Source organism: Eschscholzia californica, unplaced genomic scaffold (genome assembly GCF_041429995.1).
Source record: "Eschscholzia californica isolate CP2 unplaced genomic scaffold, dmEscCali1.0.p SCAF_2, whole genome shotgun sequence".
NCBI lineage: Eukaryota > Viridiplantae > Streptophyta > Magnoliopsida > Ranunculales > Papaveraceae > Eschscholzia > Eschscholzia californica.
The window spans coordinates 34,531,178-34,603,266 of record NW_028238309.1 but is presented as its reverse complement, the minus strand read 5'-3'; the positions used below and the strand labels follow the sequence as shown (position 1 = coordinate 34,603,266).

The 72,089-nt window shown below is 36.4% G+C and overlaps 1 protein-coding gene and 3 long non-coding RNA genes across 10 annotated transcripts; all 4 read right to left on the bottom strand.

The window, feature by feature from the left end:
* Nucleotides 1–7,952: 7,952 nt before the first annotated feature.
* On the bottom strand, nucleotides 7,953–10,750 carry LOC147557544 (uncharacterized). 2 transcript variants are annotated; one of them, XR_015235282.1, is made up of 3 exons: nucleotides 10,663–10,750; nucleotides 9,232–9,401; nucleotides 7,953–8,183 (listed from the first exon to the last, which is right to left on the bottom strand). It is a non-coding gene; the product is annotated as an uncharacterized LOC147557544 (long non-coding RNA). The 2 variants fall into 2 exon arrangements; XR_015235281.1 differs by lacking the exon at nucleotides 10,663–10,750 and adding an exon at nucleotides 10,368–10,394.
* Nucleotides 10,751–24,286: 13,536 nt separating this feature from the next.
* LOC147557543 (uncharacterized) lies at nucleotides 24,287–26,490 on the bottom strand. Its single transcript, XR_015234058.1, has 3 exons — nucleotides 26,278–26,490; nucleotides 25,568–25,633; nucleotides 24,287–24,501 (listed from the first exon to the last, which is right to left on the bottom strand). It is a non-coding gene; the product is annotated as an uncharacterized LOC147557543 (long non-coding RNA).
* Nucleotides 26,491–32,800: 6,310 nt separating this feature from the next.
* Nucleotides 32,801–34,935, bottom strand: LOC147557542 (uncharacterized). The gene is made up of 3 exons (XR_015234057.1): nucleotides 34,793–34,935; nucleotides 34,083–34,148; nucleotides 32,801–33,015 (listed from the first exon to the last, which is right to left on the bottom strand). It is a non-coding gene; the product is annotated as an uncharacterized LOC147557542 (long non-coding RNA).
* Nucleotides 34,936–46,291: 11,356 nt separating this feature from the next.
* On the bottom strand, nucleotides 46,292–57,057 carry GPS1 (geranyl diphosphate synthase 1). 6 transcript variants are annotated; one of them, XR_015234054.1, is made up of 13 exons: nucleotides 56,668–57,057; nucleotides 55,435–55,527; nucleotides 53,085–53,165; nucleotides 52,934–53,005; nucleotides 51,930–52,061; nucleotides 51,426–51,512; nucleotides 49,922–49,993; nucleotides 49,167–49,252; nucleotides 48,563–48,710; nucleotides 47,889–47,978; nucleotides 47,224–47,322; nucleotides 46,739–46,994; nucleotides 46,292–46,628 (listed from the first exon to the last, which is right to left on the bottom strand). XR_015234054.1 is itself a non-coding variant. In XM_086658361.1 (12 exons), exons 1-12 carry the CDS (start codon nucleotides 56,794–56,796, stop codon nucleotides 46,815–46,817), a joined length of 1,269 nt encoding a protein of 422 aa, XP_086514487.1. In that variant the 5' UTR covers nucleotides 56,797–57,057; the 3' UTR covers nucleotides 46,292–46,814. The 6 variants fall into 6 exon arrangements, 3 of the variants coding, with proteins under 3 accessions (XP_086514487.1, XP_086514488.1, XP_086514489.1); XR_015234055.1 differs by having other exon boundaries at nucleotides 48,578–48,710; XR_015234056.1 differs by having other exon boundaries at nucleotides 55,435–55,511.
* Between the last annotated feature and the right edge of the window lie 15,032 nt (nucleotides 57,058–72,089).

Sequence of the window (72,089 nt, the reverse complement as noted above, 5' to 3'; positions counted from 1 at the left end):
AGGGTTCTATATAAACACTCTTAGGGCAGAGAATAAGGTGTGGAATTTCTCTCTAAGCTTTCTTACTCTACCACATCAAGTAGAGAGGAGAAAGTGAGCTAATTCCCAAGCTATCTTCTAGTCAAGCAAGAAGAAGGTGTTCTTCTTTCCAACCACCATTGGTGTGCTAGCTATACAACAAGGTGGGAGATCAAATTGATTGCTCGTGTCCCAAGTAGAGGAGCTACACTTGAAGCTCTTGGTCTTCTTCAATCAATTCAATTAGTTCGAGGGAAAAGCGATTAAGGTAATCTACTATCTCCATTAGATTAATTACTAGTTTTGCATGTGATCCTGGGGATACTAGTGTAGACATTAGATGTCTTATTTCCGCTATAAACACTAGTATAAGGGTGTAAATCCCTACAGATATCACGGAACGGATTCTCAAAATTGTTAATAGACTTGAGTCAGAGCCTATCGTCGACGAGGAAGGGGTTTGTGCACCCCAAACTCAAGAAGAGACTATGAATGATGGTGAGGGTAATACACCTGACTCTAGTCTTAAGTTAAATGACGAAGAAGCTCTTGATAGACCCTTAGAGCATTAATTAACCGATGACCCTTGTTGCTCACTCCCTCGACCATTGTCATCTGGCCTTAATCAACCTACACTAGATTTTGATGTTCAGGATGATAGCTCTACGAGCAAACTTGGGAATCACACAATGTTGAACTTTCCAATCTTTAGCATTTGTGATTATTTGGATGGGTTATGTGGAATGGAAAGTGTTATGCCTAACTTTGAAGCTCCCGATGCCTTTAAGGATGTCGATAACATAGTAGTTGAAGAGATAGGGGATAGCTTGTTGTATTATTTACCTAAGGAAATTATGGACCTTGACTTGGTCCCCGAGCATATTGCCTTACCCTTAGAGTCTAGTTCGACCTTCCACATGATCTCAGACTCGGTTGTTGACCCCTTTTGGGACACTTCGGACGTCTTCCCTAGCATGTCTAGGAACTTACTGGATGTTTTATCCACTAAGCTTGAGTTTGACTTCTTGCCTTCGACTGACTTCCTGACCCTTCATTTGTATGTTGATCCTTTTGACGACTGTTTAGTCGTCGCGCCTAGCATTTATGCGCACTTAGTGGACCGTGCATCCACTAAGTTTGGGGATGACTTCTTTTCGCTTTTAGTCTCACTTGCACTTCTTTCGTTTAATATTCTTGTGAGACTTTTAGCTTTTGTATATAGCTTTCTTTGGGTTGCCCCCAAATCTTCCGTCTTTTGCTTTATGATCGTTAGGCCGATTAAGGTGACCTTTGATGTTTGTGGGTAGCATCTCTGGAAACCCTCCACGAGACATAACTCGTGCTCTTGTGTGAAAACAAGAGAATCAAAGGTTAATTGCATAGCTCAATGCAATCGTGTATACCTGCGTTAGTGGTATAGTTCTATATGGTCATGCTTTTTATGTGCCTTATTCTCATTATATTTTTGGATATTTTAGGAGCATCTCTTATATGTTTTACTTCTAAGGCGTGGTTTGTTCCAAGTTTGGGGATGGCGCGAGCTTAACATCAACTTGGAAGTTTATACATGAGCCTTGGTAGTATCACCTTATATATAATCAAACACTCCTTTTCCATCAAATTCCTAAATATCCTTCCGTTTTTATCTTTCACTTTCTCTCTCCAATCACGATCTTAATAACAGAAACCATTATCTTCATTCTTCTTCAAAACGGAAACCAGTTTATTGATCTTCCTAAATCAAAAACCTAGTTTTGAAAAAGCTTGAGATCTCATTACAATCTAATACACCAGCTGCAATCTCCATTTCCATTTCTATTTCTTCAGTTCGTACACATCTTTACGATCAAAAGTTGCATCTTAGGTTAAGGTAATAACCTAAATCTTTGTATTTACTATTTTTCATCATCATCTTTAAAGATATTTCTGATTTTCATTATAAATGGTTTTCATCTCTGTATCATCTTTTCCAAAATTCATCTTTATTCATTATTTTCTCTCTCTAAGATCTTCATTACCGGTTTATGATCTTAATGTTTAACATCATGTTCAAGACCCATCATCAAGTGAGTATATTTGAGCCTACAGAAGTCGTCGATTTTGTAAGTTGTTCCGTCCAACCAAGCTAACTCAACTAAGCTGCAATTTTTGGACATGGTTTCATTTTTTTTTTCAAATTGGATACTGTACATTTTCCGTGCACCTTGAAGGAGGGTGTTAAGATACGTGTGTAAACACAAATAAGAGACGGATTGAGATGAAGAGATCCGACGATCAACACTATTCTAAGATATTTGAAAATCCATAATATTTAATTTCATATCATGTATATCTAATATCCATTGTAATTTATGTAATATTATTAGGGAAGTTTTATAGGGGTCCCCCATTCTTGTTAAAAGACCCTTCGTGTGAATTCGGTAACAGTCCACCAAATTAAAAATTGGGTACGAGCCCGCATAATTCACAAAGATAACCTACTAGAATGAACTTCGTTTGACTCATACCGAATGTTTTCTTGTGGAAGTACAGGATATTCTCTTGTAAATTCGGTGGACTCGTATTGAATTCACAATGAGTGGCCCTTTTAACAAGAATGGCCCCCCTATAAAACTTCCCATATTATTATTAAATAGAATTTATATTGTTTCCTAGTTTAGTGAGGAGAAACTAGGAAACCTTAAATCCCAATTTCTCTATAAATTGGAGAGGGTTGTAAGAATAAGATTATCGAGTTATGTCAATTGTTTTTTATTAAGTTTTCCATAATTTCCACCATTTTTTATTATCGTTCATCTTATTCAGTCAATTTGGTCAGGGACATTTTCCCCTCTTGATAAAAAACTAGAAAAAAAATTTCATCATCACAAATGAAATCTAGTCTTGCTCTTGCAATTAGGGTTTAATAAACTGAATCAACAATTCGTTTGAGAGAGATAGAGAGGGTGACAATGGAGAGAAAGGAAACCCTAGCAAAGATGAAGTAAAAGAAATAAGGAAATGAATAGTATGGTTAGCAACGGTTTTTGTGAGAGTATGAATTCGCGGGGCAAAAAGTCAATGGGACCGGGTCGTTGACCGGAAGTCAAACCTTTATCTGTTGATATTTTTGCGGGCACTGACGACGTCTTTGAGCTTAACCTGCGGCAAGAGACAAGAACAAACGTGACTGTAAGATCCCTGGGACACGGGATGGTGCCAGCTCTAAGGGGGCTCCAACGGTCAAGTCAGTAAGCTTGCAAAGAAGTAATAGGTTCGTGAGTGATATCCTAGGAATGTTACCGTAGGTCGGATAATGATCGGAGTTTAGGCACGACTCGCAGAGTGACCGGAGCCTGATCTCTACGGATAGACTGATTTATATGGAGATAGGTTATGACAATGCTTGTGAAGTCTGCCTTTAGGATGAGACAATCCTGGAGAGGTTTACCTTGTCCAGGGTATTGATGAGTCATGAAAATGCCTCATCTGAATCTCTTTGTTTGGGTTAATTAGTCAATTTCGAGCAGTTACTCAGATGATTTGCTTGTTTCTCTTACTCAGGGGTTTTCTAAGAAGTTGAGCGCGAAAACGGAGAAAATCGAGAAAAAGACACTTCTGAGGGAATTTTGGTCATTTGGGAAATTATGGTAGTCAGGTAATTTGTTATGCCAATCAGGGTTTAACGTGATCAATACGAGTAATCAAGCAGAAGCAATAAGAAATAAAGAACAATCAAGAACAGAACACAGAGATTTACGTGGTTTGGTTGGTGAGACCTACTCCACGGCGACAACGTCGCGATGATTTCCACTATGATAAGCAAACAAGTTTACACAAGAGAGTCGTGAGATTGTGCTACTAATATCTCCTTAGGGTTTAGTTTATATAGCCACTAAACCGTAATTCCACTGCCTCACCGACTCTCTCTCTACAACCGACATTACATGGATACGCTAACACTAATAACCGACATAAGCCTAGCTTCGCATTCCAGCTCTGTCTCGGAGTCCAACTCTGCCTTGGAGCACTGCTTCGCATACCAGCCCTGTCTCAGCAATCAACTCCACTAACGGGTCACTTCTAAGTGGGTTGGCGGGTCGGCGGGTTCGCATACCAGCCCTGTCTCAGCAATTACCATTGCCTTGTAAGCAGGTTGGCGGGTCGTAAATCGGGTTCGATACCAATCCATATTTGAGTCACTTCTAACAATTCTTCACCTTGACTTGAATATGCTCCTCTTGACTTAAATCTGCCACCATCATAGCTCAGCGCCTCTGAGCCATCGTCGCTCCAGCCCTGCTAGGGCTAACATATGGAAATCCCAATCAAGTCTAAGCAATGCTTAAAGTTGAAAGTTGTAACTGCATTGGTCAATATATCCGCTGGATTATCTACCGTAGAAACCTTTTTCGTCGTGATCCTCCCTTGTTCAATCACGTTCTTGATAAGTGATACCTGACGTCAATGTGTTTAGTTCTCTCGTGATACATTTGATTTTTGGTCAAATGAATAGCATTTTGGTTGTCGCAGTAAACCGGGTTCGATACACATCCATATTCGAGTCACTTCTAACATAATTTTATTCAAAAGAAGAGTCTGAGACGAATACGTAGGAGAAAACAGAGGTCGATTCGGAGTCCGGATGAGAAGATTAGCCTAAGTCAAAGTTGGAGTCAAGTATGGTTGACCAAGTCAGTAGGAGTACCACAGCATATGATCCTCTATTTCCTGCAACAGAGATATCGGTGGTCCCTCTCAATCCGATGGTGCTGGAGCGTGGATCTGTAAGCAGCAGGTTATTTTCGGGATAGGAAGTGGGCACGAAAGAGATATCATGTCATGTCTATCCAATGTACCTGTCGCAATTTATTACAGTAGCCCCATCCGATCAGACGGCTGCTGGTTGTTTCAGGACACACAGATTCATCAACGATCCCACCTCACTTTCCTTCATTGTCTCGAGAAGCACGTAATCACTCCTCCTGCCAGAATCAAAAAACAATTGGTCCCCAAGATTTGTGGGATTTCTTCTCTTAATTTGCTGGTTCGTTAGAGAGGGAGAAAGGAAGTTTAGTTTGAAATGTATTTTAGAAAGTGAAAGGAGAATATAATAGGTCATCAGGTATATACCGTAAATAAGTCGAAAGCTTTAAGGGTCTGATCTTACAAATAATCACGTGGGTGATATGTTAAGGGTCTGACCTCCAGGAGAGGTAAAGTGAGCCAACCCTTGTAGCTAATCACGTGGGTGATGTAGGAAGGGTCTGACCCCTCAAAAATAAATGAACCGTTCAAGTAGACGAACCCTTGATGGAGTATGCGAACCCTTGTTAAAGTGGTTATAGGAGAGAGAAAGTAGACAAACCCTTGATAACTCCTGTTCTTGTACTTTCACGGGAAAGTATGTGGTTGTCTCCTCAAAGGTCATGTACTTAATAAGACCCTGTACCTTGATAAATGAGGTTTTGCTCCCTCTATGAGCGAGACTTGATAAGGTCCTGCACCTTCTGTGAACGGTATTTGATAAGGTCTTCACTTCGAATGTAAGACCGTAACATTATTTATATGAGTGAAAGGAAGCAAGACTATGTGATAGAATGAGATTCTATCAAAGAGCAAGACTCTATGAGAGAGAAAGTGGGTTGCTCATTTTATAGTGTCTCGGTCGACTGTCACCTGACAGTGAGTTGTCTCTTTAATGCGTTAACGCATAAAGCTGTCACCATAAATACGAAAATCATAACTCCCCTAACGGGTATATCGACATTGTCACCTCGAATGACAGTAACGTTTCCCCAACGGATATACGGAGAGAGGTCTGCTGGTGAGGACAGACCTCTTTATCCAGGGTTGTAAATACTTGCGTATCTTGAAGTTGCTTTGGGGTGCTCGAAGCTTAGTGGGTCGGACCCATTAGTTATTAATTCATGGGCTTGGTCACCGTGTAAGCCCATTCGTGGATTTCTGAGAGTGCTCCTGGTGACATATTTTTGCCCATACAGTTTTCTGCAAGAATAGTCGCTGATAAATTAGATATCGACGGTTTCATACTGGTTGTGTCGTTAATAAATTATATGCCGACGGTTATTTCACAAACCGTTGCCGTCACCAAAAGTACCTTATTTTGTTGTACTTGAACCAATCAATAAGACAGACTTTTTTTATTCTTTCCCCATAATCTCTCCAAACTTCTTTGGAAGTCTATGCAGTTTGGTGTATAGGTAAAATGTAGTACTCGTAGATAAAATTGCAATTGTAAATAAAAATTTGATAAAGACTTCGAAGAACATTAAAAACTTATATTGACAAGGAGAGTTGTTATTTTCTAACCATTTTTATATTCCTTTTAGTTAGTGGAAAAAAATCTATCTCCGAATACATTTATAGAGTACTGGAAGAGGGTATTTGGTTATAGAAGACAAATTTCAAATTGGTAAGGAGACTAAACTATAAAAACCATCTGTTCTGGACAACCAATGCTACCCATTATGGAAATTAAATAAGAAAACACTGAGGTGTTCTGTTCCCTAATCTTTCTTTGGTCGCTCAGAAAGAAAGTGTTTTAAGATTGTTCCCAAATAAAAATGACGGCCATAATATTATAACTTCGGCTCGCTGACATGCGGCGTTTGACCGTTGAACCAATACACCATAAACAAACAAATATTAGCATCTAAGAAAGGGAGTTCAAACCAAGTTCCATAGAAAAGTTGTTTCTAACATTTCTTAGCAGCCCAACATATAAATTAAAAACTTCCAGTTTTAAGTCATAAAGTAACTACCAACTCATATTTTTTTCGATCTTCTATCATCAACTGATCTTCTTTGCATTCCTACCTCCATCGATTTTTCTCCAAATGGTAAGCGGGGTGAACTCTTCGACAAACCGGAAGATTCTTACATTCAACTCTGATGTTCCCTGCTGTATTTGCTCAGAAGGTTTGAAGGCGCAAACATCTCCCAAATCCAAAAATCTTCTCCATGACAAAATCATCCCACCCTCAACCCTCAATGACTACACAAGTTTTCTGTTCGTAGACTTTTTAATCGACACCCCATGTCTTGCCATCCATGCTAAGGTTTATTCATTGGTTCAAGTTTTCAATAACAAATAATAATATTTGACCTTCTTCGCTCATTTATGCTTTCACTATTGCACGGATACAAGATATTGATTGGGTTTTCGCAGCACGACTTGATAGTAGTTGTGGTCCTTCCACAGATAGCTCTCTGTGTTGCTCCTCCTATCGGTTTGCAGGATGAATAACTCTTTCAGAAGGTCCAACATCTCTTTCTTTTCTTTTACGTTTCGACATATGGTTGTTTGGTTCCTTTTGGCCACTAGGTTTCCTCGTAAAGTAACGACTTTCAATCTCACAATGTCTTTCGTCAAACATAAATATTTCGAAACGAGACTCCATTTTGTACTCGAAACATAAGATGTCATTCTCTTTCACCTTATGATCCTCCACAAATTCACACCAACCGTTTCTCAGAAAGAGATTATTGTCAGTTCTTGCCAACTCAACGTTCCAGGTATTGTCACTCAACCCTTTTAGCCCCATAGTCTCTAAGAGCTTATTTTTCATTATCTCTACAAACTTCTTTGGAAATTCCTGCATATGCGCAATGTCAACATAACAAACTCAAGCGGCAAGATTATATGATGTACGACTAATTGAATTGAATCTTATAGTGAAGAAACTTACACAAGTTGGAGATGGGGATTCTTGGGTAGAACTACTATGAAATGCAACGACTTGAACTTATTCCAGTATAAGAGTTGATCCTGATCTGCAACGGTTGGGTGATGGCTAAGTTGGGAAGCTGGAGTAGGCGATTGTTTCATCTTTGCTTTATACAGTTCAATTCTAGTGGATCTCCTCCTTAGGACTGTCCAATTACGTACCTCAAGCTGTTCTTATTCGTTTGATTCTTCAGATGTGCTATCATCAATATAGGCATCATCGATCTCTTCAGATGTGCTATCATCAATATATGCATCATTGATCTCTTCAGAGGTGCTATCATCAATATATGCATCATCAAAATCTCTTCAGATGTATATTCAAAATCTCTTCGTCGAAATACATTTGCACCAATTTCCCTATTAATTGCACCTTTACCACCTATATCCCTAGACGCACATGGTCTAAAATGTGAACTTGGGTATGTAATTCGACCTGTAAAACAAAGTTATGTGAAATAGGTTACCTCCTCTAAAAGCTCGAACATGTAAGAAGAATATCCAGCGGATACTTACAGTTTAATATAAATAGGAACTCAACTAGAATAGTTTAGGAGAACAGATATAACGCAGAAATTTCAAACAAAAAATCAAACGTAATTAATCAGATCAATGGATAGCTACAAATTAATACTTGAATAGATAATTGATTAAAATCTTCCAAAACACACCAAAACTAGTAAAACTTACCGTTCAAGGTATCTATATACCTTAAGACTCTTTTTAGATACTAAAACATAACCAACACAACGACCTCCAAAAACTCTTGTTTTAACAACTACAAATTTCATGGCCATAAAAACTACACCTGATAAAGCAACAAGTACTAAAATAAAAGAAACTTAAATAACTTTTAATCCTCAAATGGTTTGCCCTTAAGACTTAAGAGAACTTGATTCTCATCACAAAGGGAGTTGCTTGTTTTATACTTAAGTTGATGACTGGAGTGTGGCCCATTACAGTAACAGTCACTCACTGCGAGCACTTGGTTTCTTTTTGTTTTCCTCGTCACGCTAACAAGGGAAATTCAACTATCAAGCGACCACTTTTTCGCTAAAAACTATGTGGACTCACTATCCCTAATAAATCAAACACACAATATATATCAAACATATTATTAACATACAACTTCATGAAAATATAGCTTACCTTCAGCACTACCTTTGCACGTACAACCTTGCAGGTTGATCTATTTTGAGCTTATTTAAATATGACAAAATAGTATATATGCATTAAAGAGTCCATTATATAAAATAATTAACTAATGACTGTTGTTCACTTGACGAAAGCAAATAGCCACTCAAAGAAGTCAAATTTAAACAAATCAGACAGACTCGGATGGGTTAGATTGAGAAAATACGGAAACAAACAAATACCAAACTTGGGGGTGACTGAAGGCTTAAGTTCAATAGCGAGGAATGTTAAGACTTTAGAACAAATCCCAACAAGAAAATCAAAACTAAATCGTAAAAGTAGTTCTTTACCTCCTTCGAGTAATGATCTTTAAGAATAATGGACGGATTGGAATGGAATCTGTGACCTCATATTTAGAATAACTTAATTAATTATGACGAGCCTCAGCAAGCTCAAATGTAGTGGTACCAAGCATTTTTTTTCTTTATCAGAAATTAAATTCATATAACCAACAAAAAGCCTGCAAGGTCAAAATGTATGATAAACGGTCAAAGTAATGCAAAATTGTTACGAAAATAAGATCATGAAGAGAATGAGTACAAATTATTCTAATATAATATTTACTCGATTTAATGAAAAGTGTTAGTGAATTTATGAGTTTGTAAGATGAGTTTACACAACCCTAATTCTATTTTTATCTTTCCGAAAAAATCTTTTACATATATTTAAGCTAATCAAAAAGTGTTTTTCTTTTGATGAAATTAATCAAAAAGTATTTGCGCCACCTTTTTCTTCGTCTTTAAACAGAGAGGGTCATGGAGTTCTCTAAATGGAAGTACTATCTACCAGAAAAAATTGGATTAAAAAGGTATGTCGATATTTTTTAGGGTTGGACCCCTATGTAAAGTTCAGACCTATGCAAACTCATGCAAGCTATGTGTTAACAAGGGCTGACTCCAAATCTTTGCTAATCTATGCAAACAAGGGAGGTCAAACGTGAAACCATTAATATATATATTGTTTTTGACAAAAGAGAAATTTTCACCAAGAGATTCCCGAAAATTTTCCTTTCAATTAATGTCCATTGTGGACTCAATATTGGAATAAAATTATTCTAATTTAGGTCATGAAATTGATTTTAGTTGTATTTCTGAGAGAATTAAAAATTGACTTGATTTTGAAATTAAAGTTAGCATATTAGTAATTGAGAGAGATTAATTTTGCGTTCTTTACGCATAACATTTATTAGATTAGATTATGATTTTCAAATAACTTAAAAGGGTTTTCTAATTGTCGTAGAAGAACATTACAAACTTAATTATAAACTACAATTTTATAACAAAGAACTACTAATAGATCTCATAAACTAAATCTAATAGAAAATAAATTGTCATGAAGATAAGAACTCAAAAAACAGAAAAAAAAAAAAAATTTCTGAACATAAAAGAATAGCAGAAGAAAAGAAACTAAAGAGAGAAAAAGACACCTTAGGAGAAGAGATTAAGTGGTCTACTCAAAAAACATGAGATTGATAAAACCAAAGAAGCCTAGCAAGCTATTTATAGAGGTTGGTTCAAACCTAACATCCATCTAGAAGCTACTATAAAGATAGGGTTGGAAAATTATGCAATTTTTCATAAAGATAGAGTTGAGAAAATTATTTTTCATGAAGATAAAGATCGATAAAACGAAAAAAAAACTAAACATATATGAATCACAGAAAAAAAAGAGAAAAACTAAAAACAAAGAGAAAAAAGAGAAAAAACAAGGAAAAAGGAAACCTTGGTTAAGATGGAGTCCTTCCTTGTTTTTTTTTTCAATCCTTCAATGAGGAATGAATATAGAAGAGAATGAGTTTTTTGATTAAAGAAGATGAGATTGATGAAAACAAAACAAACCTAACATAGTATTTATAATGAGATTGCTTCCTACCTAAGATCCATCTAGAATCTCTTGCAACAAAAAAAAGATCCATTTAGGAGCTTAAGCACCATGAGTGTTTAGAAATATATTTATATTCTTTCCTTTTTCAAATAAAAATCTTGGAACCATGTAGAACCATGATATTTGCAGCCTAACATGTGAAAAAGATATTAGCGTTGAATTTTAACCTTTTAAAATTAGAAATAATTGACAACCTAACATGTGACAAAGATATTAGCGTTGGGAATAGTAAATGTAACCGTGTAGAACCATGATATTTGCAGGACAACAGGTTACCTCAAGTCTCTACCAACCCAAATCAGCATTTTAATATTTGCGCCATCGAATTTATAATTATATTACATTTTGGTGATACACTTTTTGTTTCCAATGATTATAATTGAATTGGGAGTCCGTTTCAGTCTGCTGCGTGTTCCATATTGGTAATGAATTATAATTGAAATAAGAATCCGTTTTAGTTTGATGTGTGTTCCATTTTGGTAATGAAACCGGTTGATGTCTTTTGGTTGTTTTTCAAAACAAATTGACTCTGTTTCAGGTATGAAATTGATTTGGGTACACACCTAAGGGAAGAAAATCTTTGTGATTTGAAATTAGAAATAAACTGAAATTAGTAAGTATCTAAGTTGAAATCAAAAACAAAATTCTCCAATTATCTATGCATTAGGATATTTTGGATTTCATAGTAATAAATTTTTCATATCCCATAATTTCAGTAGCCATAAAATTTCTAAAACATTTGTTCAAACATTTAGTAAGACGGGCCATGAACTCGTAGTAAAGGAAAGTGGCACCATTTGTGATATATTTAGAGTTTTTACTATCTTCAGGGAAAATCTTGCACAAGTATGTCGAGTGGTGCACTATTACCACAGGATATTGCCTTACGTACAAAATATAAATTACCCGTGTTTACAACCTTCAAGTTGACCCATAAGATCAATGGATCACAAGAGTCCAGACAACTTGCGTTTAAAAAAAATGCAACTCAAACCAAAACCCTAGACCACACTTCTCTGGTATTATGAAAAACTGAATTTCTGTTACAGATCAAAAAGTCGAAGATCTAGTGACGAACAAAAGTTCAAGATATTCGAAGATCCAGAAAATTGAGTTTCTGTTACAAATATTTGATTTATGGTGGATGCCCACCACACAGTTGTTTCTCTGGTATTATGAAAAACCAAGATTATGTCTTCCTGTTTTAATAAAAACAAGGATACACCTTACTGTGTCTTTTTGAAATAAATTCAGAGATAAATTTTATGTTTAAAAACTAATACTGTATTTGAAACAGATTTAAAAATAAAAAACCAGTATATTTAAAACAAAGATAATTAAAAGGTTAGAGAGAGAGAGAGAAAAAAGCCGAGTCGAGTTGTCTCTTTGCTTAAGACAGTGAACACCCTGATATTAGTACTAAAACCAGTCAGATGTTTGTCTCCCAGGATACAACGGCTATACCTTTCAGGATGACGACTAAGAGTACTTCGTTTTTCTGAAAGTGTGCGAACTTCGAAAAAGCAGTAAGAACCAAAAGAAAGTGACTTCTTAAAACTCTAAATGCTTAATGAACTTTGAATGCAATAAAATTTTCAAATGTTTGTTTGCTGGACTCTGTTTGGTATTTATAGAAGTATTTGTGACACTTGAGACAGGTGCTTATAGACAAATGGATGCTTCCCAACAGTCATATTTGACATTTGGTTTTCGGGTGCCATATTGACCGTCATATCTCAACGGATCTATCAAGATCTCGCGCCTTGAACGCCCACCGTTAGATCATCAACGGATCTATCTTAAGAGCGCCAATCATCCTGACCGTCGGATCAAATCTATGACCGTAAAGTCAAACGATGCGAAGTGCAAAGTGCGTGCGGGCGCCTCTAAAACGCCCGCGCCCCGCGCGTGTGCGGTTTGCGTGGTGCAACCCACGCGAAACACCTTTCTATTTCAACCAACATACCATAAATATATGGAAGATTCTATTTAAGGAAATAAAACATTTCCTCCATCATAAACGTGGTACTAACTCAAAATCCCGGTTTAGAGTTAATGGTATCCATACCAAACTAATTTTGTAATAATCACTCATGCGGAATCGGACTGGGACAAAATTTGAGTCTAAATTTAAGAGCTCGATGAGACGAATCCAACGAGATGTCTTTCTTAAATTTCTGATGAATATAAGTACATCAAATTAAGAAAAAACCGATCCAGCTGCTTTTGAGCTAGATATCGATTCCAACACACACTTTGTAACGCCCGCCATCATAAGTTCTCCACTATTATTTATTTTCAAGCACCATTGATTATATATAACTTTGTATTAGTTGGGTATATCTATTCAAAGGGCTATATAAAGAGGTGTCTAGCTAATGTACCAATGTTCCAAAATAGAGACATTCTCTACAAACATATGAATACAAATCAAGTTCTTCTTGTCTCTATCTCTTGATTTATATTTCTATTGTATTTCTTCTTCCCTCTTTTATTTTTCACAACACGTTATTAACACGAATTGCTCTATCATTAAAGGGAAGAAGAAATTATCAACCCCTTGATCAAGATATATGCAAATAAAAGATCAGTAAGGTTGGTCAATTGTGATTGATAAGTTAAAAGGTATTTGAAACTTTTTTTGTTGAATTTACAAACATTTTTCTTATTTATCGCTAACCATTTATTTTATTGTTGTTAAGACATTAAATCATACTAGAAGGATATGAGAATTGCATAGATGATAATGGCGAAACAAGAGTCCATTTTAGTCTGAATCTTGTTCAATTTTGGGTACAGGCTTGTTGATTCTTTTGGTACATTTTCAAAATAAATTGACTCTCTTTCAGGTACAAAATTTATTAGGGTACAACTTAGGAAAGAAATCCTTGTGATGTGAAATCAGAAATGAACTGAAATTAGTAGTAAGAATCTAAGTTGAAATTATATCAAAAATACATTTGGTAATTCTTTTTGTAATCAACTATGCATGACCTGTGCCTCCAACACGAACTATTTTGTAAAGCACTCTGTGCATGACAAAATCGTAGAGGAAGAGATTAACTTACAATTTCTTAAAGTCTTTTGGTCTTTCTTATGTATTTTTCTATTCAAATGAGATTCCTAACCATTGTAATTTCTTGTTTTGCAGGGTGAATATTGAACCACCTTAACGGTTGCTGCCAAAATACCCAAGTTCTTATTATATTTTTAGAAAACAGGAAGAACTAAACAAAAATCAAGAGGTGCATCTGGTCATATTTTTGCAACAAAAGAATTTGAATTCTTTCTAAACTACCTTTGATTAGCTCTAAATATTGTCAATTTTTTTTTGAATATTATATATGTCCACAAGTATCTAACCAAACTTTTACACTTTTTCCGTGGATTTGTATCATCACAACCGAAAATAGAAGAAAAAAAATATCGGAAAAAGCTTTACATTTTTTTATTGATATACAACCATTCATGCAAATCAACCTTAAGGCATAGAGCAATTTTTCGTCGCAAATTCATCTCTAGGAGAGACAACAATGCTTAAAAACCAAACTTCTGGATTTATATGGGTTTGTAAATGTTTGAGTGGTTTTTTTTCCTTCGGTTGAGTGCTCCCAAGGCTAGGTACTTGTTGTTTTATACTGAGTGATGCATTATTTCTTTAACCTGTAAGACAGAATAATAAACATTCGAATATTATATAAATGACACTTTCGGACTTGAAATAGTTCTTCAACTTATGAAACGAAATTTCAGTTACATATGTTTGCAAAGCATAACGAAGACTCGAAGAGTGATAGTGTCATTATTTTCTCCTGGTGGTTGATGAGATTGCTAGTTCTTGTACCAGTCAATTTTTAAAAGAATACGTTACAAGAAACATATGAGAATGTCACTCATTTGTCTAAAGAACGTTTTAAGTGGAAGCTTCTATTTATGAATTTTTTATTGAAAAACCCAAAAAATGAGGTCAAATACTAAATTAGGCCCACCATAGATTAATAATACCTACAAAACCCATTTTTTAAAAAATAAACAAATATCAAACCCAATTTTGGATCCCTAGGTACATTTTCCCATCTCTAGGAACCCATTACTTTAGGTAATCCCTATTCTACCCTTTATATATAACTCCCAGATTAGAGATTTTCTTCCCTTCATTATTTCCATTATAAACTCAGATTTTCTCTCCTTCTCCAAAACTTTCCTTCCTCTACTCTCTCTTCTTTAACAACAACAACAAAACTTTCCACCCATTATTCCCTCTCTCCTCTCTCTGCTCTCTCTCTCTCCTTAACAGTAACGAAATATTAGTTGAAAATGTTGTTTGATTTGGGAAAGATTTTGGTCATCTTGAAGCTTCATCTTCTTCAACAAAATCGTCATCTTCTTCAACAAAATCGTCATCATCTTCATCTTCATCACATTTTGATTATTTTCTTCTTCCTTGGTCTTCAACTCATTTGCAATAACAGTCAAGGTATGTTCATCTTCATCTTTAATCTTTTATTGCAACTTAATGAATGATTACTTGTTGTTTCATCTTCCTCATTTCTTCAAACTAAAACATATTTTCTCCATTTCATCTTCACTTTTTGTTTTCTTTAAACTTTCTCTCTCTAGGTTCATTTTCATTGCATCTTCATTTCATATTAACAATCTCCCTCTCTCTCTGTTCATCTTCATTTAATGAGGTTATTTCTTGATGTTTTGGAGAAAAAAAATCAAATCTAAAGATTTTAAACACCACTAATGAAGTTTTTCTTGATGTTTCTAGAAATTTCATATCTGAGTATTACTTCCTCATTAATTAATTGCTTAACATGGTGAACAACTTTTACAGAGTTTTTTGTTTAAGAATTAAAAAAGTACAAACTTAGATCTATTTTTCGATTTCTCTGTCTAGAAATTACATTTTAGTAGATATTCATGTTTAACAGACAAATTGACAAGGATTTTAAGCATTTTAGAATATGTTGTTAGCACGATGTTAATACAATGAGCAAACTGAAAATTGTTTTCTGTATTTTTATAGTTGTTACCATCAAAATCCAGATTTAGTGTCTTACAAAAATTGATTGGTGTTTTAAGCATTTTAAATTTGTTATAGAAACAATGTTGATTGAGCGACCAAACTCAAAAATGCTTGCTTCAAAAAAACTCGTTCACATTTTGATCTTCCAACATGTTTCTCTCTCCTATGTTTTTTTATGCTTGTGTCCAAGTTTCCATGCTATATGTGAAGGATATATCCATTCGGTCTGAAAGAAATGTCCTTTCGAAGGAGTGTCCTTCGACCAGGATGGCAATGCGATCAATTTGTCAGCTAGGATAACGATGACCACACTGTGAAGATCATCCAGTCCGGTCCAATTAGGGATCGTAATGCTTTGCTAGAAGCCAACTACGATCGTCGGATCACTTCGGTGACGGCTAACATAGATCGGATCCTACAACGGGTTACACATAAGAGTGGTAACTTGATCGGAGAGACTTGACTAGACGGGAACAGGCTAAAGATGGATTGGATCCAACTAAATAAGCCGAAAAGGTTCGAATGGAGATTCAGAACAAGATAGAAAGAACCGGGTCTAAAAGAGGTGTCCGGAGCAAGGCTTTTTGGGCCGGCCATATGATGGCCGACCAAGGTAAGTGGGCCGGCCATATAAAGCCCATAATGGGCTGCCCTAGCCATCCACACTTAAGGGAATAGCCAAAGTACCCTAAAAGGATATTTTGGTAATTATCTTTCCTGTGACCCGAAAATAGAAAGACCTAATTTGAATATGATTCTAATTAGGGTTTCTCTACATATAGGGTCATTAGAGAACAGAAAAGGTGTGTATTTTTCTCTGGAAGAAAAATATACAGCTCTCTCTCTCTCTCAATATACAGCTAGTGGAGAGAGAGAGGATTATAGAGAAAAAGCTCTCGTTCTATCAATCTAGTCAAGAAGAAGAGTTCTTCTCAACCTTCTATCAAGTCCTAGCAGTCTGAAAGGAAGGGAGATCAAGTCAACACACTCGGTGTCTCAAGTAGAGGAGCGACAATTGGAGCTCTCGACCTTCACACGCTATTGGAAAGGTTCGTGGGAAAAACGCGATAGAGGTATTTTTTCCTATTCTAGTTCATTTATTAGTTCATGCATAATCGATCCTGGTAATCTAGTGTTAATATATATGTATGTTGAGATTCTGCTTAGAACACTAGACAATTAGGTGTATTAGATACACACATATTCCAACAGTAGGCTTGAAATTGATTAGTTTAAATTAGATTTAGACGTAATCAGATAGAAATTGAAAGGGTTTCAATGCATAAAAACCTTAAATCTTCGAGTTTTTGAAAACAGTTTTCGAAAAGATGATTAAGGGTTTTTGAGTTTTGAAAGAAGTTTTAAAAATAAGGGTTTTTAGTGATTGAATATCACAAAAACAGCAGTTTTGGGGCGTTTTTGGGGTAAAAACAACAATTTTCTGGCTGAAAACAGCAGTTTCTGCCTGTAAACAACAGTTTTCTGGCTGTAAACAGCAGATTTTGGCTGAAATCAACACTTTTCTAGGCAAAAACAACAGATTTTATGGTGAAAACAGCAGTTTTTATGGTGAAAACAACAGTTTTTAGCCAAGAAAACCCTAAAAACAGCACCTAAGGGTTGAGATAAGAAGAAGACAGCAGCTCGGATGGCAGTTTCTATTTTGAAAAATAGAAACTGCAGGTCCAGACCAGCCAGAACGCATCTGGCCAGTCCGGACATCTCGGGAGATAGAGTCCCGAGATGCGGAAAGACCGGACTAGGATAGTCCCAGTCCGAGTCCTACTAGGAGTCCGAGACATGAAGTCTCGGACGCCCAGACGCGTGCAAGACGCGTCTGGAATCCCAGTCCGTCTCAGTCTAGGACCGACAAAATCTGAGTAGGACTGGGAGTCCGAGACTAGGTCTTGGACATCCCAGACGCGTCTAGGACGCGTCTGGAATCCCAGTCCATATGCGACAGGAAGTCTGAGAAGGTCTCGGACGTTCCAGAATGTGTCGGCCTTAGGCCGAGACATAGTCTGACCGTCCAGACGCGTCTGATGCACCAAGACGCGTATAGATCGCGTCTGTGGCCAAGGGACACGTCAGGCCTAGGGCCAGGACGCGACCAAACTGAGGTACCCGACATGTTTGGAACATGTTTTCTCGGTCCGACCATTGCTAAACACTTGTTCGAGCCAAGTTTGGGGTCAAACAGAGACTGGTCCGCGGGTGTTTGACCAAGTTTGACTTACGTCTTTAGAGTTTGACTCGGGCTTTTTGGGCCTTGACTTGAGTGGGAGGTTTTGACTTTTCTTCTTCCGATTCCAACTAGGTTTTTCCGAAATTGACCCGGATTATGCGATAATCCAAACGGAGTTTTTCCTTAAAGCGATTTTGGAAATCGTTAAGGAAGAAATATGACGTGCCATTAGTTCGTATTTCATGAAAATAGACTTAGAATTCACGTTAGACATAGAGATGTTAGAATTTCTCACAAATAGCTATACGAAACGTAGCAAACCTAGAAACGAATCTAGGATACATACTTTATCTTATATGATTGTCATATTTCTGAATGTATGTATATTTATATGTGTGTGATTGAGTAGATAAGTATACCTTTAGATAGGTAAATGCTTCTTGTTCTAAGCACAAGTTTGATGTGCCCGAGTAATACTAAGAGTATAGAGTCTTAAGAAACCATTGACGAATCGAATGATGGGATCATGATTCGTGTGGGAGTACTCAATGGTGGTTCAAGGATATGAATCCAAACGAACCGTAGGAGAACAAGAAATTAACCTAAAAGATGAGATCTTTTAGGAGTAATACTAAGATTTAAGAAATCATTATGCAAACCCACATAAATATTTACGTAATAAATCACAGTTAGTTATGCTAGAGTTCAACAGTAATGTAACTTGATAAATTACGTAAATACTCCAAAAGAATTTTGAGTAATGCCTACCCAGATTAAGACACCTGTTGCTCTCTTGTTCATCGATGGTGGGTCATGCCAAAGCAGGGCGCCATCTTTTACCTCGAGACAATACGGGTAGATCTATGAAGAGGTCTACGCGTCTAAATGGTTATTCTCAACGAGTCAGCAAAAGAGTTTTGGATTTCGAGGCAAAAGGATGAATTTAACGCATAAGTGTTATTCATCAACCAAGAGTCATAGGACTATGATCAGTAAAGAGTTACTCACCTAGGAGGGTGGAGTTAAGGGTAGTGCCAAAGTACGCTTAACTCCATAGGAATGGGATCTTGGAATCATATTATTCAACCGGGGACGATTTTGAATAATGTGGCAAAAACTGTGTTTTTGCAATGATAATAAGTTTTAGGATTTTGCTTAATGTAGAGTATATATGACAAATAGAAAAATAGTTTTCCAACATTCGTTCATTCCTTCAGAAGGAATTAAACGAAAATTATTTTCACGATTGGTAAAGAACCCGAGAAACGTTCTCGAATTCGTAACAAAGGAAACGTCTGAGAATATCCCATTCCCGATGTTCACTACCACTTCCAACGACTTAGGATATGATTATCCATAAATTCTTTTGTGAACATCCATAAAATTCTTCTCTCTCGAAGGGATTAATGATATGGATGCATACACAACCATTCAACAACTTAAGGAAGAGTTCCACTAGATGTCGTGAATGGAGAAGGCGGTGCCTCTAAGAAAGTCGTCTTGAAAAGAACATTGAGAAAAAGTGAATCTAAGAAACGTTCTTAAGATTTAGTCACCAAAGGAATATAAGAAGAGTTCTTATGATTCAAAAGGTTAAAGGGTCAACGTAAAGGTCTCTAAAGCAATGGCTAAGTCTTTCAAGGAAACTACCCTAAGTACCTGGAAGACAAAAGAAAGGGAATTACGAATTCCGATTCTTATATCTTTGTTAACTTAGTTAATCTAGCAAGTATTAAAGACTCCCTTCATCAAGTATTTAAGACCGGATATGCGGCTCAATGGGAGCTAAAGGGAATTACATACTTGACTAAAAGAAGAAAGGATCCAAGAGGGAGCAGAAGCAAAGAGTTGCTAAGGATGTTGAAAGGGATCAAAGTCTTCTTTTAGACACTGATCTATGTAGAACTTAATAAGTGTTATTATGTTCTTCTAGAAACATCAAAGTTTTAAAACAGTGCTAAATTGACAAATAGGTTCTTAGAAAACCAAGAGCATTAACAATGATACTGTAGGCTATAATCAAAGGATTCAAAGAGGTCAACTCAGGTTTTGTCATTGGTCAAATTGACATAAAACACATGAAGAAGATCCAATGGTACGGACTTTTAAGTCTAATGATTTTGAATCATACGATGATGGGCCTAGAATGTTGCCCTAAAAGGTCTCCACCCGCAAGTATACGGGCGTCAAGTAATAGTTCCGGTAAGACCGGTTCGTTCCTCAGAGACTAAGTCAAACTAAATTCTAACCTTAAAATTATGGAGATTTAAAAATGGTTTAATGGAGGTAAAATAAAAATAAAATATGAAACTCAAAAATAAATAAAGAAATAAGTCGGTATTCAGAAAAAGGGAAGCTAGGGTTTTCGAATCCGTCTTCCTAACAATTCTAACGACAATTTAATTTTGATCTAATTAGATAGTTCTTTATATAACTCAGGTTTTAGTCCATGAACGGTCTAAAAACCCGGAAGATATTATCGTTAAAATAGTAAAAACTTTAATAAATTTATCGAGAAAATAATTATTATGACTTCATCTAAAACCCTAGATAGAAAAGATTTAGCTACTCATGCTAGAAACGATAAATGTTTGAATTATTATAAGAAAAAGAAGAAAGAAACTTAACTTTTCTGCGATTTTCCCACCAAACAGAGCCTAAGGAAGTGATTTCCTTCTGATTTTCAGAGAATTCTGCCAAACGCACCCCTAGGGAAAACGATTTTCTCGTCTTCCCGGAAATATTTTCCTCTCTGAGAAAATTATTTTCTCACCTTCCTTAACTCTCTTTCTCTCTCTAAACTTTCTGCTTTCTCTCTCTATCTCTTACTGTAATCTCTCTCTCTCTGTAATCTCTCTCTCTCACTAAGAAAAAAGAAAACAAATCAAGATAAACTCAAAAACAAGATGAAGAAAATAATAAAATCGAACCTCTCTACAAATCTCTCTGTCTCTCTCTTTAACTTTCTCTCTTCCTCTGTAATCTCTCTCTCTCTCACTAAGAAATTAAGATTCAAATAAAAGAAACAAAAATCAGAAATAGAAGCTCTCGGTTTTCTCTCTCTCTACTGTTCTTTTTTCCTCTCACTCCTTCTTTGTTTTTTTTTCTATAAAACCGATCCTCTCTCTAACTTTCTTCTTTAAAACCGTGATGCCCCTTCTCTGTTATTCCCCTTCTCCTTTATAGAACCAGCCGAAAACCTCCCATCGAATCCGAACAACCCTCTCGGTTGTTATCTTCCTCTCTCTCTCTCAAGGATCCTAACCAACATCTCCTTCAATCCCTCTCTCTCGGGTCTGGTATGAGATTCTCTCTAATCGTAATTTGAAAACCAGAGAAGAATAAGGCCGTACCACTCGTTCACGTTGAAATCTCCATTTGATTCAGTGCTTCGCAGGAAAAATAAACCTACGCGGCCCACCTCTTTTGATTCAAACACGTGTACGGAGGGTAGCAAGACCGTTGGATCATTTTGGACCACTATACTATCTTGCAGCGCGTTACACTAAGTCTTGGGCCCCTACACATTTTAAAGTACCACCGTTTTAGACCGAATGTAGCCCGAAACACATCTGAGCCTTTAGATTCGCTTCCCTCTTGTGCGCCACGTGTCGCAGAAGATCTATATTAACTTAAACTTTGACCGGTTCTAATTTGCTCATCCGGACTCCAATTTCACTTCCGTTTTCGCCCACGAGTTCGTCTTGAATTCTAGTTTCACATGAGCACTAATATTGACCAGAATACTCTTGTCATTAAAATGACCAAAATGCCCCTCAAGTAGGTCTTTATCACGATGTTTTTTCATCGAACTCCGTAAATGAGACCTGAGAAAGAAAATCAAACAAATCATAAGAGTAACCGCTCAAGTTGGACTAACTAACCCAAATTAAGAGATTCAAATGAGGCATTTTCATGACTCATCATACGACACATGTGAATTTTGCTCAAAAGGACTACATGACGAAGTCATCTTTGTTAAAGGAAGCTATGACTAGTGAACTAATAGTCTTCATACATACGGATCTGTGTAAAACTACATATCAGACAGAATATTTCTTTCCAGGATAAATAAATATTGGGGATTCTTCCACAAGAAATCAGAGAACAAGGTGGTTGTTGCTCGTGGTGGTGTCTTCCTTGAAATAAGAGTTATTTCAATAAGACAAGTGGGAGAAATATAAGATATCGAAGAAATTCGATCTGAGCAACAAAACTGACAGTGATGTACAAATGTCAGAAATTGCGGTTCCTATCTATTCAGAGCCAATAGACATGGAAAGAGATGTATAGATGGAAGATCTCAAAGATCCTCCCGCATAAAGCAAATTAGATTCGCAGGAGAACTCTCAAAGTGTTGAGAGCGTCTCAAAGTTGTTCAAACCCCTTATAGACCTTGAAAGCTCATAAATCTTTCTCAGAGGATGGAGATCCGGCTGAAGAAGAAAATGAGCTAGCTACACAGCAGCTGTGACGGAATCACTCTGAAACATGGCTTGGAGCAATATGATCAGAATGGAATCCATGTCTGAAATCAAGTTTGGAACTTGGTCTATTTACTTAAAGGAAGGGTTCCTGTTAAGTTCAAATAGGTTTTTCAAAGTGAAAAACAGACAAGGATGGAAACATTGGTGTTTTCCAGAGCATGACTAAGGAAAGAAGGTCGTAAAATTCATGGTATGGACCTGGAAAGGCCAACCCTCGTGTCACAATGCTAAAAACCATAATGATCTATTACGAGCGAAAGAATGTGTATATGACACATTCAGGAGGAAGTTAACTCTTCTAAAGCTAGTGAAAATGCAAGCTTCAAAATCCATCGAGGGATTAAAACGAGCAAGTAGGAGTTGAAATCTTCAATTCAGCAAAGTATACAAGAGTTGTTTTATTTGGGAATGAAGAGAAATCTTGAATTTAAGAAGTTCAACAAGGTTAGTGGGAGTGACCCAGTTTTCTTCGGTCCAGTAGGTAGACGACATACTAGAGATTGAGAACAACATTTTGATGTTGAAAACAGTTTAGAACTGACTCAATAAAAAGACCACATAAAGGTGAAATGCTTTTGGGCACCAAAGATCTACAAAGATAGATCGAGAAGGTGATAAGACTTGTTCAAGAAAAGGTCTTGAAAAGTCCAATATGAAACACTCAAACGGAGTAATTCTACCTAAGTCTCGTGGCATTAAGCTTAGCAAGATTTAGAATCTGAAGGATTCTGATGAGCAAGCACGCATGAGAAAGATGGTTATGCAAAAGGCATAAGATCGGTCATGTGGGACATGATTAGCATTCGCCTCGACGTCGCAAAGTACTTGGAGTATTTATGGTCGTCACCAATCAAATCCAGATGAGCTGATTTGGATCACACAATGTACTTGAGAAGAACTTGTGAGATCTCTGTATGAAAATAAAAGGTTGAAAAATCATATGTTGCAAACTTCCAGAATAAGATGACAATCTTGACTTGGAAGAACAGTAAGCTGGAAAGGTTCCACACAGAGACTGTTGCAAACTTTACAAATAAAAGAAAGTAGTTAAAACTTGGGAAGTTTTAATTTAGTACGGTAATACTAAAGATTATCATTGGATGATAACAAGCAAAATCCATATAGATTTGATCTATTAACCAAACTGTCACCTTAGACTAAGTATGGAAGTAATACTAATGTCATAGGCACTAAGCTTTAAGCTTAGACTAGTAAGATTGAGGGTGTAAGAGTTACACGGGAAGGCTCAATATTACAAACTCTTATTATCAGAAATAAGTAAATTATTTCGTCATTAAATCATGGTTTAGTGTTTAATCGACAGTCCAAAAAATAGTGAAGCATTCCAAGTAGGTTTATCAGATGCGTGATCTGGTAAATGAAACCCTACTAAGTGAACTTGGAATAGATTCATTATTAAGTCCCTAGTCCAGGTCATTGCATGGACAACAATGACTCATGAAGACTAGCATGGGAGATTGACTGATAGCGCATTTTCATGGGCTATAGGAATATAGTATTTAAGTCAATTACATGAGTGTATTGTGACGCCCCGTGTCCCAAAATAGACACGACCACGCCCCGGCAATTCACAGACGAGACTAAAATCCGGCAGAGTCTCCTCTGTAAATCGAACCGGTCGCACCTGCAAAACCTGTCATGCAAACCATACATTCGCATAAACAAGAATAAACTATTAAGCGGAAGCTAAACAAACTCAACTCAGTTTCGGGTCGAAACCCGAACCACAAAAAATATACAAACGCCTCATACAACACCGATACAACTTATAAACAACTTTAAGTTTTACGTATATACATATTAGAGTTTGGTTTCTGCAATAAATACATAACTTGAAAATAACGAAAAAACTATATAAAACGACATAACTCCACTAGCCTCGTCAGACAAGATCACCGGCTGGAATACAACTCCGCCTCGAGGCTACGACAAAGCACCTGTACACTAACAACTGGTAGGGGGTCAGAATACTCACCGACACGAGTTATTCTGGTAGAAGACCAATCCAAAACCCATCACGTTTTCAAAAGTTCATTTAATAAGTTGTAAACATTATGACAAAACGAGTTATCAAACCAGTTCCCGTATATACTATATACAAAACCATTTTCCTTAATCTAGCAAGCAATAGCAGTGATTAGCTGCCCACCCATGGTGCGCTCCCAATAAGAGGAGAGTACCTCAGGAGAACCTAGAGTGCGTTAGATAGTACCAGCCCATTTATGGCACTAGCTAATGCACTACGTCTCCTCGAGAAAGAGACTTACCCCTAGCCGATAAGTCCCTCTCCCACTAAGGGACTCCGCAATCATTGAAGAGTTTACCTCATGATTTATATATACCTAAAGTATCTAAATACGTTTTTGATCACCGAGTTCGAATAAGAGAGCCGTCCCCCAATACCCACGGAAGGACCTGAACCTCATTCTCTTCGGTACCCTGTCATGCATCTAATGCGATCTTTCAAAATCAGTTTCATTCGTATATCAAAACCACATTCTCATTCGATTTATTATCTTATCAAACACGGAAGTGGAACAACCAAGAGTCATATCACCACAAAGCAGAGGGATTCCCAATCAATGTCACCTCCCAGGCGAGCGGTCAGGGTGTACGGCCCTGAGCCTCGAGCTGGAGGCACGAGCACCAATGGCCAGCAAGTGAAGCACTCTACTCCCACAGGTCTCATGACTAGTGTCGCCCACCTCACCGGTCTCACACGGGTCACAACCGTGTCCACATGTCATCCTCCCCTCAATGGCTACATGCCGTAGGTTGACATAATCCGCAGTCGGTTACATACAAGAAAATCCCAAGTAGTTCGCAATCACCGTAAAAACAGTTCGAAAGCATTTCTCATATCGCATCAAAACAATTCAAGCATATTTCAATTCATCACTTAAAACCGAGTTTCATGCTACCTAAACTCTAGTTATAATGGCGCATATATAACTGTAGAAACTAACACATTTCATTATCTATAAAACCATGCTGGATAAAGGATTCAGAACCCCTACCTCAGTCCTTGCATCACCAAAGACTCCCGCCTACCAGACTACCTAATTCCTCCTCATTCGCATACTCTGAGACAAGGAAGAATAACCAAAAATCGAATACAAACATTAGGTTCTTATACTAAGAACCTTCGTAAATAAAAAGAATCATTAAAACAAAACCATGAAAACTTAAAAGCAAATTCGCTAAATTCGAAAGACTTCAAGTATCTGTCGAATCGATCTCTAACTTTCATAACCAAGTCCATTGAATACTTGAAATGCATCGAAACCAACTAACCAATTTCCCAAAAACTCTATTTTTCATTTTAGAGTCTTCATAAGCTGACAAATCATATAATGAACTCCGTAGTATAAATCTATAACTGAAATTGTCCATTTATATGAAATAGGACAAAATTCGGGTGACTATTTCTATTCCAATTCATTCCAAAAACTAGTCCAAATATGAAATTCGAGCCGTAAAATAATTCGACAGCACCCCGTCTATATATGGTCACCCCAAAATAGTCCATAACATTCTAAACATGATCCTGAACATAAACCATTAGAAGAAATCGAATAATAATCGTCTAAATAGCTCCAAATTTCGATCCCAAATGAAATTAGTACAACTATACAGTATACGAAATAGCTATCATAAAACCACCAAATTCGGACGAAATTCAAAATTCTGAACGGATAGATATGTAGAACAAGTCGAATGGGATTACCTGGAGCAAGTTTCACTGAATTCCGACTATCGGACACGAAGAAATCGATGGAAGAAGCTCGAACCATTAATCGGCCATTAAAACCACCAACTGCTTCTCATTCTCTGTTATACTAAAGAAGGTTTGTGTTTATCCTTTATATCATAGAAAAGTGGGATGCATTAAAATATTAATATAAGCCAATTTAGAAACCCAATTTTCAATCCCACGTGCCTCTCATTAGGGCTGGGAATCGGGCGGGCTCGGTCGGGCTCGGGCTACCTAGTGCCGGGCTCGGGCGGATCGGGCTCGCAAAAGCCGAGCCCGAGGTAGTGAGCCGGGCGGATCGGGCCGGGCTAATCAAGGACTTGAAGTGCCCGTAGCCCGTCCGAGCCCGGCTACCCGAACGGGTTTCAACGGGCTCGGGTCGGGCGGGCTCGGGTCGGGCGGGCTCGGGTTTTATGGAATCATTAAAAAAAATAAAAAAACAATAATTTAATTAAAAAACAATAATTAATTAAAATACTAACCATTATATATATGATTATCAGATTATAACATAATCAAAATTACATAATCACCCATTTTAATAACAAAAAATACATTTCCCTCCAACATAATCAAAAAGTCCAAAATATAAACAAAAAGTTACATTTCTCTCCGTCGTTCATTAATCGAGCAATTGAACTTGAGAAATGCTAGGACTTGGAATTGGTTCGGGAAACCCGTCGTTTAACGGATCAAACTCCTTCAAAGTAACATTGAGCTCATGTTTCCACCAATCCTTAAGACAAACACAACACTCTAACATTTCCGGAGTTAGGCTACTCCGATAGTCCCCCAAAATTCTTTTACCTAAAGAGAAAGCCGACTCGGAAGCAACAGTCGAAACCGGGACAGCAAGAACATCACGTGCTATTCGGGACAAAATCGGATACCTCTTCTCATTCTCACTCCACCAACCCAAAACATCGAACTTTTCAATATTATCGACCGCAGGATCTGGCTCAGACTCATATCTAGATATTTCTTCGGAAGCGGTAGCTATAGGATCCTTTCGGACTCTCTTAATGCTTCTCCAAAAAGCACCACGCCTAGACGGTCCATCGAGCTCACTCTCGGGTTCATCAACAATAGACGACGAAGAAGCGGTAGGCACACTCAAATCAGCCGTATACTCTTTAAACAATTCACGTAACTTGCCGATCATGGTGACAGATTGCTCAGAAGAACACTTGATAACATGAGCCGAAGTATCGAAACAATTCTCAAGTTCGCGTAAGAGCATATCAACTTTCATTTTGATCCTTGGATCTAAAATACATGCAACACCAAACAATACGGGAGTTTCACCCCAATACTTGCAAAATTTAGCCTCCATCATATGAATAATGCCCGCAAACATAGGATTATGTCGATTATCCAAAAAAACCATCCCAATATCAACCAAATACTCCAAGACGGAGTTAGAAGTCACATAATCAACACCAGAAAAGAAGTTGGTTGCCTCATAAAAAGGCTTCAAAAACTTGTACAACAAATTGGCATGCTGCCAATCACTACCCGATAAGACAAAAGGTGGAGATCGATCAAGTAAAAACGAGTCAATCGGATCCCTAAACGGAAGGGCACTTCTCAACATAAGATAGGTTGAATTCCAACGATGTTTTACATCCAACTGCAATTTCTTAGGAGAATAGTTCTTTGATTCACAATGTGCTCGAAATTGTGCATTTCGAGTCTCCGATGCAGAGATATATTCAAGACAACCTTTCAGCCGTGTAAGCATTTCTTTAAACTGGGGAACTTTAAAACCATCCTGAACAACTAAGTTCAAGATATGACAGCAACATCGAACGTGAAATAGTTCGCCTCTCAACGGTAGATGAGGCATTAACTGGATTAAACGGGAAACAGACACAGTATTTGCACTAGCATTATCCATTGATAAGGAAAACACTTTGCCAGATATCATCCAATCATTAGTTAACTTATCATACAAAACATTGGCAATGTGTTCCCCAGTATGAGACTTGTCCAACAAAATGTAAGAGATGATTCTCTTTTGGACACACCAAATTTCATCAATGTAATGCGCTGTTATGCACATGTAACTAAGCCTCTGATTCGAAGACCAGATATCAGAAGTAAGAGCAATTCGACCAGGAGCACTAAGTAAAGCATTTCTAAGTGCATCTTTTTCTTCCTTAAAGTATTTAAGGATATCGTTTCTAACAGTGCTCCTAGAAAATGACTTAAACCCAGGATGGAAGGAATCAGTAATATAAAATTGAAAGAAAGGGTCCTCCACAAATTGCATCGGCAACTCGCGAAGGATTAAAAGCTTGATCGTGTTTTTGCGAGCTCTCGCCTGACTAAACTGAAATGATCCCATATTTCCACTCTCTGGATCTTGTACCAACTTTGATTGAGTCAAGTCGATTTTCAATGCTTTAGCACACTTAAATGTGTGTCTCTTGAAATGCGTTGTCCCGTTAGAAGATTTTGAATTTCGAGAAACACCACAAAAGTTACATTTTGCCATTTTAACAATCTTGCCTCCATTTCTAGGATCAGGAGCATCATGAAAAGAATAAAAGTTCCAAACCTTAGAACTTCGGCCTCTCGCACAGGTTGACGTTCCAGTCAGCACATCTACTTCGCCTGCGGGAGAACCAGCAGGGGCAGACACACCAGGAACAGGAGGATCAGCAGTACCAGCAGGAGATATTTCTCCATGAGCACCAGTCTGACTCTCCGTCAAATCAACCTAAGTAGAACCACAGCCAACATAGAAAGTCATTCTACTAAGCTGAGTTCAAGTGAAGAGATCTAAGATAACGAAATTCATCATCGGTTTGTAGGAACATCAATATTCGTTCGGACATTCAATTTCTAACCAGCTTCCTTGAATCACCCATTTTGGTTACAGTGTTCTAACAACAAAGAAGTGTCCACAATTGAGAGAACCATTTAGGTTCTTCATCAATTCGGTCCTTCTAAGTGTTTAAACAACGCACCAAAACTGGAATGACAAGTGATCCAGTCTGAAATCTTGAGTCCTACAGAGAAGGTAAGAAACATAGAAGTCAGAAATAGACCAGTTTAAGAACTTAGAAGATAGAAAAAAGAGAAAAGAAAAGAAATGTTTTGTAAAAACAGAGAGAAGAAATGTAGTTTAAGAAAAGAAAAGAAATGTTTTTAAAAAACAGAGAGAAGAGAAGTTTTTAAAAAAGAATTTTTTAGGAAAAATAGAGAGAAGAGAAGTAGTTTAAGAAAAAAAGTTGTTAAAAAAAAGGAAAAGTATAGTTTTAGAATAAAGAAGAAAAGGAGAATAGTTTTAAAAATAGAAGAAATGGAGGCAAGATCATTATGTTGGCTCAGATCTCATGAAGTATGACTAAGTTGTTTGAAGTTGTTTAAAAAAAGAGATTCGTTTAGAAGTTAGAACTATTATCAATCACCTAATGGTTCTGAAACAGAACACTCGGATCTGTTTAATCAGACAGATCGATAGTCAGATGACTCAGATCTGTCTGATTAAACAGATCGAACTCAAATGTTTGTGTTCTGTTTCAGAACTAAAAATAAGATTTTATCTATGAACTATGATCTATCGTCTTGTATCAAACTATCAAAGAGATCTAACGGTTCTGAAACAGAACACTCATTCGAGTTTGATATATTTAATCAAATGAGTGTTCTGTTTCAGAACAAAAAATAAAATTATTATCTATGATCTATCAACTTGTATGAAACAGATCTAACGGTTCTGAAACAGAACACTCATTCGAGTTTGATAAATTTAATCAAATGAGTGTTCTGTTTCAGAACAAAAAAAAAAAAAAAAAAATTTCACTATTTTTTTTGTCTGTACATGGTACATCTTACATCGACTTTCATCAATCACCAAACAAAAAAAAATTACAACTCTGATCTGATCTATTCGATCTATTTGAACAGACCCTAATCCGATCTATTTGATCAGACAGATCAAAGGTTTAGAACTCTGATCTGTCTGATCAAACAGATCTGTTAACATTTAAAGACTAAACTAACTATCTAAGAAATAATAACAATATATTATAACTTTTCACAAATCAAATCAAATAACAAGATCATAACAGAAAAAAAAAAAAAAAAACCTATCTAAGATGAGTTCGAGGCTTAACCGCTTCATTTGATCTTAAAGATCATCAGCGTATACCTTAACCGAACATCATCCGAAGTCGGAAGCAGATCCCTTTCTCGGTTTCTCCAAAGTCCAACTCGAAACCCACGTCGCATGCATCATTAGAAACAGTAGAAGACTAAAGTAGAGAGAAGATACTAACCATTTTTTTTTATCCAATCGGTTGGATGATGAAGGTAAGATGACCGGCAACCTTTAATGTTTCGTTGGCTTTAGGTTTTCGTTTTCGTTTTCGTTTAGGTATTAGGCTTTCGGGTTACTTTGATGGTTTAACCTAGATGATGATGATGGTTTAACTTAACCTAGATGATGATGAGAGAGGGGTGGAAAGAGAGAGAGAGATCGCCGGAAACAGAGAGAAAGAGCGGGCTTTCGGGTTACTTTGATGGTTTAACCTAGATGATGATGATGGTTTAACTTAACCTAGATGATGATGAGAGAGGGGTGGAAAGAGAGAGAGAGATCGCCGGAAACAGAGAGAAAGAGCGGCGGAAGAGAGAGAGGGCATTAGGGTTCGGCGGAAGAGAGATAGGGCATTAGGGTTTTACCTGGGATTTGAGGGATATTTATAGGCCCGATAGATTTAATCCAACGGCTGAGATTACATGTAATCTCAGCCGTTGGATTCATTAAAAACACGCGGACAATTTCGGGCTGATCGCCGGGCTACTCGTCGGGCTCAACTAACGGGCAAACTATCGGGCTACTTATACGGGCTACTCATCGGGCCGGGCTACGGACGGGCTTAACGGGCCGGGACTCGGAATTGAGAACCTGTCCGAGCCCGGCCCTATTAGCCCGTTTAATCGGGCCGGGCTAACCCGGCTCGGGGCTGCTTCGGTCATCGGTCTCCCACGGTTCGGGCCGAACGGGCCGGATCGCGGGTTTCCGGACCGTTTTCCCAGCCCTACCTCTCATGCAGCAAGGTTAATAGCCTTTCCAATTTATTCTAAACCTTTTGACTTTTTCAAACTTCCATAAACATCCTAATTTTCAACTAAATCCCTGGTTTTGGCCAGATTACAAAATACCCCCTAATTTGTCCTCTTTGTTGTTTAGACCTTCTTTTGACTTGACCCAAATGTCAAATAGTCTTTAAATTAACCTTGAAAATATGGGATGTTACAATCCTCCCCCCTTATAGAAATTTCGTCCTCGAAATTTAGTTCGACTCACTTTATCTCAATGTATCTCTCGAATCAATTTGCTTTCCTTTTACGACTTCTCAACTGAATAAGACCACAACTCTTCTTGATCATTTCCTACTATAATGACGAACTTCTGACCCCATCGATAGATTCTTTAAGAGCTTTGCTTGTTCCAGTAACTTCTAAGCTTAATCAGATAACAACATATCTTTCACCATCCTCACATTCTTCATGCATTTGAATCTTCGAATCTCTCTACAACCCTCATGTATCCTTCCTGAAGTTATGGTCACTCCATTGTGGTCACAATACTTCTTAAGTGGTTCAATCAGTAGCTTCTTCGTTACTCGATGGCATTTCTCACATTTCCGGTTCGCCTAGGGTAGCTACTTCTAGCAATGCCTTCATATGAGAATCACCTGCTCGAGTGACTTAGGCTCATAAATTTTACCACTAGTCCATACATATCAAACAAATTGACCACATATAGCATCCTTCCCAAATGAGCCGATATATACATGTATCTTGTAAAGTTCCTTAACAGTTCGTTGTTGTCGATCGTTGTAAACTTGTGTACTGGCACATACCAACCACAGTTAATTTTCTCATACTCTTCTGTCTTGAATACTCCCATCACATCAATCTGTCGACCTACCAGAACTTAACCACCAAAACATCTTAACCTTTGGTTATCCTCTTATACCACTTGTACATCAATGAAGGAAATACGTAACCATCTTAAACCATCAGAGTCTTCCGTTCGCGAGAAAAACAAAACAAGAAACGAAAATCAAAAGAACCAAATACATATATAGCATCTTTTATTCTTGGTCGCTTTTAATCTTGAAGCTTTTAGACACCTAATCTTGTCCAATTTTATCTTTCCCTAAACTCAAGAGCAGACAATGCTCTAAACTATACAAGACTTATCGGACACCAAAACTAACTGCTCTGATATGGGTCATCAGAACTAACTGCTCTGATACCAACTGTGACGCCCCGTGTCCCAAAATAGACACGACCACGCCCCGGCAATTCACAGACGAGACTAAAATCCGGCAGAGTCTCCTCTGTAAATCGAACCGGTCGCACCTGCAAAACCTGTCATGCAAACCATACATTCGCATAAACAAGAATAAACTATTAAGCGGAAGCTAAACAAACTCAACTCAGTTTCGGGTCGAAACCCGAACCACAAAAAATATACAAACGCCTCATACAACACCGATACAACTTATAAACAACTTTAAGTTTTACGTATATACATATTAGAGTTTGGTTTCTGCAATAAATACATAACTTGAAAATAACGAAAAAACTATATAAAACGACATAACTCCACTAGCCTCGTCAGACAAGATCACCGGCTGGAATACAACTCCGCCTCGAGGCTACGACAAAGCACCTGCACACTAACAACTAGTAGGGGGTCAGAATACTCACCGACACGAGTTATTCTGGTAGAAGACCAATCCAAAACCCATCACGTTTTCAAAAGTTCATTTAATAAGTTGTAAACATCATGACAAAACGAGTTATCAAACCAGTTCCCGAATATACTATATACAAAACCATTTTCCTTAATCTAGCAAGCAATAGCAGTGATTAGCTGCCCACCCATGGTGCGCTCCCAATAAGAGGAGAGTACCTCAGGAGAACCTAGAGTGCGTTAGATAGTACCAGCCCATTTATGACACTAGCTAATGCACTACGTCTCCTCGAGAAAGAGACTTACCTCTAGCCGATAAGTCCCTCTCCCACTAAGGGACTCCGCAATCATTGAAGAGTTTACCTCATGATACATATATACCTTAAGTATCTAAATACGTTTTTGATCACCGAGTTCGAATAAGAGAGCCGTCCCCCAATACCCATGGAAGGACCTGAACCTCATTCTCTTCGGTACCCTGTCATGCATCTAATGCGATCTTTCAAAATCAGTTTCATTCGTATATCAAAACCACATTCTCATTCGATTTATTATCTTATCAAACACGGAAGTGGAACAACCAAGAGTCATATCGCCACAAAGCAGAGGGATTCCCAATCAATGTCACCTCCCAGGCGAGCGGTCAGGGTGTACGGCCCTGAGCCTCGAGCTGGAGGCACGAGCACCAATGGCCAGCAAGTGAAGCACTCTACTCCCACAGGTCTCATGACTAGTGTCGCCCACCTCACCGGTCTCACACGGGTCACAACCGTGTCCACATGTCATCCTACCCTCAATGGCTACATGCCCGTAGGTTGACATAATCCGCAGTCGGTTACATACAAGAAAATCCCAAGTAGTTCGCAATCACCGTAAAAACAGTTCGAAAGCATTTCTCATATCGCATCAAAACAATTCAAGCATATTTCAATTCATCACTTAAAACCGAGTTTCATGCTACCTAAACTCTAGTTATAATGGCACATATATAACTGTAGAAACTAACACATTTCATTATCTATAAAACCATGCTGGATAAAGGATTCAGAACCCCTACCTCAGTCCTTGCATCACCAAAGACTCCCGCCTACCAGACGACCTAATTCCTCCTCATTCGCACACTCTGAGACAAGGAAGAATAACAAAAAATCAAATAGAAACATTAGGTTCTTATACTAAGAACCTTCGTAAATAAAAAGAATCATTAAAACAAAACCATGAAAACTTAAAAGCAAATTCGCTAAATTCGAAAGACTTCAAGTATCTGTCGAATCGATCTCTAACTTTCATAACCAAGTCCATTGAATACTTGAAATGCATCGAAACCAACTAACCAATTTCCCAAAAACTCTATTTTTCATTTTAGAGTCTTCATAAGCTGACAAATCATATAATGAACTCCGTAGTATAAATCTATAACTGAAATTGTCCATTTATATGAAATAGGACAAAATTCGGGTGACTATTTCTATTCCAATTCATTCCAAAAACTAGTCCAAATATGAAATTCGAGCCGTAAAATAATTCGGCAGCACCCCGTCTATATATGGTCACCCCAAAATAGTCCATAACATTCTAAACATGATCCTTAACATAAACCATTAGAAGAAATCGAATAATAATCGTCTAAATAGCTCCAAATTTCGATCCCAAATGAAATTAGTACAACTATACAGTATACAAAATAGCTATCACAAAACCACCAAATTCGGACGAAATTCAAAATTCTGAACGGATAGATATGTAGAACAAGTCGAATGGGATTACCTGGAGCAAGTTTCACTGAATTTCGACTATCGGACGCGAAGAAATCGATGGAAGAAGCTCGAACCATTAATCGGCCATTAAAACCACCGACTGCTTCTCATTCTCTGTTATACTAAAGAAGGTTTGTGTTTATCCTTTATATCATAGAAAAGTGGGATGAATTAAAATATTAATATAAGCCAATTTAGAAACCCAATTTTCAATCCCACGTGCCTCTCATGCAGCAAGGTTAAGAGCCTTTCCAATTTATTCTAAACCTTTTGACTTTTTCAAACTTCCATAAACATCCTAATTTTCAACTAAATCCCTGGTTTTGGCCAGATTACAAAATACCCCCTAATTTGTCCTCTTTGTTGTTTAGACCTTCTTTTGACTTGACCCAAATGTCAAATAGTCTTTAAATTAACCTTGAAAATATGGGATGTTACATGTATGATTGGAGAATATACACTGGATAACCCAAATATGAGAGTTCTTCAAAAGTTGAAAAACGTCATGAACACTCATAGGCAAGATTGGAGAGATTCCATCAACATGAGTACTCCACTCATCTTATATAAGGAATGTCGAACTTTGGTACCGTCAAACGTCGTGCCGTAAAAGGAGGCTATAAAGGCGGAATACTGGGTGAGACATGATAGACATGAAGTTAAGTGGGAGTACAAGACTGGATGATGTCCTCCTATTAAGTTAGGATAAGTATCTCCGGGCCACTTGAGGAGAAGCAACTGGAAAATGTGTGGCCGCACTCGAATGGATTAATAGTTAATCATTTGCTTTGACAACTGTTCTCCAGATCAAGAAAGTCTGAATGATATGACGTATCAGATGAGATACAAAGAGACGTGAGAATCGAGCATTGCACTTGTTCTAAGTACAAGTGGGAGACTGAAGGATATATCCGTTCGGTCTGAAGGAGATGTCCTTCCGAAGGAGTGTCCTTCGACCAAGATGGCAATGCGATCCATTTGTCAGCTAGGATAACGATGACCACACTGTGAAGATCATCCAGTCCGGTCCAATTAGGGGTCGTAATGCTTTGCTAGAAGCCAACTACGATCGTCGGATCACTTTGATGATTCGCGGCTAACATAGACCGGATCCTACAACGGGTTACACATAAGAGTGGTAACTAGATCGGAGAGACTTGACTAGACGGGAACAGGCTAAATATGGATTGAATCCAACTAAATAAGCCGAAAAGGTTCGAATGGAGATTCAGAACAAGATAAAAAGAACCAGGCCTAAAAGAGGTGCCCGGAGCAAGGCTTTTTGGGCCGGTCATATGATGGCCGACCAAGGTAAGTGGGCCGGCCATATAAAGCCCATAATGGGCTGCCCTGGCCAGCCACACTTAAGGGAATAGCCAAAATACCCTAAAAGGGTATTTTGGTAATTATCTTTTTTCTGTGACCCGAGAATAGAAAGACCTAATTTGAATATGATTCTAATTAGGGTTTCTCTATATATAGATTCATTAGAGAACAGAAAAGGTGTGGAGAGAGAGGATTATAGAAAAAAAGCTCCCGTTCTATCAATCTAGTCAAGAAGAAGAGTTCTTCTCAACCTTCTATTAAATCCTAGCAGTCTGAAAGGAAGGGAGATCAAGTCAACACACTCGGTGTCTCAAGTAGAGGAACGACAATTGGAGCTCTCGATCTTCACACGCGATTGGAAAGGTTCGTGGGAAAAACGCGATAGAGGTATTTTTCCTATTCTAGTTCATTGATTAACTCATGCATAATCGATCCTGGTAATCTAGTGTTAACATATATGTATGTTGAGATTCCTCTTAGAACACTAGACAATTAGGTGTATTAGATACACACATATTCCAACAATATGTTTTCGGGAAATTTCTGAAGCTGATAACAATGTTATAATTGTCCTATGCAAGGAACCATTTGCTGCCGTAAAGCGGAAAGAAAAGGGAAAAATGAAAAGGAAATAGAGGTGGTTGAAGGAGAGAGGAAAAACATCCTTGGGATAAAAAAGTTGTCCATATTAAATGTACTTTAAACTCGGGCTAGAAGAAACTTGCACAAAGAAAACAGGCAGAATTGACAACTTCAACGAAGATTGGAAAATTAATGAAAATAATTGTTTTTGTGTCAACAAAACTCAAAATGTTTTGGATTCTTAGAGTGGGATTTCTGCTGTAACTACATGTTTATAGAGGTTGGATTTTGTTGTAAGGAAATTTGCAGATGCTTTTGCCATAAGCCCATAAGCTCTTTTAAATGTCATCCTTTTCCGAATGAAGAAAGGAACCTACCAGTCCCTCTGCCATATATTGCGGAAAGACGATACCTTTTAGATTTTAAAAAATAAAACAAGCAATTGTTTATTGCAAAACCGAAAAAAACAAGAGCAAATTTGATTTCTCTTTGAACAAACTGAGATGTGTCAGAAGTATTTTGATGTGTTGTATTTGTCAATATGATTTGTCCGATAATAGTGTTCTGTTTTATTTTCTTTTTTTTTTTGTTTACAAAAAAATGGATGTTATCTTCGAACAAAATCGAAAATGTCAATAAAAATGACTAAATAAATATTACATTTTCGAGTTTGCTCGTTGCATGAACATGGTTTCTAAAACAAATTTAAAATGTTTAAAACATCAATCAATTTTTTTTAAGGGACAAAATCTGGATTTTGGTGGTAACATCTATAAATATAAATAAAACATTTTTAAGTTTGCTCGTTGTATAAATCGTACTAACGAGATATTTTAAAATGTTTTAGTATTTCATGGTGGCTTTTAATGTTTATAATTTTTCACAACATTGATGGATATTCGAGTGCATATTTTGCATTGTTGTAAGTAAATTATGTTTTGTTGTGAACATTTTAAGAAATGTCATAGTCTAGTTTTGCATGGTGAGGTGTTTGTTGAAAAATATTTATCAGCATTTATCATTATTTTTTTACATATTTGTGATAGCTCTAACTTGATTCGTAGTTGTTGTTAACATTTTTCAAGATGTTGTGAACATAATTAAAAATGTTCAGTATTTCATGGTGGCTCTTAATGTTGTTAACTTTTCACAACATTGAGGCTTATTCGGTTGCATATTTTAAGTTGTTTTCAACACTGGTTATTATTTGTTTGCATATTTGTGATTGATCTAAGTTATTTGTTATTTGTTGTGAACATTTAGTTAAAAATACTAGTAGTATGCTCAATGTAATAAAATATTTGATTATGCTTAAGTAAATACAAAATTGTTCTAAAATAGGGTTTCTCTGTTACTTACAAACTAGAAAACAAAAGAGCAATTTATATGTTGCTTATAACAATGTGATATTTGTCGGAATTAATCCGATATGTGTTGTATATAATCATTATTTACAACTTTTGGAAGAAATTGAATATATGAATACAAAAACGATGTTTCTCATAGCATTTTATTTAATGTTTTGTGGAACTTCGATAATGCTGAAACCATTATGAGATGAGTAAACAACAAAACTTCAAGTATTAATAACAAAAAATTTGTAACAAAAATGTTTACAAAGTTCTCCAATCTCCTTTGAATCCTATTATCTTCAAGGATCAAGAATGTCATTCCTGTCCTTTTTCTCTGAGTCACTTCTTTCTTTTTTTGATTTCAACTCCCCACCTTATTTCTTTTATAATTTCTTTCTCCGACTTCAATCTCCTTATCATCTGACTTTCCTTTTTCATTGTTCACAGTAGACACACCTTTGCATAGGACATTTAAAATTATGTTAGCATCACAATCAGAAAGGGCATCGACATTCTAATATTTATGGGGAATTTGGCCAAAACTCCCTAAGAAATTATGATTTTGGTTAAAAAGGATTCATCAAAGTTTTTTAGGCTTCACCTCCCTGATGGCAATTATGTAATTTTCAATTTCAGTAAAAAGACCAACTTAACCTTAGTCTAAGAAAATACCTTGCAAACACCTTGCACTGCCTTGCAAACACCTTGCAATGCCTTGCAAAGCCTTGCAAACACCTTGCAGAGCCTTGCAAACACCTTGCATGGTTTTTGCAAACACCTTGGATAGCCTTGCAAACAAATTGCAGAGCCTTGCGAACACCTTGCAGAGCCTTGCAAAAACTTTGCAGAGCCTTGCGAACACCTTGCATGACTTTTGCAAATACCTTGCACAACCTTGCGAACACCTTGCAGAGCCTTGCAGAGCCTTGCAGAGCTTTGCAAATACCTTGCAGAGCCTTGCAAACACCTTGCAGAGCCTTGCAAACACTTTGCAGAACCTTGCAAACACTTTGCAGAACCTTGCAAATGGTTTCCAAATTAGTTTTTGAATTGATTTAACATGAAATTTGTTCCAAATTATTATATTTTGTCTAGTATAATGTTGTATCGAAAAACTAGCTAAAACCCGTACAAATTCATAATAGTCATTTTATAAGCTCTAGCACCATCATTTAACTTTTCTTCGAAAAACTTCCAAAGCTTTCATGAAATTCTCAATTTGAACATAAATACCAATCATGATTGTCCAAGAAAAAAATATTTCTCACAGGCATTTCATCTAACAACTTTATAGCTATTTCAACCAACCTACGTCTTGTATAACCAACTAACGTTGCATTCCAAGCAACAACATCTCTTTCAAGCATTTTATCAAACACATTGCTTGCATCAACTATACTTTCACAACTTCCATATAAATCCAACAAATAAGTTTGAACATAAACATCAAAACTAACTAATTGTCATCCATCATTCGTAACTCAATGAAAATAAAGCAATGAAGAAGTTGGATTATACCTTGAAACACTATCAAATTCTCCTTTCATTGAAAGTATATAAAACTTTCTCTCTCTAAAATTTAGAACCAAAAACTAAATCAAACCCCTTAAAAGCCTCTTCAAACAACAAGCAAATAGATTAAATCACCAAAACCTAAAAACAGCAACCTATCTTATAGCCAAAATCGATTCAAACCCTAGAAATTTTAATCGGCGTCGACAATCCAACTTGGTTCGTTCATGAGAAAAACTCAAGTTCCTGATTTATTAGTTAGATTATTACTAGGTATTTCTAATTGAATGAAGGGTATTTTTGACTCTTAAAAAGTTGGTGCCTTTAAAAATGTCCTTCAAGCCTATTTTTATAACTTACTTGGGGCCTAGCTAGTTAAAAAGATAGGTTGTCTTTTTAACAAAAAAATACAAGAAATTGGGCCTCCGGCCCAATTTCCTGAATATTTATTCCAAACATATATTAATTTGTGAAAGCAATGAAATCTTTTTCAACCAATTTTTGACACGCAAACACAATTATATTAAAATTCTAAACATTTACTAAAATGTTCACATCATATATAGAATGACTAAAAGCACGCATAAATATGCAAACAAATTTATGATATTTGTTGGAAAATAATTTATCCACCAAACAACTGATTATGGAAAAATAGAACATTGTTTAAAATGTCTAAAATAAATTTATTGAAAATCGACCTTAAACATTCAAACAGTTAAACATTAGTGTAGTGAAAAATTATCCACCTTAAGTTCCACAACTAAATGGTAAAATATTTTAAAAAATGTTCATACAACATAAGTTATGTCTAAGATCTCGAAAAAATGTGTCCCATTGTGTTTTCCAAAAGACATCTCAAAATATGTTCACAACAAATATTTTACTCACTGACAACCATAAAAATTATGCAAACATATTTTCATTATTGCTGAAAAATGTTTTCCACCAACTTAACAAGCAAAACTAGAATGTAACATTCTAGAATATGTTCAAAACAAGTCATAGTTTGATGAATGCAACGAAGAATATGCAACGAAAAAAAACATAAAATCTGTGAAAAGTTATGAACCTTAAGACAAATATGAACCAACTAAAACCAACCAAAATATGCCAACATATTTGAAACCGTGCTGAAAATGTTTTCCACCATATCACATGCAAAATATGCCCAAAACAAAACATAATTTAGTGAAGAGCCAAAAAAAGTCGAAAAGTTTATGCGTGAAGTCGAGAAGAGTTAAGAAAAGTGGAGATTACCCACTTGAACCACTGCCTTCTCTTTAATCTCGACCTTTTTTCCCCTCGTACAGCAACAATTGTGTCCTTACACTAGACAAAAACCCAATTGTCATTACATTCAGAAACATTAAGGGGGGGGGGGGGGGGTAGTGGTTGGGGATTTGGAGGGACATGGCAATGTCCCTCAAAGTTTGTGTTATTGGTTGGGGACATTTTAAATGTCCCCAAATGTCTGTGTTATTGGTTTGGGACATTTAAAATGTCTCAAATGTCTGTGTTATTGGTTTGGGACATTTAAAATGTCCCCAAATGTCTGTGTTATTGGTTTGGGACATTTAAAATGTCTCAAAATGTCCGTGTTATTCGTTTGAGACATTTCAAATGTCCTGAAATGTCTGTGGTATTCGTTAGAGACACGAAATTAAGGACATTTCAAGACAAATTGGTTTTGGAGGCATGTGAGGACATTTTAGTGTAAATTTGGAGAGCTTTTGGAGAGAAAATGTCTCTCAAAATATGGAAGACACTTGTGGACATTTCATTAAGAAAGATAAAAATAATTATTATTATCAAATTAGATTAAATAATTTATAATAGTAATAATGATATTATTGGCATTACTATATTATACTATTATTATATTATTATAATATTATCTTATTATTATATTCTTATACTATATTATTATTATCTTATTATATGTTACTATATTATTGTATTATTATTATATTATATTATTACTATATTATATTATTATTATATTATTATATTATTGTATTATTATTATTATATTTTATAATATTATCTTATTATTATATTACAATGTTATATTATTATTATCTTATTATATGTTACTATATTATTGTATTATTATATTATTATATTATTATATTATATTATATTATATTATATTATATTATATTATATTATATTATATTATATTATATTATATTATATTATATTATATTATATTATATTATATTATATTATATTATATTATATTATATTATATTATATTATATTATATTATATTATATTATATTATATTATATTATATTATATTATATTATATTATATTATATTATATTATAGTAATAATGATATTATTATCATATTACTATATTATATTATTATATTAATATATTAGTATACTATATAAAATAATACATATTTACCAATTGTCCATCAATGTTCACAGATATCTACGGATGGCTACCAAAGTCGAAAAATATATTTTCGAAATAATGGTACAATTATTTTTTATTTCATATGATTAGACGATTATGGTAATATTAAAATAATGAATGTCCACCAATTGTTGATCAATGTCCACAGATATCTAAGAATGTCTACGAAAGCCGAAAATTATTTTTTTGAAATAGTGGTACAAATATATTATTTCATATGATTAAACGATAATGATAAAAATAAATAAATAAATGTCCACCAATTGTCCATAAATGTCCTCAGATATCCACAGATGTCCACAAAACTCGAAAAATATATTTTTAAAATATGAGTACAGATATATTATTTTGTATGGTTAGACAATAATGATAATACTAAATCAATAAATGCCTACCAATTGTCATCCATGATGAGATAATAATAATAATAATAATAATAATAATAATAATAATAATAATAATAATAATAATAATAATAATAATAAAGTAACAATAATAATATCCACTACACATTTTGTCCCTGGATTCAATATGTTGAAATGTCTCTAAAACATTTTGTCTATAAACCAAATGTCTTGAAATGTCCATAAAGACATTTTGTCCATGAATCAAATGTCTTGAAATGTCTATAAAGATATTTTGTCTACAGACAAATGTCTCGAAATATCTAAAAATGTCTCGAAATGTCTACGAGACATTTTGTCCACGAATGTCCTTCTAAATCCCTATCCACTACCCCCCCCCCCCCCCCCTAAACAAACAGAAACATACAAGAAATGAACATTTAACTATATGTCGTAGACATAAAGATTTATAAATATTGCAACTGAATATATACAAACACCTCATGTTGATGTTTCAACATATAAGAAACTTATAGGTTCACACATATATAGATGTTTACATATAAAAAACTTAAAGGTTCACACATTTAAAAAAATATTCTAAACTTATGAATGAAATGCTAGATGTTAAAAAGTATTTCATCCCAAAAACCCAAGATTTTTTCTCAAAGAAAACCCTAATAATCTTCAACAGATTGCACCTTTTGACAAAAAACCCTAAGTTCCTCAAAAAAAAAATCCTAAAAAAACCCTAATAGTTTTTCTCTTTCTAAAAACCTGACATAATCCACTTCTTATCAAACTAATGCTACAGATCTTGTGAAAAACCTGACATAATCCACTTCTCTTTCTAGAAATCGATGCTTGTTTGAAGTCGTTTCAATTCTAGATTTTGTTTGAGGGATCCAAACTGATGCTAACAAATCTTGCGAAATAAAGAGTATGAGCCGAGAAATTTAGAGAGAGAAGTATAAGATTTAAGCCGGTTCAGAGAAAGTAGAGAGCAATGCTCTGTGTTTCACTCGAAATTTTGGGAGGGAAGAAGGAGCTTTAAGCTTCTTCAACGATTTGTAGAGGGAGAAAGATTTTTCTTGTTTCTGGTTTTTGTAAAGACATAATGAGAATATCAAAAGGTTTTTGAGAGAAAAGATGGAGATTTGATCTTAAAATCGATTTGCAGAGAGAGAGAAGATGGGTCTTTTAGAGAGAGAGAGTGTGTGAGAATATGAAAGATTTTTTTTGGGTTAAGAGTAAAGGGTTTGAGTCTTGGGTTAATAACCCAATCTGACTAGATGTGATTGCTCAAAATTTTGGGCGGGAAATTTGGGAGGAAAAAAAGAGTCAGGATAGTATTGTCACTTATTTATGAAAATGAGGGTAATGTGGTACTTTTACAAAGTGAGTTTTTTTCTCATTATTATTTCGGATTGGGCCTGATTATCTTTAACTTCCCCATTTTGGGCCTTATAATTACCGCCCCCTTCTAAATTTACATATTCATGGACATATTGCAGCACCCTCACTAGGGGTGTTGTTAGCAAAAACGAGGGTGCAAATAGCAGCACCCTTATAACTCTTTAAAACCTTCCTAACTCTTGTATTTTCTTTTCCCTGTTGCTTTACACGATAGTTGGAGTGGGAGAGGTTCTTGAGTGGAAAATTGAAGGTCCAGTGAGAGAAACTGAAGACTATGAGGGAAAAACAAAGGGTTTTGCTAGCGAATTGGTTTTCTTCTTCGTTGTGCTCCATGATGGGTCATGAAAATGTCCCATCTGAGTCGTTTAATTTAGTCGAGTTAGTTCGTTTCGAGTCTTTATTATAATAAAATAGTTAGTTTTCTTGATTAGGTGTGTTTTGCAGAGTTAGGTGTGAAAATGGTTAAAAATGAGAGAAAAGATGCATGAACGGTATTTTGGTCTATTCCCGCAAGTATACGGGGTCAAGTTATAGTAAGTTAGTAAATTCGTGAATCGTCCCAAGGGATAGGTAGGCAACTTCGGATATTAAAGGCGAGTTTGACCCAATAATAGAGATGTCAATAACTACTTAGACAAACACACACACACCCCACTTCATAAATTTGATGATTGATTTGTAAGAAATAAGAAAACAAATAAAACTAACTAAACTATCTAAGAGAGAGGTGAGAAGATATTTAAGGTTATAAAATCCACCGCATAATTTCACTTTATAAAACAAGCACTTCATTACTTAAATCTCTTTTGTATTTACTCGGGATCCAATATAATGAACTATTTGGATTCCGGATGATGTTCTGGATAAAACAATTTTATAATTACTAATTCTAATTGTCTTTCTTATAGAGATTCAGATCGCTTAACTATTATTCATCATCTAAAAAGCATACTCCATCTAACAACTTAACGAAAGTATGAAATACCTAATTATGAGGCATGAGTAATGGAAAGAAAATCCAATCCATATAGATAAACAATCAATAGACATTAAAGCACATCAAGGGATTTAATTAATAAAAAACAAGTATTACAAAGATCCAAAATGGGTTTCATCTACAACCTTAGATTGCCAAGTTAACTATACATGGAATCTAGAGTAGCATTCATTGATACTGTAAAATAAATGAAAATACTAATAAATTAATGGAAATAAATCACCAAGAATCTTCAAAATCCATATACTCATGTATCTCCATTTTGTCCAAGATTTGCTCCATTTGTGCTCAAGAATTTTACTCCAAGAATTCCAAGTAATAACTATTTTATTGCCACCCGAATAAGAAAAAGAAGGAGAAGGAAAAAATTAGATGTAGAAAGAAGTTAGAAAGAAGAGATGGAGGGGGTAAAGATGATAGAAGAATATAGAAGAAAGAAGGAGAAGACTATTAATGGAAGAATAATAGTGGTAGAGAGGAAGTAGTAGTAGTAGTATTAATAAGAAAAGGAAGGAGTAGTAAAAAGAAGGCTAGCTACTACTACTAATACTAAAAGAGGGAAGAAGAAGGTATGGAAAAGAGATAGAAAGGAGTAGAGACAGATGGATACAGAATGGGAATGAGAGGGTTGTTCAAGTCTAGAGAGAAATGAGAGAGGTAGAGATTTATTTATAGAGGTGGAGAGAGAGAGAGAGAGATGAGGTGGAGAGACATGTGTAGTGAGAGGGACGTGAGGTGGAAGTGAGGTGGAGAGAGATATTTACTAATTAAATTAATTTTAAAAATATATTAATGAGAGGGGTAGTTATGACATTTACATGAAAATAGGGGAACAAATTTGAATTTACAGAAAATAGGAGGTCATAAAGGAAGCTAGTCACAAAGTAGGGGGTCAAATAGGAATTAACTCTAAACTTTAACAACCATCTTTTATAAGTCGGACAAGACAAATCATAGCCATTGGGAGGAGGGGAAAAGATACCCTCCTTATTATATAGATTCTGGGCGTTCGAATATGCCCGTGTTTTCGCAAGAAAAAAAAATGATATCTTTTCCTCTTCACAAGGGAGCATCACGTCGTAACACCTGAGACTACACTGCCAGAATTGCCTAAAACCTTTTGTCCAACATGGAGTTTAAGAAATACCCCATCCTCATGGTTCCTGGGCGAAGGTGAGGAACCTCAAACGACAACCTCATGACAGATGAATGTGGTAAACGTGGCAGCAAAGCTTGTGGGTGACGAGTCTACTCCTAAATGTTCGTCCCCACAGAACATAAGAAACTTTATATTTGTTTCCACGACCATTTTGAATGCCACCAAAAGAAGAGCCAATCATAACTTTGACAAGTCTCACTTTATCACCACTGGGTTTTGTCCGTAAGACGGGGCAGACTAACGCCAGTAAATAAGATGAGGACGATTTAAAGTGACTACGGAAATTAGGTTTAACCTACCTCCCATTTTTCCTATCAACTAAAATTGTGAAGAATAAAAATCTAAATTATCCTTTTTACTGTCGGTATTATTACTCGAAAAGAATTTAAAAATTTGTCAAAATGATCTAATCTTTACTGACTGAGTTGTTTTATTAATAGACTAAAACAACGTTAAAAGTTGAAATGATATAACAACCTATTCTATAACATCCTTACCACATCAGAAATAGAATGGGTTGAATAACTGACCAGCAAGTTTGTTAAGAAAACAAAATAATACAATTTTTAGACCTCAAAGGACATCAAAATATTACTTTCTGCTACCTATCTTCTTTCCTATCGCAGCACACATTGAAATATTCTTTTGATTCTATGGGACGGCAAAAGTCAGACTGGATCGACACCTTCAGTATTTTGGCATACAAACAAAAACACGAGGCACAAGAACCTGGAGACCAACAAACCTTGCGAGTTATATGGGAAAATTGAGTTCCACATAATTATTTGAAAGAGAAAAATAACTAAAAGAACCTTACTAAGAACAGAGGACGTCCTTACCACAAAAGGATCATGAAATATACTATTTGACATACTTCTCTTCTAACTTGAGAATGAAAGGGAGATATCTATCACTCTATTTCGTTCTCGTAATGACGATATGAGTGAGATCGACTAGAGCCCGCCTTGATATTCTCACATTCTCATCATCACTTTGAGGAAGTGCATTAATGGCTGATGCAGCAAGTTTAGCGTGCTCAATTGCTAGCTCCTTCGCCCTTCTTAATCCCTGGCTCTTCCCAAGGTATTCAAGAGCCTACCACCACGATCCAAAAAAAAGACTCAAAAGGGGTCATTTTAAGAGAAGACGCGTAACGATAAAACTCATTGATTCAGAGAGTAAACGAGTAATGGATAACCAGATAAAGCTTAACCATAGAAATAAAGATATGAAGATTTATAAATTCAGTTCCCTTTATAACATGATACTTCAAACGCATTTTATCTATCAGGCATTTCATTAAAAACAGACAAGGATAACTTACGAGATCCACGTTTTCTTGTTCACTGAATCCTTGATCAATTATTGACTGTAACTCAGGGAACTCTTCGATAGCAAACAATATTGGAGCCGTTATAATCCCCTAAACGAATCAGCAAACTCACGTTAGTTGTTTGTCGCCATAGTTCACTATTTCATCCTCATCATCCATGTATTTGAAATAAGCAATGCAACAGGGATGCTTCTTTTAAGACATTTTTGTGTTTTTTGAAGTGAATGTTATTCAATACTCATGTCAGATACCAGTGATCACTGTCGTTGATATAAAACGAGATCATAAAATATTACTCTAGCCTAACGTATTTTCTGTATAAGTAACTACAAAGGGTTTTCCAGAATACTAATAATATTTAGAAGTAAAAAAAGATGTAAAAATAAAAAGTATATGCGTCTAAGTTTGTGTTCCCATCGCGGCTTTTTTCGTCACAGCAAAACATGAGTTCAAGAACTCAGCCAAGTAGATTTAGTTTCGAAATCTAGAAAAGTAATTATGAGGTTTACAGAAAATCTGGTTGCGGTTCATGTAGATGGCTCCAGCCATAAAATTATTGTAGCTGGATTCTACTCATGATTGACAAGTACAAGAGCACAGATCTTAGGGTAAGTTCAGACCAAAAAGACAAACACATAGTGGAGAGAGGGGATTACATGGCGGATGTCGGATAAAGAACCTTTTCCAAGGGAAGATGATGTCCCTGTGAAATCAAGTATATCATCGATCAATTGATAAGCCAATCCCTGGAAATGATGATGAAACTTAATTAGATGAAAAGAGTCTACATAAAAAAAATATCATGTAATGGAAGAAATACTTTGTGGGTGCAAGTGTGCAACACTCAGTTGATTGTTCGGACATCTTGTTTTCCTCATGCATATACACATAAAACATGTGCTTGTAGGTTTCAGTTACTCACGTGGCGAAGCCACCTACTGCCTACTGGATTAATAGGTATCTACAAATTCATAATGATACAGACATTCTATAATCGATTGAAAATCGACCTTTAAATACTTAGAAGTTTCAGGTTATTCATACATGAATTCTTTCTTGTTTTCAAACAAAAAAAAGGTTACTTTCAGAAAGACGTGAAGGTTGTAAACGGAAGGCTGAATCTTTCTGACTGGAACTCACACAAACCAATATCCATCAACAACCCATGCAACAAAAACTGTGTAAGATCAAGCATATATATATGTAGCAGACATATGATCGTGTAATATATATATATATATATATATATATATATATATACGTAGCAGACATATGATCTTATATATATGTGTGTGTGTTTATATATATGTAGCAGAGATATGAACTCAACGATCACTAGAAGTACCAGATTTCGGCCATAATCATATGCCAACATTGCAATGTCAGTGGCCTGGCCTGCCAGAAGAGCGATCGCCTTGCAGCTGTTGGCAATCAATGATGCTGTCTTGTAGTAAGTCTTTTGCATATATTGTTCCATGCTGCAATCAAATAATAGATTTCCATGTTAAATGGTCCAGTTCCGTGGAGTAAAATACATCATTTATTCAATCTGCCTCACCTATCACTGGGATAAAACATTTCAGTGATATACTTGTATCTGCCACATTCTCTGGCATGAAATTATGAAACAAAGGAAGATAGTCCAAATATTTTTGTAGGTAATATTGTGGTAATCCTTTAATGGTTCTGTTACTCTTAACTGAGGGTTCCGACGGAAGGTAATATTTTGTTCAGAGTCAAATGTAGTCTTTCATACAACAGAAGCTTGGAAGTAGCAAAAACGAGAAAAGATGATCAGGGGAGAGCATGAGCTTCTGAAACACCTACTTTGTAGGATCACATATTCACATGAAATTTTTGATCTCTTAATGCAAGAAACTAGTTAAACTGCAGCATGAGAAGAATCACTATAGTAGCATGGGGAAGAACATCACCTACAGCGGTGTTCTGATGTACTTGTCATTTGCATTGTTTCACCAGTCACAAGATGCTCAACAACAGTTGCAAGTAAGGTGACCACCTGCAAATTCACATCAACAATGACTCATAAAACAAATTGACAACAATCGTGGAAACCAAGATTAGCAAATTTGATATCTCGAGAGAAAGGTTGAGGGTTTGAAAAACCGCATCGGTTGCTCCTTTCTCTAGCAAAGGGTGCACTCTCATGGTACTGGACGTTCCAACAAATGAGTCAGTGACTGGATAGAAGAGGAGCTACCCGGCTCATCAATATCACCTCCATGTATTAATGTCTACTATTGTAAAAAAAACCTGTCTTTTGAACCTATCTTCTTTAAAATTTCTGGTATTTACAAATCTTTTAATTCCTTTACGAGGTCTTCATGAAGTCCTTTATGGCTTTTTGCATAATGAAATCTAACACCTACTCTTCAGAGTTCTCTGGAGTTCAAACTATAAAGATCATAACATGATCTTCAGGATCCCACATATTAGTTTTCCAATTTAGAACAAGACACAGTAACTACATGGAAGAAAAGAAAGTCTAGTTTCCAATTTAGAACAAGACAGTCACTAGATGGAAGAAAAGAAAGTCCAATAACACTGATAATGTAACAGGTTTATTTCGATAGCCTTAGATAGATTGTTGAAAAACACTGTTACTCTAGAAGTGATCATGGCTAGAATATTATTGAACATAAAAACTTTATGTTAGATAAATACCTACCTCGGTATTCTTTAGAGAAGCAAGCGCTACACATGCTCGGGAAAGAAGAAAATCTCCTGCTAGCACAGAGAGCTGCATCATATATACAACTAATTTCAGGCCAAATTAATTTTACCACTGTTTAAATTAACAAGGACTAAATTCCCCAATACATGATGCATTCCAAGATTGATGACACCAGCGATACCAAAGAGCATTCTGAATAAATAACAAGAGAACACACCAACACCAGAGACATATGGAATAGACTGTACAACAGTGTAATTGCTAATAAAGAAGGGGTATGTGGTTGATTTCTTCCAAACCTTCGTCATAGTCACAAACCAAATGTTTAGGAAACCTCGTAAGGAAGGATTTTTGGAAAAACTACCAACAAAGAGGAACATCTTAATATCCGAATGTTAAGCTTTGTTCATTTAATGGAACACTATTCAAGCACCATTCTCGGTTCACCCAATATTTTACGTTACATGTAGTGGTGGGGGTGGGGGGTGACAAAGAACCAGACATGGATCTGTCTTGAAAAAAATATATATGAGTGATCGAGCTTTATCTATCATCAGACTCTGTTTCCTTCCACGAGTTGAAGAAATTCAGAAGCCTCCGAAGTCCAAAACCCGTACTTCAGTAACACATGGCAATCCAACTTGAATGGCCTCTAAAAGAGTCAGGAAACCCATCCTGGACTACAACCCATCAGCTATTCGGTTTGAAGGACTCTAACCGAATAGCTTACTCGAAGTGGAGGACATCCTGGCACAATTGTTTCATAGGAGCACAAACATAGGATGGGGCCGATGGGCAAAGGACAAAATGTACCTAGATTTAGTTACTAACTGGGAGACCATTATGATGTAACATATAGACTACTAGTACCTAGTGCCCTCGTGCTCAGTTTTTGTATCTTGTTCCCTCTCATTTTGTACAAAATTCCATTTTTTATAATATCAATTTAAAGTTTCAAAAAAGAAGTCAGGAAACCCGTCAAGCTCTTATCTTCGAAAAGCCATTTCTCCTTGTGGGTCTTACCAGACAGAAGATTGACTAACAAACAAGTTTGAGAATTATATGTAGGTATAGTTTGGCTTAGGAAGTTAGGATCTAACTCATTCAAATTTCCTCAATTTAAAGAGTTGTTGCTTCTAATTTAACTGAAACTTTTGATTGCACCAAATTTTGGCTCAGAGGGACAAGTTCCAGTGAGCCACTTTTATTGTCCTGTACAGTAACTCAAGACAGATGAGATGAAGATTTCAACATTTTTGAATATTACATTCATCTGATTAAGTTGGATTTGGACTAAGTAGACGACGATGCAGTCAACAAGTACAATGTGTCAATGTCTAATGTACCTTCGCAGTAGAACTACCAAGCATTAATGATAAATAAAGATGCTATAAAAAATGGAATAGAGGATCCAGGGAAAACGAAGAGCATATAATTAATCCTAAGTTCCTAACTAATGGGGAAAAATGGGGAATAAAAGAGAAAATATGGAACCAACCTTATTACCCATCACAAAATTTAGTGAACGAATACCACGCCTTGTATCTGCATCATCTAAGACATCATCATGAAGAAGGCTAGCCACCTAGTAAAGGAAAATAATTTGTCAAAAAAAGAAATGAGATACACAAGAATCTAATATACAGTTCCATAAACCTGCATACAAGATCCCAACAGTTACATATTTAGAACTTACGATTAGCAACATCGTAAGCATCAGAAACAAGAAAATCTTTTACAGTTAAATGAATATCACCAAATAAGGGTTAGCAGTCATTGTCCTTGCATTAAAAGCTTTAATAGCACGAGGGTTTGGCTTAAACTTAATATCGAGACATTGCACTACTGCACATACAAAAGTCACACTCAAGCAAATGCCCCATTTCATCAGTTAAATAAAGCATTGCATTTAGATTAGAGACTTTAGACTTTAGTAGTTGTTTCTCCGTGTCAATTAGACCCAGCTCAAGATTTAAAAAGATGCACCACTCGGAGAACTCACATGGATCATCTCAGTGATCTCAGCAATAGACTGCTGTCTTGTGCGCACTTCGTCGGATGAGTAAGCAGTCACAGCAGTCGGAATTGATTCAGATAGTCTAATGTTCAATGCCGAAGCCATCAACAACAAAACCTGCAAAAACGTACATATGCAATATCTTATAAAAGGAAAAACATGCAAAAACAGACTAGTTATAGTCTTCAAGTAAGGGAAATGCAATTCGTACTTGTACATTTCTTTAAAGATTCACTAATGGATGTGGCTCCTTTTTCTACTACAATTCGTTCATTCTAGTTCTCAATAATTTAAATTCGTTTTGCAAACCCTCAAGTGAAACTCTAACTTCGCAACTACAATTAGCTTTTTTCTTATGTAAGTGCATATATATTATCTTGAAACTGTATGATAAAACCATGATGTTTTATTCCCAATTCTTCTCCTAGGATTAATCCGATACCTGACCATTCAATCGTCACATTCTTATAATCAGTTGATGATCGTACAAGTATAACCACCATAAGTTGTCCCATGACACATGCTATGTCGACGGTCCTGATGTGTGACGTGCCCTTGAAAGGCTCATATTACACATTTCTCACATATTAAGAAATCAATACTTTTTCACTTTCAACTGTGAACTTATTTCCTTTTTTTGTGTAGTAGTCAAGTCAACAAGGAGTCATCGAACACGCCACAATCCAAATACACTAGCATATCTAATTGTTCAAGAAAATGCACTAATTTTTCCCCAGTATAGTTTATCTGTACAAAGTACAGGTTTTGCAAAAGAAAATGAGAATACGTAATCACAAGCCACAACCTGATGCTAGTAGAACTTATATAAGCATTAACGTGATTTTTCGCTTTCACACAGGACCTGTTTACTGGAATAAATTGATTCAGATATACTAGAGTCCCAATATTTCCATTCAACACGCAGACCTTGGTAAGAATAACTTCAAATAGCTTAGATAGGTCTACAACTAATATTCTTCAGTTCATACCGTGGGACGAAACCTCTTGCCTTCTACCCCCATCTTAAAGAAGTATTCTGCAGCCGAGGCGAGCTTAGGAACCTAAGAATTCAAGCTTAATTTTAATCATAGAAATCAAATTCAAAGATCAAGAACGAAGAAACAAAATTAAAGTAGGTACCTCAGCTACAACCATTGCCCTTAACCTGTTACCTATGAGCGAGAGTTCATCAGCAACAAGGGAGAAAGGGTCCAGCGGCTCCTGTAAGATGTAATATTGATATTTTTATTTCATAGAGAGTGAGAGAACGAACTTTCTATGTCATCACTTTGACCATTTAACTATATGTCATCACTTTTGAAGTAAACAAATTTATCAATAATTGATCTATTTGAGTGACATTTACATGGAGCAGTCACAATAATGAATGATTCATAAGACTGACAAAGGAATACAAAAAAGACTAATAAAACTGAGCAGGAAAACGCTGAAATGTTTGATTGCATAAGTTCCATGCTATTCCAGCATAATTCTCAGTTGTTTCTTTTATTTTGAATTAATACATTAAAAGGTAACTGTATAGAAAAATAAGCTATTAGCAAGTTATGTTTTTATGTTATGACATAACGGCCTCCCGATGAAACACAAAATTATAAACAGATATTGTTTTCGCAGTTTCGCCCATTTCAGGATGCTCTACTGAAATAGAAGACCTTCAGCCTCAGCAACAAAATTCTGCTCGTGTATATTTCCTTTAAAATATTGCTGTTCCTATCTTTCCATATGCACCATGTGATGGCTGCTGGTGTCAAATTCCAGATATCTTTTCTTTTTTTCTCCCGTCTGGTCGATGCATTCAGATGTTTAGGTTCCTGTAAGAAGAACCCCTAGTCTGTTTCTTCCAGCGTATTTCATTTATTAAGAGGATACTATGCTCCCAGAGCTTGAGTATGTGAAAAATGGATCAACAGTTATTCTCTACGTATTCATCATTCAGTGACTAAGTTATAGTCCGGCTGATGTCGGTCCTTAGTACACTGACCGTTGATGCAGATAAGGCAGAAGGCCTGACACATGAAGTCTGGCTATTCTTTTGAAAGATTGAAGTCTGGCTATTCTAAAGGAGAGGATTGTCCACACCCCACATATTTTTGTTGCGGATACATTCTAACATAGACTGAACATGATACATACATCATGCATGCATCTCTCTCAGGATCCATTACGTAAGGGATTTCAAAAGCTGATTAAAAAAATCATTTATAAAATGAATTTTTGTCGTGAAATATATCACTTTAGTTTCCACGTTCCCAGGTTCGCATCCTAGTGTTCAAACTGTTGTATTATGCAAATACGCCTTTACGCCTCAAGGTGGTTTACGCTCACAAGGAAAGGCGGCGCCTCGAGGCGTATGCCTCGATTCATAAAAAGCGTAAACTATTTCTTTTCATAAGGAAAATGACATCAATTGTATAAAAACATAACGTAGTTTTTCTACTTTACTACCATAATTAAAGTCTTAGGTGTTCAATAGAAAAATACTAATGTTTTTATGCTGTCCAACAACTCGAAATTAACAGGTATTCTTGAGTTCAAATGGATACACCTTGAGGCGTCAGGTGACCACCTCGCGTCGACGCGCACCTCGAGGCGTACGCCTTGGAACACTTTTTAAAACATTGGTATTATGCTCACGTTCTACATCCAAGTTTGTGTTAGAGAGGAAGTATACTTTGAAAGTTTGTTTTAGTTTAATAATATTGTTATAAATAATTTCATAATATTTCTATCATTTCCGTAGACTTCTAATGTTTCCACACTAACCGAAACGTTTCCACGAAACATTTTCACTTTTGGACCAACCAAAATTTCCACCGAAACCGAAGTTTCATTCCTTGCTTTCAAGTAACCTTTCCACTTTTTTTTCTTGTTATACTTTCTTTGCTTTCATGGGGTAACGGTGTTTGGCATCAGACTTCCTAAACCCTAGATCAAACAACTTGACGAGATTTGAATACTAAAAAAAGAAATAGCCAAATATTGAGCAGGAACGATTTTTTTTACAAAAATCAGAAACACTTCTATATAAGCACTTCAAATTCTACCACGGATAAAGTACTTCCATTGGTACAAATAATTGAAGCAAGTCTGATTCTCATGAAGGTTACAACTTACATAAGTTATTTCATTTCTAACAATAAGCTTATACGTTTAGAATGGTGTTCTACTTGTGAGGCTGAAGGATCATAGTTAGTATTTTTTCTCCCTTTTTACTGCCTTGCTTTTATTTATTTCACTAACTTGTACATTTATGTGTAAGCTCGTCATATTGTATTTGTATATACTCGAAGAATTTCTTGGGAAGATACTAAAAGACTAGCTGTTAGAAAAAGCAGGAGTATCAAATTCAATTCAGGCTTACTTTTTTGTACAATAAGACAAACAAACTTAGCAAGCAATAAAGCTTTCATATTTTGACAAAATGTATTGAAATCAAAAAATAAAATCAAAAGGAATGAGTACAGCGAACCTCAATCATAGAACTCCCATCTTGTTGAGTTCCAAACCTAAAACCATGGAAAGCACGCGAATTCCCAAGAGAAGTTTCTGTGCCACCAAAAACCTACCCATTCAGAGAAACTGTATTAACTATATTACGAAAATCAATACTTACACGCGACAAGAAGGAGAACGACAATAATACTCTAGTTACAATGCAAAAGGAGGTAATTTAAAACCTGAGTTGCTTTTTTCTTTTCACCTAATGTTGAATGATCTTGTATTAAGAACTAAATTGAAGAAAATAATGGGTCAAAATTATTATGGAGAACCCACAACTACGATCTTCAATATATTCTTTTAGTAGTAATTCTAGGTAGGCATGTAATATAGGTCTAGAGGTCCTAGAACCACGATTGAGTGGCAAAGCTGCAGGTTGATAGTAAGCATATTCACCAGCAGTGGGAGTGGTGATAGTGATTCTGTTTTTAATTAGATCCCTAATTCTCCACATATTTTTTTTTTTTTGAGTTGAACTTCAAGTTTTGGTGGACAAAGTTTTTGTAATAATTTGTATTTTCATATTGCTCAAACAAGCCTTTAATTACAGATAACTTGCAAATAGAGGAACTAGAGAATAACATTTATGATAACAGTAACAAGTACTGAACAAAAATTAACTTCATAACTATACCTCATAATCTCCTTGAAGGTTGGTTAAAGTTTTAACAGTAAACATGATTGGATGGGCATTTATAATTTTGACATATCATTAGAAATTACGAACAACTTGGTGAGTGTTTGGTTTTTATGAAGAATGATATACAGTTTGAAAATATCATTAAAAATCAAGTAAACCCAAACTACGCTTTCAGCTTAATCTAATTACCCCACTTAGAAACTTCTTGATCTTCACTTGATTAGACTTATGAAGCAGTGTCATTTAAAGGAGAACTAATTGACATTTTTTATTTTAGGACTAATGGTTCCAATTTGTACTGAATTACCTTGTCCCACAAAGTATGACCTAATATTCAATCAGTGACAAAATCAATCAATACCAACAGAGAACGGGAATATAATCAATAAATCCCATTAGGCAATCTCAAGTAGTTTAACAAGACACAAAATACATAAAAACCCTAGATCACACATAGTAACTCTATTCAACAAAAAAAAACAAACTATAAAATTATCACTAAAGTCAATTAAATCCAAATTAAAATAGATTAAACAAAATATTTTCATTAGAATCTCAACATACCTTGGGAATGAGAGAACTTGGAGAAGAGATCACCCGAACACTTTTATTGAAATAAGAATTATAAGGAGTTGTTATCCAAAGGATTTTCCGTTTAGAACTCAAATTTCTTAAAGATGTCCTAAGATACATCCTTCGAAAACCAGTAAGAAATTTAAGAGAGAGAGAGAGATGAAGAAGGAAGTTAAGGCGGGAACTCGTAAAAATGTGTTAACAGAGAAAAATTAATTCTAGAGAGAGAGTAGAGGGATGAAGAAGAAGAAGAAAGGGAGTGCAAAAAATGTGTCCTTGCTGCCTAAGTCTGTGAAACAGTTTTTTTAGAGAGAGAAAGTTGAGAAGAACTTTGGGCTTGTGGTATTGAGGGTATACACGCTTCGCCTTCTGCTGGTTGGCAAGTGACGTATAATTAAAGACAGGGTTGTTATGTAAGCGCCCCATATGGGTACCCTATTCAATTAGCGCCTTTTGAAATTAACCAAACTGCTGTCCACCAGTCTTTGGTGCAGTAGGTGGACACCCCTCTTAAGTCCATGAGGTCGTGAAATCGAGTTTCGGTGGAAGCAGTTTGTTATCAAGATTTGTTCTTTGTAATTTAGGCTATAAATAACGTAATAATTTGTCGGGCTTTAGGTTGGGCTTTAATTACATCTTCATGATGTATCAATGGGTGATCTAACAAACACTCTAAAAGTCTAGTTGTTAAGCGTCAAATAAAGATTCTCTTTCCTAAGTGTCAATGTAGAGACACTTTAAATTTTTTTTGTCTCCAATGGAGATCTCTAAAATCTCTCTACTTGATACACATGTCACTCTTAAATTGAATAGGGAAAAAGTAGTTGAAAAGAAAAGGTTTCTATTGGTTTAAATTTAAAGTGACACTTAGAGAGTCTCAAAAGGGCACTCTAGTTTTAGAGTTTCTCTCTCTAGACACTCTATAATAAATGTGTGAACCTCATAATAGAGTATTTAACAAAGTGTTCCATTGGAAATGATTTTTTAACAAAAACTCTAAAAAATCATATGTGGCACTCTAAATGTTAGAGATTGAGTGTCCAGGTGGAGATGCTCTAACCTCTAAATATTATCTTTAGTCCTCAATCCTGCAGCCTCGTTATTATATTATGCAATATTAAGGATAACATTAAAGGAGGAGAAGGTCATATGAAGAGTCCACTATTGTGGAGATTTTTGCCATATTTAACAAGGAGATTACTAACACCACTTAGTGTTCTACGCAAACAAGTACAAATATATAAAGGGAGCGGCTAAAAGCACCCGAAAAATGCTCTTTGCACCAAGGGGAAAGATTGACTAAGGTCAATCTCCTTTGACCCCAAACATCTATGGGCACCCGGGCACGGATCGACCCGTCCGAAATCCAAAGCAAGAGTTCAGACTTGAATCTGTTTGAAAGGTTTCAGACTAGTTAGTCTGAAACTTTGCTTAAGGTCTTAGATTGACCAGTCAAAAACCTTAGGCAAGGTCTCAAATTGGTATAAGTCTGAGACTAGTTCCCGTGAGTAATTTTAATAGTGGTTTTGGATGAAGGGTTTGAGATCAAGGTTTTTTCTCTCTCTCTCTAACTCCTCAACATAGATCAAGGTTGGCTTGGAATCAAAGTTCTTCACATGATGGTTTTACTCTATTTCCCTCTAAAAATAAAGTTTTTTATTTTCCGTGATCCGAAAAATAGTCATCAATTGTCAATAAGTCAAGAAAAGACCAAAAGCCCTAAGGGTCAACCCATATCAAGTCAACAGGGAGGTTGAATCTGAAGGAAGTCTACAACTCAAGCCCAAAATTGGGGGTCGCAATATCCTCTTAGGTGCCTAAGCCCTAGGGGTGAGATTTTGGCCCGGAATCCGCCCACGACCGTCTTAGTCCGAAGGGTCCGTGTTCGTCCGATGTTTGAATCGGTCCGTACCCGTCCAACCGAAAGAGCGTAAGCGGACGGGCGCGGGCATAGGTCCTTACCCGGTGATCCGACCGAGTCCGCCCGCTTATATAGTCTTCCCGACCAAACCCATCCATACCCGTCCCTTTATCCTACCCATCCGTTTATCCTACCCGTAATAGCCCGACCGCCTATATAATTGATTTTAAGCCTTTATATTTGTAGGATTAGCTACAACCGTTAGATTTCAAGAGTAAAAATATATAACCCTAGAAATCACTTTTTTTAATCTTGTCTTTGTCTCTCTACTTCTGTAGTATCTCTCCTCCAAAATCTCAATATCTCATCAATAACCCAAGAATCCACAGTTAATACACTGATCGTAATCCATGAGAATAAGAATAGAACTGATCGTAATCCATGAGAAATCTCAATGATTATCTTTTAATTTTGTAGTCATTTACTTTTTGGAATTGTAAAGTGGGAGTTTAGAAAGTTGTATTGAGCTAGTACGCAGTTTTAATTTCGAATACAAATTTCTTTATTTGTTCATTAGTGACCGGTGCCCGACCGACTGATACCCTGTTTGTCCAACTATCAAAACAGTCAAGGACATGCACTTTGTTGGAGAAAAATCTGAAATATCCGCCCGTTTTATCCGGATATCCGAGTGGACACTTAGGACTTGTGCCCGTTCTGTCCGAACCGTTTGAGTTAGTGTCCGTTCAAATAACGAAAACATGGTTAAACACCTATACCTAAACATTGATCTTCAAACATGGTTCAAATAACTTTATTTCTAAATTGAGATGTTATTAAAAGTGCTAAATTAAACAATCTATACCTAAGGATTCTAAACTTGGTTAAACACCTACAAGATAGGTTCAAATAACCAAAACATGAATCAACTGACAAGAAAGAAAGTCTTGAGTCAGAAACAAAAACTGATCTTCAAACGTACTCCTAACCTATCCATATTTGGAGTGTCCAAAAGGATTAAGATGAAGAACACGAATCAAACTATATCCTCCAAAATCCACTAGTCTAGACATAGCTTCCCACAGAACTACCAAAATTCCGTCTAAAGCTAAAACTTGTAAAAAGCGTTACAAAACTAGCTAATATCTGACGCGATTTCTTTTTGAAATAAATTTGGGCTTCTTCCACAACCAATCAAGAGAACAAAGTGTTTGTTGCTCATGATAGTATTCTTCTAGTAATTAGCACACCTAGTAGTCTGAGAGAAAAGTACTAATTATTACAAGAATAAGTGGGAGAAAAGTACAAGTCGACTTAATTCCATCATGAGAAAAATCATGAAGAGTCACGAAGAACAATCATGAAACTTGTACAAGACGATTAAATTCGACCAAGAGCAACAAACTGCGGCTCCTCGGAAAACGAAAGGTTAAATATATGATCTTATAAACCCAGCGCAGAAAAGCGAATGTCATTCGCAGGAGAACTCTCAATGCAAGTGAAAGTGTCTCTAAAGGAATATCTCAAAGTAGTTGAGAAAATTCCAAATTGTTGCTCAAAAGCCCTAAAAGGTCAAAAGTAAAATCTCAAAGACTCAGAAAATAAAGGTTATTTCTGAAGAGATAAAAGACCTGCGCAGAAACGGAAACTGACTCTAGATTTTGGCTAGAAGCCAAAATCATCATGGAATCCATATCTCGTCAAGGCATGAAGCTTGATAATTTAAGTCAACGGAAGACCTAAATTGGTTTTCCAAAGTAGAAAACTGAGAAGGATGGAAACATTCATGTTTCCCGAAACTAGACAAGAAGAATAAGATTCTTCCAATCAAGTTATGTCCATAGGCATGCTTCAGAAATCCATCGATGGATTAAAAGCACGCAAGAGTTAGAATCTTCGATTAAAAGAATGCAATCAAAGAAGTTTGATTCCTGAGGAATGAAGAAAAATCTTGAATCACGAGTTTCAAGAAGGTAAGTGGGAGAAACAAACCTTCCGGGTCCGTATGCAGAGTACATACAAAAGATTGAGTACGACATAAGATGTTGTGTAACAGTGAACACACTGACTCAATAAAAGGACCACACACAAGGATGAAATGCCATTTTGGGCATCTGAAGATCTATAAGCATAGATAAAAAAGATGATAGGATTAGAGAGACTCAGTACGCTGAGATGCTTGAGATCCGAAACAGAAAATCTAAGACACGGAAAAGTCTAAAAAAAATTCGACCCAAAACTCATGACAAAGAGCGTTGCCAAATCGGAGTTTGGAAAGACACCGATGAGCAAGCACGCATAAGAGAGACGTTTATGTTTGAAAACATAAAGTCAAGTCATGTTGAACGTGATTAACATTTAGACATCCATTTCGGATTGGAAAATCGAAACACTACTAAAACATCCTAGAAGGCTAAAGGATGAAAGTAGTACAAATAGTCATCGTAGCTAACTTCCAGACATGGAAGGAAAGTAGGCTTAAAAGTGTTTAAGCCGTAACCGTTGCGAATTCTACATAAGAAATTAAAAGCCTTAACTCTCGTAAAGATTACTAGATATTATCAAGGTTGAAGATAGCAATCTTCAAATTAATTGATAATAAGCAAACACTACAAAAACGGGACTTTTAGCGATGGTTTTCAACGACGGTGTTATATTATCTGTCGGTAGTAATTGCTAATACCGACGCTTTTCTAAAAAACCGTCTAAGAACATTGGATTACTTTCGATAGAATTTTTTTCTAAGGGGGTAATTGATGTGGCGTGAAAATGCCACATTTAGGTCACTTAACTTTGATGAGTTAGTCCCTTTTGAGTATTATAAATAATATTTTATGTACTTTTCTTGTTAGGTATCATATTTGGAGATAAACATGTAAATCGGAATAAAGGGAGCGAATTGTCACTATCGTTTCATGTGCACAAAACGAAAGAAAAAGATTTCAAGCAAACCAAATGACAAGTGGAGGCAATGGCGAGTCCAACGGTGAAGACGGAAGTCAATTCCGAGTTCGGATGAGGAAGTTGTGAAAGATAGTAGCCAAAGTCTTTTCTTGAAGGCACCACCCTTTGGTTCTAATTGTAGAGGCTAGATTAGGGCACCTCCTTGGTCTTTAATTCGAAGCCCAACATTTAAGCCCAAGTTCAAGAATACCCAAAGAAGAAGGAAGGTGTAGAGATTTTATGACCACCCACTTTTGGGCCCAAGTCAAAGTAGTCTAAAGACTTAGTCAAGTTGACTAAGTCTAGGGTTTGAATCAAAGGAAAAGACTATTCATCTTCTCCTTCATCCATTCATCAAGGAACTTGGGAGAAAGGAAAGGAGGGTGTTCTTGGAGGCTAGGGTTGATTGTCCTTGAAAGCTTGAAAGAGAGTAAAAGAGAGAAGAAAGGAGGAGGCCGGCCAAGCTAGGCCGGCCAGCACTAAGGCCGGCCTAGCCTTGGAGCAAGGAGCAGCTCGGGCTGAACCATCTTCACGGGAGGAGCAGCAGCAAGCACGGGATGCTCGGACAGTGCTCGGCACAGTAGCAGCAGCAGCTTTCACGGGATGGCCGGCTTGGACCGGAACACCAGCTCGGACGTGCACAACTGCTCTGAACAGCAGCAACCCGAGCTGCTTTGTAGCAGCTCGGGAGTGTTCCTAGCTCGGGACGGCAGCAAGGGACGCGTGCCTTGGACGCGGCTGCAAGCTTCCATTGGCCCGGATCTAGTGTTTGGCCGGATTTCTAGCTATTTTGGCTGGAATCTTCATGGTTTTGGCCGGATTTTTTTAGGGATTCCGGCCATCTCTTGGCCGGAAACCATAGGGCTTTTACTCCCCATCACTTTGTCTAGCTTCCTATGTTGTTTGATTTTGGTTTGGGTTGAAGATTGCTAGAGAGAGAAAGCTAGGGTTAGCTTAATGGAGGTTGTGTTCTAAATGGAGAAGATGATGATGGTCGCTATGGGGAACCCAGAAATTTACTAAGGGAAGATCGGCTGCACCTTAAAGACTCATATTTTCCGACGATCTTAGCCTCGAACTACATCGAAAAAGGGGGATTCTCTCATCATTTTCTTTCCATTTCTTATTCAATCACCATGTTTAGCTAACTTTGGTATGTCGATTATATGAGATTAAATGTGATGAATTCGTGATTATGTTTAATATGATTTGATGTTTTGATTATGAATTGATGTTCATTTAATTCGATTATCGTTTTGATCGTATTTTCATGTGTCTTGTCAAGCACTTCGCATAGTTAATAGACGAAACGAAGTATTCGATATCGATCGTAGTCTAAGTCATATTTTCATGTGTCTTGTCATGCACTTCACATAGTTAGGCGACTGGACAATACTTTCGTTGACTTGGGATTAACCGATTATGATGTTGTTTGACTAAGTATGATCTCCGGATATATGTAGTGCTTATAGACATCACCTTAGGAGTCGAACATCGGTTATACTTTGAACATTAGGTCGGACCATACATAGTTGTAGGTTTATCATTATCGGATTCTCGGTTCGACACCTCTCTCACTTATTTATATCCCGACTTTTGTTGCCTCCCGACTCTTGTTCCTCCTACACTTCTCTCGAATCTCTCTCGCCCGTTTACTTTTATTTTTTAGTCTAGTTTCATTTGTTATCTTGTTTTGTTACTCATTCAATCTAAAACCCCCCATTTACCTTTGTTCATTTTCCTTTTAGTCTAAGTTAGCATTTGATATCTAGACCTACGGATAAGACCCTTCGTTATCCGAACCACCTTCCTATCCTTGGATCGACTCCGGTTTTACCGGTTACTACTTGATACCTCCGCTTGGGTGTGCAACCTTTTCGGGTGCATCAAGTTTTTGGCGCCGCTGCCGGGGATAGGTTTAGTAGTATGGGTAGCGTTAGTTGTTTTGTTCATTAGTTTAGTGTTATTTGCTTCTTAGACGTCTTTATTTTATTTTGTACTTTCTTAATTTCATTTTCTTTTAGGTACCATTACAAGAAAAGAGCCAAAAGTGACATAAAGGCGAAGGAAAAGGAAGGATTCGAGAAGCTTAAGAAGAAAGACGAACGAAACGAGAGGAGCACTCGATAGTATCGCATTCTATCCCATCCTTTTTTACTTGTGTGTGATTGTTTAGTTCTATAAGTGTTTGTTCCCATTTTTGCGATTGTGTGTTAGTATCCTTGAATATTGTGAGATCATGGCAAGTTGGTCATTTGATGAGAACGACCTTATGCGAACTCTTTCCAACACTAGTCGACCATCTACAAGTCATCAGGACTACTCAAACTTATATAGGAATGGTCCGACTAGTGATAGGAATAGGCGAGTTGAGCCTGACCGACCTAGGATGACCATGGGTGAATATCGACGGATGTATTGAGTCGGTGAGACTCGTCATGAATATGGTTTTAGGGATTATGAGCATGAGGGTAATCAACCCCGTAAGAGTCTTCGAGACTATCGACAAGAATTTGGGATGACAACACCTTCATGTATGGATTTGTCATTTGATGATAACCGTAGTTTTATTAGTATTGATCGACCACGTCGAAGTCTTCGTGACTATCGACAAGCATATATGAACGGTTTACTTAGTGATGATAATTCCCGACTCGATGATTCCACTCAAAGGGCTTAGACCATTAACCCGGTTTGTGCTATTTGTGCGAGCTTAGACCATTTGACCGAGTATTGTCCCATGATCCGTGTTCCGCGAGAGTCTTCGTCTAGTTATACTCATGTGCCTTATTACGAGGAGATGTCTGAAGACACTCTCCAAGCAATTTTAGAGTACCAAACTAGATTCAATCGAGATATAAAAGAGATCACGGAATGGATTCTCAATATTGTTGATAGAATTGAGTCGGAGCCTATCGTCGACGAGGAAGGGGTTTGCGCACCCCAAACTCAAGAAGAGACTATGAATGACGGTGAGGGTAATACACCTGACTCTAGTCTTAAGTTTAATGTCGAAGAAGCTCCTGATAGACCATTTGAGATGGAATTGACCGATGACCCATGTTGCTCACTCCCTCGGCCATTGTCATCTCACCATGATCAGACTATATTAGATTGTAATGTTCAGGATGATAGCTCTATAAGCAAGTTTGGGGATCTCACGTTATTGAACTTTCCAATTTTTAGAACTTGTGATTACTTGGATGAGTTATGTAGAATGGAAGGTGTTATGCTTAACTTTGAGGCTCCCGATGCCTTTAAGGATGTCGATAACATAGTAGTTGAAGAGATAGCGGATAACTTGTTGGATTATTTACCTAAGGAACTTATGGACCTTGATTTGGTCCCCGAGCCTATTGCCTTACCCTTAGAGTCTAGTTTGACCTTCCACGTGATCTCAGACTCGGTTGTTGACCCCTTTTGGACACTTCGGACGTCTTCCCTAGCATGTCTAGGGACTTCGTGGATGTTTTATCCACTAAGCTTGAGTTTGACTTTTTGCCTTCGACTGACCTCTTAGACCTTCACTCATATGTCGATCCTTTTGACGACTTCTTAGTCGTCGCCCCTAGCATTCATGCTAACTTAGTGGACCGTGCATCCACTAAGTTTGGGGATGGCCTCCAAATCTTCCGTCTTTTGTTATATGATCGTTAGCCGACTAAGATGGTCCTTGATGTTTGTGGGTAACATCCATGGAAACCCTCCGCGAGACATAACTCGTGCTCTTGTGTGAAAACAAGAGAATCAAAGGCTAATTGCATAGCTCAATGCAATCGTGTATACCCGCGTTAGTGGTAGACTTTATATGGTCACGTCTTTTATGTGCTTCATTCTCATTATGTTTTGGATATTTTAGGAGCAGTTCTTATATATTTTACTTCTAAGGCGTGGTTTGTTCCAAGTTTGGGGATGGCGCGAGCTTGACATCAACTTGGAACCTCTTTATACATGAGCCTTGGTAGTATCATCTTCTATCTCCTTCGGTTATGGTAATATCTCTCCACTCTTCTCTTTAAATTGATGTGCCTCTTTATATTTTGGTGAGTGTATGCTTAGAACATTGAGGACAATGTTAGTTTTAAGTTTGGAGATGCGGGATATGACCATAACCAATGCATGACCATGGGTTTCAAAGATAAAAGGGTTCAAATTGGCTAAAATTTGAACATTTTGAGTATATTTGCATGTGATTGTAGTGATGGTTTTAAGAATGTTGATGCATATGTGTCGAGTTGCACTACAAAACGGGCAGGTTTTAGCTACAAACCTTTTGTTATGGAATGCAATAACCGTCGCTACTAGTCTCCATTTGCTATGGATATCTTCTGGTCATAGCAAATGCCGACCAACGACTACGAACTTTCTATGCACCTGCTACACATATGTCTGTGTTAAATGTGTCTTGCGCACACTATTTGTAAAAATTGGAAAGATACCTTTCGGCTACGGTTGGGTAGGCATAACAACTGATGGGTATTCGTTACAGCTACGTCGTAGCTATTGGGTGAAAATCGTAACATTTAATTTGGCGCGAAGAAACACGGCCGAGATGTCGAATATTGCGCGAAAGTTTTAGAAATTGCGCCAAAATTTCGGGTGCCCATTGTAAAAGCAGGCCAAATTTTTGGGCGCCCTCTGCAAAACATGCTAGGGTTTAGGGTGCCCAAATCATCCCTCAACAAACTTCTTTGATTTGGGAATTAGAACTGACTATGAGGAAAAGAAGTTTAGAGCTCCACAACGAGAGAATTGCTGAACCACGACGAGAAGATTATAATACCACGCTGGGAGAAGGTTTCCAGTAATAAGAGGGAGAGAGAGATCAGGAAGAGATAAAGAACATAAGGGTTTTGCTGATTTCTTGGTGGGAGATAAGTCAGGTATTTCTTTATCTTTTGTTTAACTATATAAAACCCTAAATCAAGATAATTTGATTTTGTTGGTAAAACTGATGTAGTTATATTGGATAAATTCTCAATTGTTTTAAATCCATATATGATTTTGTTGCAAAACTTTTAGAAGTGAATGGATATAAGAAGTTTAAATCTCAAAATTGAATTTTTTTTACATCATTAGAAGTCTCCTGAAAACAATAACTTGAAATCCATCTCTTCTTGTGCCAAATCTACACCAATCAGAAACAATAATAGATGTAAGAAATAGTTGGAACTTTTATGCCTCTATTTCTTCCTTTCTTTATTCCTATTTTTATTCTTGATTGGTAGAAAAGTTAAAGCATATTTCTGCAGCAAAGTCTTCTTCCTCGATCTTTTAAGTCATCACTTGGTCTTGATTTAGCTTGTTTATCTTCTCCCCTTGTCATCATCATCAGTTAGATCACTAGCTCTAATTTATTATGCTATTTTTTATTAAGCTTTGTGAAATTATCTGTAAAACTTTGAATAGAATTGTGTGTGCTCTGTGCCTCACAAATATGTATGTGTGTCTAGAGGAGACACAAACAATTACATACGAAAAGTGAGAGACTTGAAAGTTTGCTTTATACAAATAAGCTTGTGCTTGTCTTTTCTTATTATTTGTTTGTATCCGAAGTGTCTGGCTCAGATAGAACCAACATCAACCATTTAGACGATAGGATATCATTATTCGTTTCAAATCTCTACTCATATTTCATATATTACTTAAAAGACAGTCCTGTAACATTAAACTATTATCCTTAGAGGACTACATAAGAACCACAATGACTTGTCGGACTTGAAAATAGACTAGAGCATAAAATCCCAGACGATTGAAATATGTGATTTAGAAGAGAGAGATAGAGAGGATAGTAAGAGAGGAGTAACTGAGTTATTAGGGGACTTAAGGGTGCAAAATAGATGTTAAAAACATTAAACATTTACTCGTTCAGATAATCGCTTGAAATTGTTTGTCCAAATAAAGTAAAATCTTTAATGTTTTTGAATTTTTGTGTTAACTTTCATTCCTCTTTGTTTCATTATTGTTGATGAACTTTCCTTTTTATTGATAAAAGTCAAAGAGAAGTATTTTCTTGTTATTTCATTTAATTGAACTTCGGAATCGATCAAGCTTTTATCATGGTATAAAGACATGGGATAAAGATTTGAACTTCTATAACACAGTCTGTCTATGTCTGCCAAGTTATCCACAATGCTTTATTGAGTTCCATTTTAGTTCAGCACTTCTAAATGCTTTATAGTGTATTTGTGCAGGCCTGAACCAACACCATACTTTTCCAATTTTGGGGGTTTGTTTTCTTCATCGGACCTATTGCGCTCAGTTACAGTTTCACTTTCCAAAGGTATTCCTGTCCCCGAGCTTGTAAAGTAGGCCGTGTATGATTTAATACTGCCACGGTGTTTCTTAGAATTATAGAAACACTAAAACAGATTAGGAAAGACCATTATCCTAAAGATTTAGCTTCATATATTCTATTTTATTATTTTACCATGTTATGTCAGGTTATGACCTATTCATTATTTCACCAAGATTTTATTTTCAAACTCTAGTTAATTAATTTTCATGAGAATTTGACATGATTCAGTTAGGGATTTGAACTTAGTTATTTTAAATTTATACCTCCAAGTTCTATTTTCACGCAATCGAATTATTATTTTCATTATATGCCCACATCAGTTAGATACACTTTTTCAGAAAAATAATAGTAGTAATTGGTTGTTACAGAGTTGGAGATACTAAGTTTTCGAATTTCTTGTTATGTAAGTTCTGTACAGGCCTTTCTTCATACAGATGGATAAAAGTTGGATCCATTTGTGTAAGAATTCTCAAGCGTATGATGACGGAGTTTTCACATTTTTAGAATATGCTTATGCCCATGGTTATGTCAATAATGAGGGACATATAAGGTGTCCATGTGTAGACTGTAAGAACTTCAATTTCATAGATAGAGAAACTATTTATGAGCATTTGTTTTGTAAGGGGATGCTAGGTACTTATACAATATGGATTCATCATGGAGAGACAATAGGAACTACATCTTCTTCATCTACTATAGTTGAGAATAGAGAACGTGGAGAAGATGTTACTGATGATGATATTAATGGTATGTTGCAAGATTTGTTCCCGAACGTAAATGAGGAAATTGTTGAGGGGTTGGCAGAAACTGGTATGAACAGTTCTAACATTGCAGGAAAATTTCATAAATTCTTAGAGGAAGCAAAGAAGCCGTTGTATCCTGGATGTGAGAAGAAAACGATGTTGGCGTTTCTTATTCGGATGTGGCATTTCAAGTGCCTAGGTGGGTGGAGTAATAAGACCTTTAGTATGATGCTCGAACTACTAAGAGAGTCTTTACCAGATGGTTGTACTCTGCCGGAAAATTTTACACAGTGCAAAAAGGTTATCTCTGACCTTGGATTGACTTACGAAAAAATTGACGCATGCGAAAATGATTGTATGCTGTTTTGGAAAGAAAATTCAGACTTGTAGTCTTGCACTTTCTGTGGGGCTTCTAGATGGAAGGTTGTGAGATCAAGAAAGAAGAAGAACACACCTGTTAAGATCCTTCGTTACTTTCCTCTAAAACCGAGGTTGCAACGTATGTATATGTCTTCTAAAGTTGCAGAGGATATGAGATGGCATGAAGAAGGACGCACTAAAGATGGAGTGTTGCGACATCCAGCTGATTCGTTGGCTTGGAAACATTTTGATGAAAAAAATCCGATGTTTGCAAGAGATTTGAGAAACGTAAGACTAGGTGTAGCAAGTGATGGCTTTAATCCTTTTCGAACGATGAGTTGTGCACACAGTACTTGGCCTGTTATACTTATTCCATATAATTTGCCTCCATGGCTGTGTATGAAACAACCTCACATGATTTTATCTTTAATTATACCGGGTCCTAAAAGTCCCGGCAATGACATCGATGTATATCTAAGACCTCTAATAGAGGAGCTTAAAGAATTATGGGAGGAAGGGGTAGAGACATACGACTCATATACGAAGGAAATGTTCACATTGCGTGCTGGAATATTATGGACAACAAGTGATTTTCCAGGTCTTGCCATGCTCTCTGGTTGGAGCACTAAGGGTTTTATGGCATGTCCCACGTGTCATAAACATACACGGTCCAGACGTTTGAAAAATTGGAAGAAAATATGTTATATGGGCCACCGACGTTGGTTGCCTATGAATCATAGATTCCGTAAGCTTAGAAAGGAATTCGATGGAACCACTGAGAGTGAAACTCCCCCACCTCCATTACTCGGAAATGATGTATTAGAAAAGTTAAAAGGTATTCCACATAAATTCGGAAAGAAACCTGTGGTAAACGATACATCGTCACTTGTTCGGAGAAAGAGACCGCGTGAATGGGAATCTTTACCTAGCATGTCAGATAATTGGAAAAAACTGAATATATGGTATGAGTTACCGAATTGGGCAGACAATCTTCTTAAACACAACTTAGATGTCATGCACATTGAGAAGAATGTATTTGACAATATTATGGGTACACTGTTGGACATCGATAAGAAAACTAGCAAAAGACGGTGATTATTTTCCTTTTGATGAGCGTGTATGGAGCGAAATGAAAGATAAAACAAATAGAGTAAAGCAAGTGAAAGCTGATTTAGAGGTGATTTTATTGCTCTTTCTCCCTCTCTATCTCTTCCCCCCTCTTTATTATATATTTATATAATTGTTTTATTATGTGCTATTGATACTTTTTTTTTTAAGAATATTTTCTACTTTTCGGAAAATTGTGATCTTTGGTTCGAAGATACTTTAAACAACATTTGGAGGAACAACAAATCCAGAATGAAGTGAAAATACTTTGATCCGTACAACAATGAAACTGAGTGGTATGCTAACTGCCCAAAAAACGTTATACCATCTCAATGGCAGAATATGGTTCACTATTGGCAAACGGATGATTTCAAGGTTTGTGCATAGAATGCAAGTGAATGTGTTTAATGACACTCTAGAACTGTAGTATAATAAGTAACTTATTTAATTTTCATTACGTAGAATGTAAGTGAAAGGAACAAGAGGAATAAGGCGAAAAGCAAAGACCCACATATTGGTGGTTCAAAATGGAACATGAATTATGCGAAGGAGGTAAACCAGCAAAATTAAATGACTTGAAAATTGTTAGTTATAATTAATCTAACATTAATTTTTCTATTCATTTATTTTTCATATTTCGTGTTATAGATAGAGAATGAAATGAATGTTAAGGTCACCAGGTCACTTCTTTACAAAAAGAAGCATCGACGATCAGATGGAACAGTTCCTACTCAAGTGGTAGGGGAAAGAATAGTATGATTATTAAGTCATTTGTAATTGTTTTTTATGCACTTACATTTGTTCATTCATCTCTAGTTTTATATTTATCTTACTTCAAATTTATAACTTCAGAGTCAGATAGATGAGCTTTTAAGCACAGGGGTTGATGATGTCGTCCTATTTCAAGATTCCACCACTGATTTGGCTGGAGATGTTTATTCACGAGTAGTAGGACCAGAGAAAAGAGGGCGATGGCGTGTCGTGGGACCTAGAGTGAAAATTGGAAAATACAGCCAGAATGTTTCCAATTCTACAAGAAAGGAGGACATGATAAAAAATTTGAATGATCAGGTTGAAGCACTACGTAAAGATCGTGATGATATTCAAGAACAAATGGCTCAGATGAGGAACGAGCTATCACGACTATCTCGTCAGGTATATATACTTCTAAAATGGTTGTAGCTTACATGTTTTTCTTTCAAAGATATAATAAATGCTTGGGTTGCTTATAGGGTACCACTTCGTCAAGCACGGAAGAAAGAAGTGGATAAAATTACAGAAAAATATGACTTTATCGCGTTAAAGGTATTATTTTCTTAACATGAACTTTTTATTCTACTAGTAATATGTGTTCACTAGTTTCATTGTTGTAGTTGAAAGATAATTTGTTCACCAACAAGAGCAACCATAATATACTTGGATACCTAAGAAACAAAATCTAAAAATGAGATTGTATGCATTACAAGGAAACTTTAGCTCATGAATACCATCTTAGGAGAACCTGAAGGGGACTTATATCCCATAAAGTTATAATTGATGGTTAAGAAGTGATTATGTATGCAAATGAGTTTTGGATATTTTCATGTATGGTCAACTTTTATGCTCTATTTTGTACTTCTAGAAATATAGTATGAGAGCATTATTAGAGCAGTAAAACGATTACCTTGGGAATAAGTAGTTGTCTAGTACTTCGATTATATTTCCTAAGATATTCTTATCTATATGTAAGGCTTGAAAGCATGGCAATCATATCTTAATGATGTTGTTCTGCTGCTACTGTCGTTGTGCCGTTACTGTCGTTGTGTTCCTACTGTCGTTATTTTTGCTGCTGCACAATAACAACAACAATAGGTCAGGACCTGAAAGTATAGGGTTGTTTCAGCCGCAAAACAACAAAAATAATAGGTCATGGCTTCAATTGCTTGAAATTATGACATTATGGAAAACAACACTTGCTTCTATGTTTTCATATGTGTCGTACTTACTAGGCTTAATAACAAAAAAAGGATCAAAGTACCATATCTCTGTTTTTTATTAAAGACACAACGATATCAAAATCCAAAAGACGAACTTTGATGAACTTTTTATGGAAATAACATCA

Coding starts and splice junctions, on each gene's coding strand:
- GPS1 (XM_086658361.1), bottom strand. CDS start 56,796: ATGTATCTTAGGACATCTTTAAGAAATTTGAGTTCTAAACGGAAAATC. Junction 55,528..56,667: donor CAAGTTCTCTCATTCCCAAG/GTATGTTGAGAT, acceptor CTGAATGGGTAG/GTTTTTGGTGGCACAGAAAC. Junction 49,994..51,425: donor ATTTTGTGATGGGTAATAAG/GTTGGTTCCATA, acceptor TATATGATGCAG/CTCTCTGTGCTAGCAGGAGA.